This window comes from Onychostruthus taczanowskii, unplaced genomic scaffold (assembly GCF_017590055.1).
Source record: "Onychostruthus taczanowskii isolate IOZ18803 unplaced genomic scaffold, ASM1759005v1 scaffold33, whole genome shotgun sequence".
NCBI classification, from domain to species: Eukaryota; Metazoa; Chordata; class Aves; order Passeriformes; family Passeridae; genus Onychostruthus; species Onychostruthus taczanowskii.
This window is the reverse complement of record NW_024500683.1, coordinates 7,101,938-7,168,778: the sequence shown is the minus strand read 5'-3', so window position 1 is coordinate 7,168,778 and position 66,841 is coordinate 7,101,938. Positions and strand designations below refer to the sequence as shown.

Here is a 66,841-nt window from a genome sequence, read left to right as displayed (position 1 = left end):
GCGCGGGCCGCGGGGCCGGCGGTTGCAGCGCAGCGGTCGCGGGTGGGGCCCGGCCCGGCGAGCGGCAGCGCGGAGCCGCAGAGCCGTGTGCCGCGGGGCCGTGCGGGACGGGAACGTGAGTCAGCACCGCAGCCCCCGCCGTTGTTTTGGAGCAGGAAGCTCAGCCCTCTGCCGCTGACCTAGCGCGGCCCAAAGCAGCCGCAGCAGCTAAAATCGCCCGAGCTCGCCCGCGGCTGTTACGGGCCGGCCTCGGCTCGTCGGTGGCCGAGCGCCGCTAGGCTAGAGCTCGGGTCTCGGCTCTTGCTGGGGTTTCAGGCTCAGGCATGTCCTTGGGCTGCTACACTGCAGCTACGGCTGCTGGAGGAGTGTAGGTATTGGCGTGCTTTGTAGATAAAACCACGTTTTACATATTTGGAAAAATACAGTAGCGTGATTCGAGTCAGAGTCACTTATCACCTCTTGTGGTGTCACTGGTAATTGGGAGTGAATGATAGACACTTGTTGAATACAAATGGACTACAAAGCCAAACAAGGCGTAACATGGGAAATGCTGTATAAGTAAACAAAACTTTAAAAGTGACATTATATAGTATGATTTGTTTATATTTAGATAATGGAGTCTCATAACTCTGACAGCCTTCGCAAGAGTAAATCACCAGCTTCTGGAAGTGAAGATGAGATTGAGTTCATTGGAGTAAGTAGAGCTGGTACTGGAATACTATTTTCAGATTGTTGTAAAAAATACACTTTCAGTAGTCCAGTAAACAGGAGAGGGGTCTTAATTGACTCATGATGATTGTATTTCAATGTAAAGCATTACTCTTGAACACGAAGATAATTTTATTTGCGAATGTTTGTGGCAGAAAACAACTCGATCTCAAATGTTTATGTGAACTTTCTTGGAAGGATATAAGATGATGTCAGTTGGTCCTGTGGAGAAAATGCAGTCTAGAGTGTCCAAGCAGGTGAGGGGGTTATTACAGTCATCTGTGAGTTTTGTGAGAAGGGACTGTAGATAACTTTCCTGGTAATCGTATTGCATAGCATTTCACTTTATGATTAGTCCCTCTAAAGTTAATAGAATAAATCACTGCTCATTCTGCCAATCAATGTTGAAATCACTGTACTCAGTGTAGAAGAGGAAGGAAATAAAGGGTTAGAGGCCTTAAACAATCCTCTCAAATTGTGCGGCGCTCTTTACTGTACAAGAGGAAGGAAATAAAGGGTTAGAGGCCTTAAACAATCCTCTCAAATTTGAGGCGCTCTTTATTGTACCGCACCTAGTCTAATGCTGACATGCTTTGTGTGAATGTAACTTTAAGACACTTGTATCTGTTGGCTGTCCAAGAGAAGCAGAATGTTTTTCATGCTGCCTGTGTTCTGGTCTCAGTCTGTCATCAGTGAAGTGGTGCTGGATGGCAGGATTACATAGAATCATAGAATTGTTTAGGTTGGAAAAGACCATTAAGATCATTGAGTCCAGCCATTAACCCAGAACTAAACCATGTCCCTAGGAGCCACATCTACACATCTAAAGATGTTTCTTGAAGGAACAAATCATGTTACTAAGGTCAAGTGATTCAATGATGCCAATATTTTTAGTGGCTGGTTTTTTTTGTAGGTTTGTCTCATTTTTTAACAATATGCTGAATAATTACCAGATTCCCTACCCCCATTCAACATACAGCCAAAATTCAACATACAGACTTTTTCTGCAGTGGTATATTTAGGTGCTCTAGTATGGGGGATAGGTGGTTTTTTGCAAAAATTATTGGTTGGTTATCTCTGAGACATCTTAATATTTTGGTTGATTTGGGCAAAATTGATTGAGTTCAGAGTTCATTGTATACACACAAGTATCCATGTGCATCTGCAGAGCAGGACTTGGGGTTGTTGGTGGATGAGCTGGCAATGTGTGCTTGCAGCCCAGAAATTCCACTCTGTGTCCTGCACTGCATCAGATCTGGGGTCCTCAGCACAGGAAGGTCATGGACTTGTTGGAGTGAGCCCAGAGGAAGGATACCAGGATGATGGAGGGATGGAACATCTCTCCTGTGAGGAAGGACTAAGAGAATTGGGATTGTACAGTCTGGAAAAGAGAAGGCTTCAAGTTGACCTAATTGCAGCCTTCCAGCACCTGGAGGGAGTCCAGAAAAGATGGAAGGGGCTTTTAACTAGAGCATATAGTGAGAGGACAAGGAACTTCAGACTAAGAGTATGTTTAGATTGGATATTAGGAAGAAATTAATTTCTGTAAGGGTGGTGGGACCCTGGAACAGGTTGCCCAGGTAAGTTGTGGATGCCCCCCATTCCTGGGAGGGAGGGAGCTTTGAGCAGCCTGGTCTAGGGAAAGATGTCTCTGCCCATGACAGGGGGACTGGGACAAGAGGATTTTTCCAACCCAAACCATTCTATGAGTCTGTGATGGTGACTGAATAGACTTCATTTTCTTCAAGCTAGGCAGTGAACAAGGATAGCTTGTATAGTTTGCAAAGATTGAAGGGCTGCTGGAGCACCAAGAAGAGTAACTGAAAGAGAACTGAAACAAAGGAACTAAAATCAACACTTCTAGCTACCTTTGTCTTTGGCTTTGCCTGTGTAGGATAGTAGGGGTCCTTTGTGGTCTCAGTGACTATTGCTTCTGTATATAGGAAGATGACTGCTCAAATTTTTTGCAGGATTTATGTCCTGGAGTGAGTAGCTTACTATCGTAATTGATGAATATGAGAGGAAAGGTGTGCGACCCTGGCCATCACCTAATATCAACAATATGTCTTCAGATCTCATTTGCTTCTCTGAGTGAAGGTGACTTTGGGCTTTGCAAAAGGATTTCTAAACTGCTTGGCAAGCTTTAGATCTTCATTTCCGTATAATAATGTGTATGACTGGAAACTTACACTCTTCCTAAGTGTTAGGGATGTATGCCTCCTGATTATCTGCATGTCTTTAAGACCCAGTGCACAAGATGGTACTGTTTACATTTAATTAGAGAAGCTACTGGAGTATCTCAACCTCTGCTCATTTTGATAATAACAAGTAGCTGTAGGCCATGTGATCTGTGTTTTTCTTCCTTTTTCTCTTTTTTTTTCCCCTTCTTTCAGTCAGATGTGGCTTTGGTGTGGGTTTTTTGTTTCTATGATCAGTTTTTCTTTGTGGTTTTGGGGTGTTTATTTTCTACTTCATTCACTTGTTCTAGAGTGTTTGAACTCATGCAGCAGAAATATGCTTTTGCTCTATCAAATAAGGATTTTTTGTCAATCTGCTGCTGCCAAAGATTTTCAGCTTTTGTAGTCTGATTCACCCTCATTCAAGAAACTTAAAATTATTCTTCCATAATTTTCCACCTTTTAATTCTTCGTTAAAACATATTTTGTCCATTTAAAATCATTACATTTTAAGCTTTACATACCACCAGAGAAATATTATTTAATCTACAGTGCAAGCTGTTACTCCTATGTTCTTAACGTAGGATGGTCTTGCCCCCATTTTGCTTACTTGGGAAGGATAAGGCAAGAGTGAAGAAATAGACATTTTTAATGCCCTGTGAACAAATAATATAATTCAAGTTGCCACAGTTGGCACCGAAAGCATTGGACTTAGAGGAGAGTTAGTTAATATACCAAGTCAAGTAATGCACCAAACATGGTAGTTAGCAATTAAGGATTTTGCTTCCTTTACCTCTGTGGTGTTAAATATTAGATACTCAGAATGAAGGATTTGTCTCTCTGGCTTTTAGCTGCATCACAGCAGGAGCTGAATAAAATGGTAGTGGTGTTAGGAAGCAACTCTTATTTCTGCACCTATCCAAAGTCATCCAGGATCTTGAATTTCTGTATTTCCTAGGTTATAAAGTCAAAACTTACTAACTGCATGGTTGGTTCACCATGTTGGTCAGTTCTTAGCAGCCTTAAAAGTTGGAAGTCTGCTGGGACACAGATTTAGAGTACAAATAGCATAACTTGTCTTAATTTTTTAAAATTTACTTTAATATAAACTTGTGATAATAATTATTTTTGCATGTGTATACACAATTACTCTCACATAATTACTTGTCAAAGATAAGTTTGTGGTCACATGCATGAAAGCTAGATTCATGTTTTCTGTATGCTAGTTTGTGTACAATTGTGCAGAAGTTTAATTGTGCTGTTTAAGTAAACTGGGCATTTGGTCTGAATGCACATAAAGCTGAAACAACAAACAAAACACCTTGCATGGTGTGTCAGTGCACAAGGTGTGTGTTAGCTAGGCCAGATCACCCACAGATGGAGTGAAATGAGGAAGGGCATGAAAGAGAGATCACAGTTTAGGGCTTTCAGAAAAAAACTTTGGGATAAAAATGAGCTTCACAGAGCTCCTTGAGAAGTAACTCTCCTTGGAGATGAATGTGAGGCTTCATCTTTACCAGTCACCAGTTAAATGTGATTGTATTAACAGTTAAACTGGGTATTTTGCACAGTATAGTGAAATTACAGTTCTCTTGATCCTTCCTGGCAAAGGTGTGAATAACAGCAGAGATGCCACAGCTGCCTGGAGAACTAAAAACCTAAAAATTCTTCTACTCACAGAAGTAGCTGTGATTTTTGTTTGTTGCTCAGTGGCATGGCTATTGGTTTGTGAGAAGAATGACTTCTCAAGATTGTTTAGGGAAGTAATTTAGAAGTGGATCATGTTGGGGGATTTTTTTTGGTTGGGTGTTTGTTTTGGTGTTGGTCAGTCTTTTTTTGGGAGTTTTTGGGGGGGTTTGGTTTTTTGGGGGTTTTGTTGGTGTTGTTTTTTTTTTTCTTTAAATGTGAAGGATCTGCTGATAAGATGTGGAGAGTGAGCATCTCTTAGTGCTGGTACATACACTTTTATGACTTTCTGGGTGCCCAGTATGCCAGTATAGTCAGCTAGAGAGGCCCCAGCTTTCAGCTGTTTATGGAGAGCTTGTCCATATTGGTTTTTGTACATCACAGACTCTTTGTTGTCAAGATTTACTCCCCCACTCATCCAGTGGGGAGTTTACAACAGGTAGGATGAAGCTCTCCGATCCTCAGCTTCATAACTCTCCTATAGTGATGGAATTCTCTGGGTTGGCATCATCTTTGTATTACTATTTAGTTGAACCATCTGGAAAATAACGTAATTAAAACTCTCATAACTTTCAGTTTGGTGCTTGTCTTGTGTGGAGGTAAACAGTGCACAAAAATTGCATAGAAAATGGCACAGAATTTGGAAGGAAAAATAACATTTCATGTGTGCAGAAAACATTTAAACAAATGTAATATTACTTGTGTTAAATTTATTGTTTTGATCACTTGAACTTCTAGGCTTGAAAGCAAGTTATCTGCATTTCAGCTGTCAATTTTGTAAGTTTTCATTAGTTGTTGAACCCTGAGAGTAAGTAAACACAAATAAGAAAAATCTCTGCCCTTGAAGAAGCTGTTAGGATCAGAGCTGAACATTTCAAAACACAATATTGAGCAGTCAGTTACTAAAGGTTCAATTTCTTCAAAGCGTTGCAGAGCCTGTCAGTTTCTACAGAAGCAAATCTCCAGTGGATTTTTTTGAATATTTAGTTCAGAAAACCATGTTATCTTTATTTAATAATAGTTACTCTTTGTGGGTAATTGGAGGCTGGCAGCTAGATTCATAGAAATTTTTGTCATCTGTGCAAGATTGCATCCCTCTTCTCCCCAGTTAGACAGTGTGTGCCTGGCCAGCTGAACAGCTTTACTGCCTTGAAAGGTGGAAGAATGTAAGGAATGAGATGCATTAAGAGCAGCAGAGAGGATTCCATGCTGCTTTTCTCTCTCTGCTACTCATCATGAGGAAGTAGGTCATCCTAGCCTGCCCTACGTAGATGACTGTTGATATATTGAAGAAACTGCCAATATATGGCAGAGATAGTACATTTTATCTCTGTGAAAGACAATTTAATGCTTTTGTGTGAGTGTTTTTAACACCTTTTTTCCAGGAAGGACCTTTAAGGCCTGTCCTTGAATGCATTGATCTCGTCAGCAGTGAGGATGAAGAACCTAACAGCAGTTCTTATTTTCATGTGAGTATGTTGTAATGTGTTTTGGAGCATCTTGGTGTAATAAAATAATTAGTCTTCTGTATTTTTTCCCATCAGTTACTCTTCACAAAAGCCTTGTTAGATGTATTTTTAACAAATGCTAAATAACAAGTATTGAAATATTTTGATTTTTCTACTTGCTATTGAATGAGAAGCAAGAATACCAGTACTTCACTTTTTCCAGAGCCATTTTTTCCACCTTGAAATGACTTGGTACTTTTATTTGTCTTTTAGTCATCTAAAAAATGTTTGGAAATAAAATGTCACTTTACACGCAGCCTCGGAATTCGGGGTGTCCAGTTTCTGTCCTGAAAACATACCTGGTCTACTACAAGGCCTTTTCTTTCTAAAATAACTCTTTAGGAACAATGTATGGGTTGAACAGTCTGGGTTTAGCTCAGTCTAATCCTTCATAATCCATTCTAAGAATGTACAAGTCAGGCTCATCAGTGTGTCTGTCCCCCAAACTTATTTTGCCTGCTCTGCATGGCCTTTGAAAGGGACATTGATAGACTCTACTAGAGTTGGTTTTGGCAGCAGTGACTATCTTTTGACTTTTGTTTTCCTGTGTTGCAGCAGAGGATGTTGGTAATAAACCTGATTGTTAAGGAAAGGTGATCTACTGTTACATGCACAGGCTGTCATTACAGGGATCATTACTAGAGCTGTCTGTAAGAAGAGGAAACTACAGTATATGGCCTATCCTGTAGGCTAGAAATAGCTCACGATCTGCCTTTTTGAAGATAGTGGGCAGTGTTAGGGAAAGAACAATAGCAGTTTTCAGTTTTTTTAGATGGGCTGCATGTTTGCTTTGAAGCCAGGAGAGATTTTGTTTACTTAGAAGAACTTACTTTTTTAATTTGTTGGAGACTTGTAGGACATTCAGCACAATCATGCATGTTCCTCTACTGCATGATGAGGCTAGTGTTTATGTTGAATTGCCTTGATTATGTGTGTGGGGGGTGTTTTTGTTTGTTTTTAACAGAAACTACAGATGCTGGTAAAAAGGAAGAGAAAGCAACAAGGTAGCTGATGAAACTTAGGCTAAGAGTATCTTTACTGGATTATGTTGTGAGGGCATCACTTTTCACTGCATTAGTGTCTGTTACATAACAATCACCAAATAAGCGTTTAACCTCCCAATTGCAGAGAAATACTAAGCGTAAGGATCACATTGACTATCAGAAGGAACGAGTTGCATCAACCCTGGATCGTCTGGCACGCCATGTTGAAGTAGAGAAACAGCAAAAAGAAGAGAAAAACAAAGCCTTTAAGGTATTGGATGTATTTTATTTTGGAAGAATTGCATAATAAAGGCCTTGTAATCACAAGTATCTTTGTTTTCACTATTAAGTAAATAAAGAAATTGGTGAGGCATACCTGGAATTAGCAACTAGACTTACTGGGACATTCATGTGAAGCACTACATGGACTTTGTCTTTTCAGTGGCTTTTGACTGATCAATTTTCTAGTCTTATTGCAGTTCCTAAGGGGGGGAAAATTAAATTAAAGAAAACCACTGGCAAAAACTTCTTCTCTTGTTGGTAGATATAGCAGTGGAACCTTAGTATCAATTATTCTGATACTCTAATGTTTCAATTAATTGAAAAATAACAGTTATCACAAACCACCATGCAGCAAGCCTTGCTATTTATCTGCTTTTTTGGAGATTTTTGGGAAGCTGTTTGCTGCATTAAATCTGTATGAGGTAGTATTTCATAATGGGAAAAAAATTTCAATGTTTAAGGCATAATTTTAAAATTGAGTCCTGTTAGTTGCACTTTGCAGCCATTTGAAAAGAATGTATTTTGTTACGAACTGGGAGGTACAGTCAGTGGCTCAATGGTAGAACTGTTCTCAGTGGGAGCTGGACATCTTGAAGGAATGGAATTTCAAGAACTTGATGTAATTGAATAGGGAGGAATGTAAATCCAGAGTTGGGAAAATGTGCTGACTTCCCTAATTTTCTCAACACTGTTAATGGCTTTTAAAATCACATAATTCTACTATAGTTACAGCTTGTTGCAGTCTATGGTAAACTGGGCAACTGTAGTACAATGAGTAAAAGGCTAGATTAGATACAGTCCAAGGTAGCCTTGAAGTCTGGAGGCCTCCATCCCTCTTATGTCTCTGCCACTTTGATTTGGCAATCTGTTTGTGTCTCCACGTACAGTTCTTCAGCTGTAAATTGGAGTCAGAGGTAACTGTGTAGCTTTTAAAGCAGCTTGAGAATGAAGGCTAAAAGATCCTTTTGTTAAATACAAATATTTTCCTCCTGGTTGGCTCTTCACTCTTCATCACATAGTGCAAGCTGCAGAAGTAAATTTAGTCTTCAAAGTGAAAACATATTTTTCTTTTTTTTTTCTATTACATTTCATTTTTATTGTCTTAAGTAGAAGTCAGTCTAGTTGTAAGATTTTTTTTCCCCTCACTTAGGTTTTTGTGGGTGTGTATTTTAGGAACCCATATGTAGGTTATGAGAAACATATTAAATATTTTTTCTTTTTCTTCTGTTTTTTCAATTTGATCACAACATTGTTTGGTATGTTTTTTCCCATAGGAAAAAGTTGATTCCCAATATGCTCATGGGTTGCAAGAACTAGAATTTATTCGGGAACACAGTGATACGGAAGCTGCAAGGTTATGTGTAGACCAGTGGTTAAAAATGCCAGGTAAGAATAGAAAACTAAGTTTTCTATTGAGTGATGGGTTCTGAGTCCTGCATTACAGAGTAGAACATGTGAAAATTGTGTTGAGCTTGCAGTTGCCTTGTGCATAACCAAATTCTCCAATATTAATTATTCTAGAGTGTATAATTTGAAAGCTTCTGAACATTTATTTCTGTGAAAGCTATTTTTGTAATGCTTTGCTACTTAGACTTCGTGTGTTAAATTTTCTAAAAACCAGTAAGGCAATGTTATTTATTTTTTATGAGTCAAGTTGCCAGGAATAAAAAATATGCTGTTGAGCTGCTGTTTAGGAAGGTGTAAGTAAGTGTAACTTCACAATCTTTAATGAATTTAAAATGCTGCCTGGAGTACCTGGAGGAAGGATGTCAAACTGTTTGAAAAGTTGTACTACTGGGAATTGAAGAGACAGTGGAAGAGCAGACTTACTGTAGTAGGATTGAAGGACAGTGAGTGGATTGTTAGTTTGCTTTTAAGAATCACCACAGTTTGATTCTGGAATGTTTTAGGGCTTGTGTGTTATTTGTTTTCTTAAGCCTGTGTAATTCAGCTGCTGGTTAAGTACTTTGTTTTGGAACACAGGTCTGAAACCAGGCTCTGTTAATGGAGGAAGAAGGGATATTTTTAAGAGGACAGGTCAGACTCGAGTCAACAGCAGTCCCAAATGTTGTCCTGTGATGCATTGCAACAGACAGTTTGATAATGTACATCTTCTTCTAGGTCACCTTCAAAGGTAAGAGATACATTGCAAGAATTCAGTGCCAGGAATAATTATGAAAGAATGTGCTCTAACTTAGGACATCAGCATCAAGTCTGCTTTTAACTGCCTGTACTGACAAAGGTCCGTTTTGAGAGACAATTAATATGTTACAATTTATGTAGATGAACTTCATGAAGGTTTTTTTTTGATGGTTTGGTTTAGTTTTTTACTTGGTGTGTGTGGTGTGTTTTCTTCATTCAGAATTGATGTCTTCCTCTTGTTGAGCATTTTTTAATATCTGAGGTTTTTTGAGAAGTCAGATTTCTGTACTCCAGTTTGGTTGTATCTTCATCCAAACTTGAAATAAACCAAAAGGCTAACTTACACAAGTTGATGGTAAGATAAAAAGAAAAGTCCCTAATGCAGGGAAAGAGGAACAAAAGCTATAGTCTGTGTTCATAGCTGATATTGCTAGTCAGTGCTCAGTGTGTCATTGTTCAATTCCAGCAGATGCTGCCTGTTCACTACTGAGTGTGTCCATAGGCAGGATGGTGAGAAGTTGAGGAGAGTGTCATGGGTTAACTCCTACGGGCAGCTCAGCCCCACACAGCTGCTCACTCATTCACACTAGTGGGCTGTAGGGTAAAGGTGAGAAAACTCTGGGCTGAGGTAAAAACAGTTTAATAAGTAAAGCAAAAGCTGCGTGCACATGCAAAGCAAAATAAGGAATTGACAGAGCTCTATCACATGTGATAATTACTTAGTTGCAAAGACAAATGACTTCACTCTATCTCCCCTTCCTCCACCCAACTTTTGTTGCTGAGCATGATGTCTTATGCTGTGGGATGTCCATTTGGCCATTTGAGGTCAGCTGTCCCAGCTGTGTCTCCCAGCATCTTGCTGGTGGGACAGTCTGAAAAACAGATAAGACCTTGATACTCTGCAAGCGCTGCTCAGCAATAACTGAAACTTCTCTGTGCTATCAATACTGTTGTTCATAAATCCAAAACAACAACCATGCTAGCTGCTAAAAAAAATGAACTCCATCCCAACCAGCACTAGTAAAAATGAATAAATTATTAAATGTCTATGTAGGAAATTAGGGTTTTGTTAGTTCCCTTTAAAGCAGTATGATTTCTGTCCAGAGTGGCCATTTTAACACGTAAGTTGTAGGGAGAATCATCTCTGTAGAGGACACATTTCATGATAGGGGAAGTTAGGAATTTTTATAGTTTAGATTGGTTTTTGTCTGATAGCTTCAAAGGACAGAATTTTTCCTATTAAAAAAAGCTATTTGACTATTTAGAGGGGACTAGTTTGCTAATTATTTCTTCTTCTCCAGGTTTGATCATTCTCCTTGTGACCCAACAGTCACATTACATGGACCCCCACATAATGCTTTTGCCTGTGTGATATGCTGTGAAAGATTTTCAACCTCTCAGCAGTACAGTGACCATCTTTTATCTAAGGCAAGAGCATAAGGATAACTAACTCGCCTGACTGAATGTAGTAGAGGGCTTAAGACTTAAAATTATGCATTGGTTTTTGGTGGGGTTTTTGTTTTATTCTTTCTTTACCTCTCTTTCTCTCTTCTCTCTTTTACTCTTTAATATTGTTTTCTCTGATTCTGCTGTGTTTCAAACACCTGGTGTAGCCTGGCAGTATTCCCTTTAGATGTAACCATTAGGTTGTACTTTTTGATATGCTTTCTAGAGGACCATAGTTCTGTCTTGAACCTCTTGTCCACCTATTGGTGTTGTTGATAGATACTCCCTTTTTTTTGCATTTCCAAAACTATGAAAGGTAAAGGCAGGAAGTTAGGGATCAATAACTAGACAGCAAGGGAAGCAGCTGAAAGAAGATGGGGGTTTTATTTAAGCAGTCTGGTGTTGAATTGGATAGTGGATAGCATTTTCAAAATTGGGTGTTCTGATAACAAATATTCTTGCCAAGTCTCCAGGAGCTGCATTAAATTTGGGGAAGTGTTAGACTTTCTGAAAGTCAGATTAAATTTTGCTTGTAGTAATAACTTGACAATTAGTCATACCTGACAAGCTGAAAGACTGCATTGTAGTGTGTCCCTGCCCTTTTTCCATTGCTTCAAAGTTGTGTGCCTGTCATGTGTTCAGGGACATGAGCAGGAGTAGCAGCCAAGGTGGGGGAAAGACAGTGATTGTCTCTTGAAGACAGTGAGAAGATGGGATTACTTTGATATGTAAGGAATGGGGAGATAATCCTGATCAGAGCTCTAAGCATGTAAAGAAGATTCTTGGAGTGATGTAGAAAGAAGCAAGCAAAAAGACCAGAAGCAGAACTAAAGGATTTTTGCCCTGAAGGCAGAGCTCTGAAGTTGATGTAGAAGGCAAAGCAGGTGGAAGGAGTTCACTTCTACAGAAGACTCAGAGCTTTTGGGCTACTCTGAGGAGCAGCATTTTGGGGAGTTAGAGGTTAGCAAGATTAGAGGAGAACTGACATGAGGTAAGACAGCTGCTTTATTGACAGAGGGAGCTTTTTCTGAGTGCCTGGGTAAAGGGAATAGCGAAGAATTGCTGGAGCCCATAGTCCCTGGGAAGGTACTTGCTCCCAGTGGTGCAAGAAGGGGATGGAGTAATTGATGGTGTAGTAAGGGTGGATGAGTAGCTTGGTTTGACAGTGGTACTTTAGCCCCTTCCTTGTGTCTGGTGAGCTGAAATGCGGAGGGGTAGGCTGTAGGTAAATACAGATGTGGTAGCTGAAAACCTAAAAGTGAAAATATTACCACAGAAATGAGAGAGGAAAGGGAGGACATGAGAACTGGTTTCTTGACTTAATTTTTTTCCTAAATAGATAATTTTCTCTTCCAGCTAAATAAAAATGATGGGCATAAAAAAGGTATTCCTCCACAGCATATTCAGTGTTTTGCATGCCCAAAGTGCTTCCTCCTTTTCACCAAAAGAGATGAGTGTTGGCAGCATATGTCACAAGAGAAACACTTCGCCCAGGTTCCTGAACTGAGTGGTACGTTGCTACTAAGTGTACTGCTTTTAATTTTTTCTGATAATTCATCCTTGAGCTAGGGAGTAACTTATATTCTTCTGCTGAGTAAAAAAGCTTAAGGTTTTAAAGTTTGTTATTAATTAATTTTTATTTTTCTTTTAAGATCTTAAATGTGATGCTTTGAAATTCATATTTTTGTGTAGAAATTATTTCTCTATCACACTTGCTGTAATGAGATGCTGTTGAGTCTCTCATATAAGCTTCTCATCCTCCAGTGACTCCATGCAACTACTTTCCTGTATAACTTTACATTTAGCATGTTGATGGAGACTCAGAGCAAAACACATAAATTTCCTTTCAATTCCAGTCAGAGTGGCAGTTCATTTCCTTCCCCTTACTCTACTGCCTGTAGTGTGCTTGGAGGCTATTTTTCTTGTCAGTGTCCTTGGCATTCCTGATGGCAAAGACTTGTTAAAATGTCTTCTCCATATACTTGCAATTTTAGAGTGGTTAGCTGGAGCATTGCTGCTGGTCTGATGGCTTGCAAGGAATACGTGGCTGCTGAAGGCTGAAATCCTGGTTATGTTGTGAGCTGGCAACATCCTGAACCATGCTTAATAAAGTCCAGAGGAAAGATCTGTCTGATCATGGTGTTGCAAACAGGGTTAATGCCCAACATAGCTGTACTGATTTTATTTTTGACATAAGCAATAGGCGTTAAAGCATTTACTTCACTGTTAGCTGGACTGCTAAGTGGTCGTGTTTTAGATGTTGCAACTCTCTGGACAAGCCTACATGGCCAAAAGCATTAATTTAGTTATTTCTCGTGTTCGTAAATGTGTCTGACTTCTGCCATCCCCTAGAGTGGCTGCAGGAAATGTACAGAAAAGGCAGGCTTTGAAGGAATCCCCTGCAGGTCGAGTCAGTACTGCTGCCTTCTTGTAGTGAAGTGACAATCATCTGCATGGTTATACTTTCCCTTATGCCTTGTCACGCTAATGTACTTTTATTCTCAAATAGGTTATTAATTCTGAATGTGATGACTGCAGATGCTTTTAAATTCAGGTCATAGGTTTTAAAAAAGATTACTGGTGAGCTATTGCTTTGAAAAGATTAAAAGCACAAGTTAGTGTTTTCTTCTTTAGAGATGGAGAGTGCTTAACTCAGAACAAAAAATTGAGTGCTCCATTTTTTACTTTGTATTAGTTAGGCTTCACGATTAATAATTATCAGCATGGCCTGAGATCTGCCAGTGAAATTAGCTGAAAGGCATAACCTCAAATTACTGCCTGCTGATCATCACATCTTACTTAAACAGAAAAATCCAAGAAAATTTGCCCGCTGAGGTGCAGAACATGAACAATATATAACCCATAAACCATTTTCTACTATCTTTTCAGTAGAATTTTCTTACTCTGCTGGTACTAGGAGTCACCTGTGGATTATATACTCAGAACAACAGAAAGTCCTGCATGTAAAAATTAAAGAATTAACATTAAGGATGGGAAGGAAAGAAAGAGATGGTCAGGGTATCTGGGAACTTGTTAAATAAGGTGTGTGCCCTTCCAGAAAAAATACTGTATGGCTTAAAACAAAATTTTATGTAGTAAGAGTAGATAGCTGGTAATAGGTGGAGGAGAAGAAGGTAAGAACCTTCCTACGAGAGATAGTGACCTGGCATTGTAGAAGAAGGAAAAGGGAAGTAAAATCAGTCGCTGAGTACAAAAAAGCAAAATGCAAACAGATTCAGGTATAAGATAGTTACAGAAGTTAAAAAAATTCAGGATTTAGTTACAGCTTCCATTGCACAGTTACTGTAGCTCAGCTGCCATTTGTTAACTTGCATTCTGAACCCTGTGGCAGACAAGTAACAATGGTAATTATGTCATCAGAGAGCTGAAATTCTGTTGGAAAACTCTTAACGTGTGGTTGCACTTTCTACCTTTCTGTTTTACAGATGCAGCGAAGTCTGGCCATCCACTACCTTTTCCATCCTTTGCAAAGAATCTCTTGATATCTCTGTGCAAAGAGGTCTCCTTCCAAGTGAAGTGTATGTCCTGCTTTAAGATACTGCGCTCACATATGGAATTAACAGCTCATTTCAGGTTTGTGAAAGGCAGTTGTCTTTATAATGTGAACATCCATCGATCAATGACAGGTGTGCAGACATGCTTTTAGTGATACTAGTGGATTTCAGGGCAGCTAGGACCATCTGAATGTTGACTTCCTGAATAAACAATCAAAAGCCTGCCCATAACTTTACCCCGCACTGCAGAAAGATGATCAATGTCAGGATCCTTTTTGTATTTTCTTTACAGAGCAACAAAAGCTTTTTGCTATTCCACTATTTCTAAGTTGACAGCATTTGATTTTGAAAATGTGCAGTCAGAAACATAAGCATCAATCTACTTGCTAGCTTTGGAAATTAGCACCTAATTTTCTTCAAATTTCAGGGACTAAATATATGTTGCATGGTTTTGTTGGCAAGCTGGTAGGTGGGTTCAAGTACATAGTGCATGGAAAGAGTGTGCTTTAATGCTGTAGCTACTTGGTAGTATATCAAGTACATCTGAAAGTTTACAAATGTTTCAGGTGGTGATATAACCTCTCAATATTTTTTATCCATTCTAGAACACGTTGTTATAATTCTGGGCCCATGGCACTGTCAAAAAAAAGCATCTCCCAAGTTGCAGAGATATTTAAAATGAAAGGTTACTGTGAGAACTGTGATGAACTGTTTGCTGATAAGAATCAAATGACCCAACACAAACAAACCACTCAGCATAACATTAGAGTTTTTACTACACTGGAAGAGTCAATCTTGATGTTCTGCCATGTCAATGGAAAACATAAAAATCAGTCTCATTTGGCCTACATTGTGGAACGGTCAAGACCACTGCTTAAAAGACATTTGAGTCCAGATGAGTCCTCCAGTGAAATGGCGTCTAGCCCTTCAAAACGCAAGAGTAATTCAGAAGATAAAAGTGAAGATAAAGTTGCAAACCAAAGTCAAGGTAGTGCCTCCAAAGTAAAAGCCTGGTTTTGTGAATGCCTTCAAAAGTTTTCTACAGAAGAGTCAGTAGAAAAGCACATTTTATCAGCAAATAGGATCTGTCACAAGTGTGCTGTGTGTGGAAAGCTGGCTGAAAATTCCAGCATTATCCGCCTGCATATGAGTCGATTCCATGGAGGGGCACACTTGACTAATTTTCTTCTCTGGTGCAGAGCATGCTCTGTAGATCTTAGAGAAGAGGATATTATGAGACACGTAACTGAATTTCATGGTGGGCATAGTTACTACTATGAGCAAGAAGCTGTAGAAGATGAGCCTATGCCATCTGCGTCTGACGCAGCGAGCATTTCTGCAGGTGGAGATAAAGACTGCATTTCTGGCCCTGTGGAAGTGTCCCCTGAAGGTGGTCCTGTTGTGGGAAAATGGCAGTGCCGCATTTGTGAGGAGATGTTTGAATCTGAAGAGAGCGTTCAACAACATTGCATGTCCTTAGAAAGCCATGCATTTCACAGGTACTCATGTGGCATATGTAGAAATCATTTTCGGAAAGTAGGAACTCTACAGCGGCACTTCCAAGAGCATCATAATCAGGAGGTGCAGACTAAATACTTCTGTGGCCTTTGTGGTAATCTCTTCTTCAACACAGAGGAAGAATTTCTAATCCATTACAAGGCACTTCATAGCATGGACTATACCTTTGTGCCTGAGCAGATGGAACTGTCAATAAAAAAAGATGAGGACTTCCTCCCAGTCGAACAGGGAGACTGCTTAACCTGTGGCTGCCGGACAACTTACATCTCCAAAATAAACAGGAGGAATGATCATGAGAACTGTCAGAAGGCCATGCTGCGGAAGGGAAACTTATGGTTTCGATGCTGCTTGTGTTCTGCAACGGCACAGAATATTGCTGATATGAACAGCCATCTCAAGAGTCACAAGTCAGTAAAATCTAAGGGAGAGATGTATGTTGTTAGATGTGCTGCATGCAACAAAAACTTTGATGATCTTCAAAGCGCACATCAGCATTATCACATGAAACACTGCTTCTTGCAGAAACCTGATCTGTCAAGTCTTGCGTCAGAATCAGAAGACACAGTATTCAAGTTTTCAGCAAGTGGGGCTTGTGTGGTCAGAAAACCTCACAGGCAACGGTTTCAAGCATCTCCATCCAAAACTCAGGACAGACCACAGTTTTCTTCTCTGCAAAGCCCAAGAGAGGGAAAGAAAATAGAAACTGAGGACTTAGAACAGCCTGAAGAACTTAGTGAAAGTATGTAGAAAATTTCTTTCAGCATTAGAAAAGTATTGCTGTCCTTAACACACTCTGTTTCATTGTCAGTACATGTCACATACCATTTGGTTGCATCCAGTCTATAAATAAGCTCAGAATATAGTACCTGTTATTTCTCAAATACGGAATTCTCAGTAATTGGAGTTCCAAAACTCTTGACTCCAGAATTTATTGTTATATGCCATTTGTATGAAATCTTGGGGGGGGAAAGAAAAAAAAAAAAAAAAACAAAAACAAACAGGCAGATGTGAGAATTCTGAGACCGAAACATTTGATTTTCAAATTAGTTTGGAACATAATTTGGTGTTAAAAGGAAGAGAATGTCAAGAACACCACAGTTAGGGATCTAATGCCTAGAAGCATAAAAGTGATCGATCATATACATTGAAAAGAAACTTGCTTTTTTTATATATATAAATATTTATGAGTCTGTTAGTGCTTTCTGTGTGGGCAGTGCTGTTATACCATCATCTCAGCTTTCTTAGCTTGCCAAAAAGCTGAGAATTTATATTCCGGGTATGTATTGTTTTCTTGTGTTCAGAAATTGGAAGTGTTTCGTGATTACTAGGGGTGTCATAATCCTTTTGATTAGGAGGTTGATATTTATGTTAGAAGTACAGCAAAAAGTGCATATCTGAACATTTTATTGCTTTTATGCATGCAGGCAATTGAATGTCACAGAGACTTGCCATAGTCAGGGGTACCCAGCTGGATATTAAATGAGTTATTAAAATGTCTTGGTGCAGGATGACAGCTCTCTGTGCTTACCACAAAGCTATCCAGGTCTACACCATCATATAGCCAGATTCTACTCTTCTGTCTAATTTGTGCATTATTAAGTGCTAATTCGGTTGATCTATGCAGTCACCAAGTAACATCATGTTTTGTAGCTTTTCTTTTTGTGACTTTTCGCTTACATATGTGACTAGAAGAGTTCTCAAAAGCGAGTTGGTTGACCAGAAAGTCACATGAATTTTAAATGTGTCCTTTTTATCCTGTTGAAGATGGTGAGCTTCCTGATCTTGACTATCTGAGTACCATGACTCACATTGTGTTGGTGGATCTGGACAACTGGGGAAGCTTTTTCACACAGCTGCCAGCTAACCTGAACCAAGGGACATTTATCTGGGGTTTTCAAGGTAAAAAACGTTTGAAGTAAATTAAAATATAAGTCTACACATGTGCTTGAGCAGAGATTCCTTGAACCTGAGAGAATGAAGAGCAGGAGCAAGTAGGCAGTAGGCTTCTAAAGTTGCTTCTTGAACTTTTCAAACTCCATCTAAACCTCCACTGCTCCTACTAATCCTTGTAGAATACTTCCAGAATTAGAGAACTCTTTAGATGTCTTTCTGGCTTCCCTTATGAACTTACTTCAGATGTATCATATTTTCATAATTATCAAGGCACCCATAATTCTCAGAGATCGTATTAACTCCTAAGTCCTTCTCAAGGCTGGGATTTTTTTATTTTTGTTTGATTTTTTAGTTCCAAAAGGCATGATTTTGCACTCTTAGACTTCTGATTTTCTTCTGTCTCTGGCCTGTTCTGTAGAGAGTGGTCGTGGTCGTCCTGTACAACAATAGATGTATGTCCCATCTTACAGATAGCAGTGATTGATGGCTCACATTGTCCTGGGTTTCATAGAATGATAGAATGGTTTGGGTTGAAAGGGACCTTAAAGATCATACCATTTTGCAAAGTCTGCCAGTAGTGTCTCTTTAACTTCATGCTTTTGCTGATTTGACTGTTTTTGAACCAACTGCTTGTCCACCTCATGCTTTTTCTACAGGTTTTTTTCTCTATCTACCTTTACAATTATTTTGTCTGTGGTACATTGATTTCTTCAGTAAAATATAGATAAGGGATACTTTTAAAATGTTAATGGCCTGGAACACAGGCATCGTCTTACCAGATTTATAGGTCAGGTATGTTTTACACTTTGTAAACTCTGTTGCACTTCCTTGCTAAGTTTTTTTTCATTATCTCTTCCCATAAAAGATAATCAAGGCTGTTCTGAAAGCTGAGAGTAGTCATGCTGCTCAGGTTGTACAGAAAGGCCTGTTGATGCCTGGGTCACTTTTTTTTTCTCTTAGAAACAAATTTTCCAGTTAGCTGATGAAGGCAGAGCAAGTATAGCTGTTAATGTAGAGTGGTAGTGATTCAGTCATCTGCGCTCCTGAACCTGTAATCTGGTGCCTGCTTGTTAGGAGTTTTGTGCCCAGGGATGTTCCAAACACAGGTGCCTCATGGCACAGCACAGCCCATATCAGCACCACTCAATTCCTTACTTCCTAATGGGTTTGCTACATGGAGGCTGCCTCATGGGAATGGCCCCTGAGGCACCTGAACTAAAAAAATATGCTAAAGAGTTACTTGTGAATAAAATCGACCAAATTCATGTTAAAGAAAAATTTACCAGTTTTAGTGTCAACTATATTGGATTTTGAGCCTGGGAACACTAAGGCTCTCAGGCACATTTGGATCTGTTGTTGTTGATACCCTCTCATAATAATGATTTGTACAGTTACGTGAGGCATGCTACTCTTGTTTGTTTAACCTGTGAAAATATAGCAACACTTTTTCCTGCATTTCCCAAAAAACATTTCTGAATTTTAAATTACAATTTTTATACTATATATCTGCATTATTTCTATTATTCCTGTTTCTAGTATAGCCTTAGCTTTGCTTTGAGTTCCTCCATTGTATTGTCTGGACTCTGTATTGTTTCTGTCTTCAGATATTCAGTTGTCTTTAATCCATTTTCAGATATTCAGTTGTCTTTAATCCATTTGGGCTAACAAACGACATAAATACAGGTCTGTCATTGTTTTCAGCTGCCCTGGTCAAATGCTTATGTTGTACATTTATCAGCCAAAAACAGGGCTGGTGATTACAAGTCTTTCCGAAATAGCAGTGGCTGAGGGCAGACAAGAACAACTTACAAATAGCATTTTTTTCTTACGAACAGGTTCCGCTAAATCATTTCTGTGTAGACTCTTAATAAATCTTAGCAATCATTTTTGATATCATCTTCTTGCAATTAGGCTGAAAAGGCAGGGGGGAAACAGGAGCAATCTGCTGAGGAATGCTTTGCTTTGTCAGACTGTGAGTGGACACGTTGATGTAAAGCATCCTCTGCAGCCTGGTTACTTGAACATCGATTTCCCATGTGCTCATGTGAAGTGCCATCAATGACTGCTTTCATTTTCCATTCAAAATCCTTTCTTACATCCAGCCACTCTATCATCTAGCAGATAAAGTAACATTTTGTTGTTGTCTGCAACTCCATGTTGCAGACCCATTATTTGTTAGTCATTGGGATGTTAAAAAATTCTTACTCACTCTGGTCAAATTGTCCTTCCATTTTCTTGCCTTTTTATGGTGCCATATGTATTTTTATGGGCTAAGCTTCTCTGGTTTTTCCAGTCTGGTACTGGTTTTGTCTGTACTCAGCTTGTCTTTATTATCCACCTATTTTCTTAGCCTGTTAACTACAGTTTTATATTTACTGTTGCCTTCTTGTGTTCTTAGTTCATAGAGGTGTTTCTACCCAAACCTGTGGTTTGTTTGTTTTTCATGTTTGGTTTTATTATTATTAATATTATTCCCCTTCACTGTATAGGAGGATACAGCAACTGGAAGCCTCCAGTGCATTGCAAAATTTACAATTATCTTAAGAGGATTGGATGTTTCTTCCTTCATCCCCGTTGCAGTACCAGAAGAGAGGCAGCAGACTTTGCTCTCTGTGTTCATGTAAGTTAGGGCACGCTTGCTTCATTGTGTCCTGTACCCAGAGAAGGGTGGCAGATGATATCTGCTATTGATGTTAAGTACTAATTGCAGATGACGTTTTTAGATTCTTTCCATGACACTTCTGCATCCCCTATAAAGAATGAGAAACCTGGATTGAGTGGAGTCAGGTGGTTGAGAAATGACTTAAAAATTAGCCCGAATAGGACAACAGGCTGTTGTGGAGGGGAAGGGAGCTGGTTAGGGAATGAAGAGTCAAAAACCTGCACTTCTTACAGTTTCTCTTTGAGAGTGATATGTAACTCCTTTGTCTCTCTTTAAGTAGCCCAAATCTCGAGCCATCTTTACGATGGAGTTGAATGGGTGCTGCTTTCACAGACCCTGTTGAGCTGACAAAGAGCAGTGCATTTATTCAGTAAGCTTTGGGCTTTGGCAGGGTTGAGGATGTGCAGGTGAGGGATGGGAATCTGGGATGCCACAGGGCCTTGTGTTCCTAATGTAGTATCATAGATTTTAAGGTTGGAAAAGACCTTCTACATCATTAAATCCAGCCATCAACCCAGCAACCACTGTCATTAAGCCATGTCCTTAATTGCCACATCCACATGATTTTTGAACACTTACAGGGATGGTGACTCCACTGCTTCTCTGGGCAGCCTGTTCCAATGCTTGGCAACCTTTTCAGTGAAAATCTAAACCTCCCCTGGTGCAGATTGAGGCCATATAGTGCTTCATCAGTTAAATAAATTACTACCTGTCTAACTGTATAAGCACATTTTTGCAACAGTGGTTTTATGTTTCATCATGCTTTTTGTTACTTTTAAAATGCTCTGAAGAGATGACTTGTTTTATGTAGAGACAGTTCTAAAATGCTACTTTTTAGGATTTGTTCCATATTCCATCTGTACTGTTCTGGTATCCATCACAAGTGTCTATTGTGCATAGAGAAGAAATGAGCATCAAACTTGTGTAACAGTGCCTTTCACAGTGGGGTGATGTGGCTTGGATCATAAAGGCAGGAATAAATTGCTGTAGAAAACTTTCCAATGAAGAACTGTCTTGCACAAAGCTAGCCAAATGCCATGAGATAAAAACATCATCTCTGTTCAACACTTATTTGTTTTGTGTAGGCTGGTCGTCTGGATGAGCACCTGCCCAAGCAAATTCCTTTCACTGTTCTTTCTGGAGACAAAAGCTTCCTGGAACTGGAAAACCAGTTTAAAATGACCCAGCGGTCAGCTCGCATCCTGAATCCTCATCACATTGAAGGAGACATGATGTGTGCCTTGCTAAACAGCATTGCAGATACCACAAAAGGTAGAAAGTAAACATTAAACACAATTTTTCCAGTAAACTGATAGTTCTTTCCAATAAAAAATGGAACACTTCCACTGGTTACATAAACTGTTGCTTGGTGCTTCTTGTAGTGGTACTTCAATGAATAATAGATTAGAAAATCATTATGCTTGGGCATGTTTTGAAAACAGACTTAATTAAGCATTTTTATTCAGTGTAAAAAACTGTCATACCTGTATTCTTTATTATAGCAGGAGACAAAGCTGATGTTTGAGTTGGAAAACTCCTTTCTAGTTCAAAAAAAGCTGTTTAAAGCACTCTTGTGTGCATAGTTAGTTATCAATTTGTTCTCACATCTGTTTGGCTTGATTTATTGTGTGTCTGAAACAAATGTGACCCTGCTAAAGCATCATTATTTCTCAAAATACTTCTGTCTGTTTTAACTTGGACCTCGTAGCTGCTTCCTGTCACTTGATAAGTGTCTTCACTGGCACAACTCGCACACCCATTTGGAGAAAAAAAACTCAGTGGAAGTTTTTGAGTTCTCTAAAGTGCCAGATTCTAATGGCATGCTAAAATGATTACATTGGTTTTATATAGGATAATCGAAGAGGATTGAGCCAGCTCATTTTCATGCAAAGGGTACCAGAGCTGAGATGAGTTTTAATATTTATCAGCATTTCAAAGTATTTTGCTGTTTTCCTGAAAGACTTGACATTTTTCTGTAGACATTTTTGCTTTTTCTGGCTTCTTATTGTGATTTTGGAGAGTTGTAAATTTATGGAATTTTAGAGAAAGTGGTTTCTGAATTAGCCCTAAGCAGTTTTATGAAAATTTATACTGCTAGTCTTGATACAGGTTTATGAGAGCTATAACATGGTACTGCTGTTCCACAAAGAAGATTGGAGTGCTATCTCTGAATGATTAATTGGCATTGACTGATAAAAGGAAAAAAAAAATAGGATAATTAAACAGCTTTCTGGAAAAAAACAATGTGGTGAACTGGAATTGATTTAAATACTTTTGATACAGAAAAGGTGCTTACAGAGTTTTCTGGCCACCCCAGGCATTAGAAGTTTCTTAATGTAACACTTCTTTCTGTGTCCTTTACTGCATTAATATTTACTATTATGGCAATTGGCCCTACCTGGAGGCTGCAAACCTTAACTTGCTGCCTGGATGCTCATTGTGTGTTCCACTTGAGTTGCACAAGTGGTCATTATTAAAAAAAAATCCTTGAACAGGAAATTGATGAAATGACATGTGATACCTTTGGCTGTTAGCATTCCTTAACAAACTTGTAAGGGACAGAATTATCCCTTTTTGTAGTCAGTCTCAGCAAGGGTGGACCCAAACAGCAAAAGCTGCCTTTGTCTCTGTTGTGTATTAAAACAGAATATTAGAGGATTCACTGTTCATAGTAGGTCTGCATTTGCTGCATTGTGGGATGATATTGTTACCAAGAGTTTATAAAGTTTTTCTTTAAAAAGATAAAGCCACCAAATAGTACACACATGTGTGGCTCAGCAGCATCAGCCATCATTTGCAAGTCTTAATGTGGCAAAACCGGTATTGGAGGGTTGAGATGGAAAGTCGTGCAGTGTATCATAGGCTGGTATAACTTGTTGACCTGTTACAGAAAAGCAGCTGAGTAAAAGGAAATGCAAACAAGAATTGCTTGCTTTGTGACTTTCTTAAGCCTATGGCTGTTATTCTGGAGAGAGAAGTAGGTGAGTAACAGGACAGAGGATCATGTTGAAAAATATCAGACTGTTGTTGGTATTGGGTGAGCTGCAAAATGAAAAAGTTCTTTCCCTAAATCACCTTGACAGAGCTATCATTAGCTTCTGAGCACCTGGATAGTGTTTGGATATGGCAATCTGACAGGTGCATCTTGTGAACTGTTTTACTGGCACAACTGCTGTGGGAACTATAGTACTGCATTTATTTTAAAATAAGTAATAAAATAATATTTTCTGCATATGTTGCAATGCGATGCCAACTGTATGTTACTATAGGAAAACCTTGGCTGGAGGAGATGCTTGAACTTCCTTTGAGGTATGAAAAGAGTAGGCATTCTTACTTGTTCTCTGCTGCTGCTAAGCCTGAGTTCATACATAAAGAAGGGTTGTGCTTTTATGCTGAAGCCACAACACATGACAAGAGCTTCATGCATATTAACTGAGTGGTTTGGGAAGGGCAGAAGAGAAGAGTTTTCGATGTCTTACTTTATAACCAAAAAAACCAGTAGTGTGCAGAAAAATATGATCATTCCATTGTCTATGTCTTGGTAATATCATATCCTTTGTGTTGAAAGTACACTTATTATGAGTGCTGGACAATGTTGAGGGCAAAGGTGATAGTAGGTTGGGGTCATCATATCCATCCATTGCACTGACAGGAATGCCACAACTTTTTGGTTGACAAGTTATTTTTGTGTAAGTCTTTAGCTTAACTGTAATTTCTCCCAGTTATGTTCAAATGAGATCCTTCAGTGACTGAGCTCTTATGTAAAAGAGACTCTTTTAAATAATAAGAACAAATTTTTGAAAGTATTTCTTGTCCTTTCTTTGGAAGAGCCAGTCTGTCTCATGAGCCTCTCAGGGTCAGTGGTGTACTGAATGTAGTGTTGTCTGCCAGATAGCCACCATACCTCTTTCACTGACCCATAAAGTACTTTTCACTGTGCTCAAATGGAGCTGCCAGCCTACGTTTTCAATCTGCTACTCTTGCCTGAAGTGTTTAAATACTATCAAATGCAGTTTCCATGAGAGTTTTTGTTTCTAAGAGTAGGATTTCAGTCCATTTAATGAATGCTCCCAAGCTTCCTAGCTCCCACTATGTCCGAAATCTTTTGTTTTACCTACATCCAACAAAATAATTTAAGAGGACACAAGAACAAGTTTATGGAAGACATGGAGAACAGTTGCTTTTCTTCTCCACAGTGAAAATTTTCATGGGTGCATGTCTGTGTGTGGTCCAGTTTGAGGTCCAGTATGAATGCTACATCTGTCCCATCTCTGCTTTTTTCAAAGCAGTTAACACAGATTGCAAATCACAGCCTCCAACCCCCACTTTCCTGAATGTGAAACTGAATGTAAAGGGCATGAGCATCTGCAGAGTGATGCAGCATTAATGAATTATAGTTTCTCTAGTATATATTCCTTTATTATAGCAGCCACAACTTATTGCAGTAGAGAGTGATAAGGAAGTGACCCTGCAGTTGTAACCTGGTGTTAGCTACAGCAGGAAGTTACTGCTGGGTTTGGTATGTCAGTGGCATCTCTTGTATGTGTATGCCCTAGGGAGAAAGTGATGTACTGAGACCTGAGATAATGAGTCTGAGCAGTTGTAGACCAGTGGATGAACTGGGAAAACCTCACCACTCAGATCATACACAAAAAATTATTGAGGTTTAGCTTAAATCTGGCTTTGAATTTTAGTGAGTCTAAGATAAAGGGTAGATGAAAATCTGAGTGACTGTAATAATATTGGCCACAGTTTCCAAGAAATGCAACTGGAGGAGAGTGGCAGCTTGAAAGCTTTATTTTTATTTGTCCTACACTTGAATGAGCAGCTGTAGGCAGAGATACATAGAGTGAAGCTTGCTTTGCATGGAGGAAAAGAGGTCTTGTATGGTCGTAACCCTCAGCAGGGAGTAGCTGTACTTGCATTTACAGATGATGTTACCTTAATATGAAGAGAAATTAGAGTAGTAAGTATTGGGGAAGAGTATGTGGGAAGGATCGTCCAGGGACACGTGAAAAAAGGAATAAAAGACAAGATTCTAGAAGCCAAGGAAAGTATTTTAAAGGCAGCATAGCCACACATACCAAGTGTGATTGCTAACAAAGGTAAGGGTGGGGTACTGATCTAAAGATTTTGGTTAAATAATTCCTGGGATCCTGACTGAGTTAACAAATTGTACCTATAAGGTAGCACTAAAACTCCAGACAGCAGCTGTAAAAGGAGAAGGGTCCGTGGTTGGAGAGATAGTGTGATGTGAATGCCACTGTACATTGGAATGGAAAAGGGGCAGGTGAGATTGGGAGTTACTGAAAAGACTAAGAGAAGGAGTATTTTAGGAGGGAAGTGGAGGTGGGGTGTGAGACTGTACAGTGGACAAGGGGTGTGTTGTGTGGTAAGGGAGCAGGAGGAAGGCTGGAGAAGGGAATTTGAGTCTCTGGTGGTAAACCTGATGGAAATTATGAAAGTGTTGGTGGTAACTGGGGTGGTTGCAAAAGAAGATTAGTGGGGAGATATAGAAGAAGATATAGTGGGGGGATGTTACCCTGTGTGGGCAGCTAATCCAAATTCAAGCTGTGGTGCTTTGATGGCAGGACAGTGGGTGGCGCTTACATTCTGTGAAAGTTACCGGTCTCTCCCCAGAACAGGTTTCTGAGAGACATGAAATGTCAAAAAAAATCACTCTGAGCTCTATATTCATCCGGAGTTTGCTTTCCTGTTTTCTCGTTCTTCCAGCAGGAATATGTCAGTATGTGAGGTCAATAGTGAGCAGTAGGATTTCTTTTGAAAGATCAGGTACAGTCAGAGGTTCTTACCTGATGTGTATTTGACAAAATGTACTAGAGAATAGTACAAGAGATCTTAAGATCTCTTGCCTCTGAAACTGGGCAGCTGCTTTTCCTCTGACACCAAAGGACTTGGGAGCTATAGCATGTGCCGACAATTTTAACAAGAGGGACAGGACATGCCTGGTTTCTCAAAATTAAACATTCTTCATTAGAAGATGCCAGCACTATTAGCAGTATATGCTGGTGAAATGTGGGCTGGATGAAAAACTGAGGTGCATTGAAAACTGGCTGAACAGCCAGACCTGGAACATGGTGATCAGTGGCATGGGGGTCAGGAACCAGCTGTGTCTCAGTACAGGGGCTGATCCTTTCTAATGTCTGTTAATGACCTAGATGATGGGGCAGAGTATACCTACAGCAAGTGTGTTGATCACACAGAACTGGGAATGGCAGTTAATGTACCTCAGGAGCTGTGCTGCCATCCAGAGGAACCTTGACAGGGGAGAAGTGCACTCACAGTGATCTCATGAAGTTCAGCAAAGGGAAGTGCAGAGTTCTGCATCTGGGGAGAAACAGCCCCAAGCATCAATATATGCTGACCAGGAGTCAACCAGCTGGGAAATGGCTTTGTAGGGAAGAACCTGGTGGTCTTGGTGGACACCAAGTTGACTGTGAGCTGTTGTGTGCTCTGGTGGATGAGAGGTCCCATAGTACCCTGGGCTGCATTAGGAAGATTGTTGCCAGTAGGTTGAGGAAGGTGATCCTTTCACTTCATTCCGTAAGGTCATATCTAACAAGTTTGGAGCTCCCCACTACATTGTCTTTTCAGTAGTACTCAAAAGCTATCTGGACAGAGTCCTGGGCAGTAGATGATTCTGACTGAGCTGGGAGGCTGGACAGTATGACTTCCAGAGGTCCCTTCCACTATCCACCATTCTATGACATTGCCTGATCAGTCTGGTGGCCTGTTATGATGGAGCAACTGCAGTGCTTGACAAGGGAAGACTGTGATATCATCTGCCTGGACTTGTTGGTGGATAAGGAATTGGCTGGATGGACATAGCCAGCGGGCTGTGGTCAGTGACTCCATGTCAAAATGAAGGCCAGTGACAGATTGTGACCCCCAGGACTCTGTCTTGGGACCGGTGCTCTTCTGTCTCTTTACTAGTGACACAGAAAGTGGAATCAAGGGCACCCTCAGCAGGTTTGCAGATGACATGAAGCTGAATGGTGCAATTGACACAGCTGAAGGATGGGATGTCATCCAGGAAGACCTGGACAAACTTGAGAAGTGGGCCCATGAGAACCTCACAAAGTTCAACAAGGCCAAGTGCAAGGTGCTGCACCTGGGTGGGGATAATTCCAGACATGAGCCTGGGAGAAGAGCTGCATGTGAACAGACCAATGGAGAAGGACTTGAGGGTTCTTGTGGATGAAAAGCTGGACATGAGCCAGCAGGTCAAGGGAGGGAATTCTGCCCCTCTGCTCTGGCTTCATGAGACCCCACGAGGAGTGCTGTGTGCAGTTCTGGGGTCCTCAGCACAAGAAAGTCATGGATCTGTTTGAGTGGGTCCAGAGGAGGCCACAAAGATGATCAGAGAGCTGGAAAGAAAGGCTGAGATTGTTGTGGTTGTTGGGCTGAGAGCAAGAAGGCTCTGAGGAGACAACATTGTGGCCTTCCAGTATTTAAAGGGGCCTTATTAAAAAGGATTTTGTATGTGGGCAGGTAGTAACAAGACAAGGAGGAATGATTTCTTACTAAAAGAAGGAAGATATGGATTAGATGATAGGAAGAAATTATTTACTCGGAGGACAGTGAGGCACTTGACCAGTTGCCCAGAAAAGCTGTGGATGCCCCATCCCTGGAAGTGTTTTCATGTCTTGTGTACTAAGCCAAGAATTAAATTAGGGAGTGATTGCTTCAACTGTTCCACCTCTAACAGGCATAAAAAAAATTTTTAGACCATCTGACATGTCTTCCAGGCTGGAAGATTAAAAGGATAGTTAATAAGGGAGAAGCCACTTGCAAAAAGCCTTTCCTTTATACTTTTTCCTCCCTTTCATTAGTAATTGTAGTGACTGCTTTGGGGAATGAGGGGGTGTAGATTTTTCTTTGCTTTGCTTTGGAAAATGATGTAAAAATTAGTATCTCTTCTGCTCAGAAATAGTAGGCAGCTCCAAAAAGAGTTCACAGTCAGTCTGCCAAGTAAGTGGAGAAATACCATTTTAACTATCTATTTCTGGTATATTTTTGGGCTGCTGATCACTGTTGGACACCAGCTGTTGGAATTTTTTTTCCTGGAATTGGGAAAGTCAGCAAGGTTGTGCTCAAACAGGTTATGTGTCAGAGGTTTGAAAACAAATTTTGGACAATTTGAATAGCTAAGTTGGGTAATTCAAAATGCCAGAAGTCACACAGTCAGTAAATTAGATGGCCATATCAGAAAGTTCTTTGTTGGTTAATGTAATCAAAAGTATATAAATGTATTAATAAATGTGATGACTTTAAGGGGAGTGCTTCTGTTGGTATGACTGCAGGAGACCTTGTTGATTGCTAATACTGTAAGACCTCATTACAGAGACCATCTCCCAAAATAGCAATAGCCTGTAGCAGGAGCATGAATGCATAACGTGACTCATTGGCTTGGCTTTTAACCTGTACTTTACTGCGCCTCTGTTGAATGGGGAAAAAGCCAACCAACAAAAAACTAAACCAACCAACCAACCAAACCCCACACCACTGGAGGTGCACTAGACACTTCAAAATAAAGCCATTCTTCTGGAGCTGGAAACCAGCCTTGTGAAGAGTGTTATTAAGAAAGGGAAAGGTTGTGGAGTTTTGGGTGGGCTGGGTTGTGACGAATTAACAGATTAAACTAAGTCTATCAACCTTCTGCTCATATGAGACTTGAACAGCAACATCTGCTGAATTGCACTGCTTGGTTGAGTTTTAGAACTCCATTGTTCAAATGCAGAATTTGTGCAATAAAACACAGCTGCAGTCATGTGTAGGCAGACACGCACTAAGGCACTTCTCCCCATAATTAAATCCGTGATACATTTTATAGAAAGTAAGTAATTTATAGAAAGTGAGTCATTTTTAATAACTGAATATTACCAAAAAACCCACAAATGCAGTAGACGCAGTAGCTTCTGCACCTATTATTTATTGTTACTGCTTTAACATAATGAAAAATTGAAGCAGTCTGCCTCTAGATTGTGGGGAGAAGGAGAAGGAGGTAGCTGAAAAATGACTGTTTCTTGAGTTGCTGTCTTAAACTACCACTGGAATGTATTTTTATCTTGATTTTTTTTAGATCATAGCAAGTGTTCTCTTCAAATCAGTTGATGTTACAGTAAGAGAAATGTTAATAACTTTATTAGAAGCAATGTGTAATTTATTTCATTTGTGCATTTAAGGTTCAGATAGTGAAGAGGATGAAGATATGAAAGAAACACTGAAGCAGAGCTTAGAAGAAACAAACAAGCAAGAAGGTCTGTCAATTTTTACTGTTCTGTGTTAAAAAGCACTATTAATTATGGAAGACAGAAAAACTGAACTTAAAATCAGTTTTACAGCCAGTGACTGTTAGGAATACTCTAAACTATGCTGGGCAGTCTTGAGTAGTGAAGAATGCTGTGATGAGTTATAAATAAAAAAAAATTCTAATCTGAAAAGTATGCCATCAAACTAAAACTCTCTTTCATTGGACACCACAGGGTACTGATCAGTTAAAGACTGGACTGAGTTCACTTTGCACCAGTTTAATATGACTGTTGTCTCAGAGCAGAACTATTGACTAAATACCTGAACTTCTGAATAAATAATTCAAGATTAGCTATCATTTCACAGTAAAGCACTCTGGTCTCCTGAAAGAGCTGTAGAGTTATGCACAAGGTTGAATCAGCATCACATGTGTCTGTTCACATCCTATCTTAAATTATTTGAAATTGTTTTCATTCTTTTGCTTTTGAGCTTACTGGTGGTGTTCAGTGTAGTCATGCATTTTTGGTGACAGACCAGTGTACTTTGAAAGACTTTATTCTGCTCCTCTGCCTGATGGAAATAAACTAAAAAAAAAAAACCACAAAAAAGTTGTACAAGCTCAGTGATAAAACTGATTACTGAATCTTATGTTCCCAGAATTTATTCAGTTGTAAGTTTACCAGCTGTTACTACACACTGTTGTTGAATGTCCAGCATTCATCTCCAGCACTGAAAGTTTGGTGCATTCAGGCCCCCCTAGTACTGGGAGAGCAGTGACATTTCGTGCATGCAGGAGGTCCCACTTCTGATGCTGCAGTGCAGAGGCATCTGACCTTATGAAGCAGCCTGGCTTCAGATGAGTCACAGATTGGGCCTTACTCTGTATTTTTGCACAGGCTTAGTGGCTAAATAACATATTTTAATGCATGCAGTTATCTGCAAATGGTTCTATATCTTTGTTTGGTTTTGTTTGTTTCTGTGAGCATGTAATGTTTTTCTTTAAGCATCTCTCTTTTATCAGTAGTTCTGGATGTTACAGGAAAGTCCAGAAAGATGAGAAAGCAATCAGTGATATATCTCTGTTCCAAGTCTCAGCCTTGCACAAAACAGCCCAACAATTATTAAAGTTTTAAAATTCTAATTCTTTTTTCATGAGAATAGACAGGTCTTTCTTTTTAATAGGATGTGCTTGTGTCCTCCTAAAGCAGAAGATGAATAATTCATGAATGACAGTGTGTCTGAAAGCTGCTTTAATTTTTCCAGCTACATTATTGATATTAATATTTGCTGTGTGTACAAACCTTGTCAAATTTATGGGATTTGATCACTAATGCCAAGCAATTAGTGCCCAAAACAACCTAAATGTAATGCAAAAACAGTTTCTTTTTTGAGTATTATGAAAGTTGTTGGAGATTAAGTCAGATGAGTGCAATGCAATTTTCCTCCCCCCGTCAAAACTGTTACAGCCCCAATCTAGACTATTCTTACTGCTGAGAATGACTTTCTATCTGCTTATCTGGCCTACCTAGTAGGAGTGACAACACTGCTGCCAAGTCAGAATGTAGGTATGGGCATATCTCTGGATAAGGAACTGGAATGAAAATACTGAAACCTCTCTGCTTGTTATGTGTATGTAGTTTTTTGTTTTAATACTTTGTATATTTTTCTTGGTGCATACATATGGGTTCTAATCTTGCTGTTACTTGGACCAGTAAATACAGAGTTGCAATTATGGTCTTAAATTAATCATTGGGCTGCTCCTGGTTAAGACAGTGACAAGCTGTAGAGGTGTTTTCCACATTTTGTAGTGTTGAAAAGATAGTATAAAACAAGGAGAGGAAATATTTTCATCTGTTTCTTAGTGTTTTTTTGCAGTCTGCTGACATTACCCACAGAAATAAGTTCATGCTTTATGTAGTAATATTAAGGTAGTTGTGTTTATGGATAGTTATCAATTGCAGTTTGACATCACAGTCTTTTTTTATTTATACAGAACTGCTAGATGCAGAACTACAAGATGCAGAACTGCAAGAAGCTATCAAAAGGAGCCTTGAGGAAATGTAAATGAAGATACTTCAGTACACTAACGCCATGCCATGAACTGCTCACAAAAAAGGAAGCTTGTTCCATCTATTTACAAGGGTTCAGAAATGCCACTTTCGAAATGTCTTTAATTGTTAGATTAATAATCTGATGTCCTCTGTCATATTGATGAACAGCTGGAGTTTATTCATATTCACAGCAATGTGTTATGTTTGATAAAAAGAAATTTTTAAGCCTTTTCATATTTGTTTCTAAGGGGTGATGACTAAGTCTCTACAATTTAGCAGTTTGAAATTGTTGCCTAATTAGTAGGCTGGTCTTACTAGGTATTTTGGGGTTCCTGGTTGTTCAGGTTTCTTTTCTTAAATTGGTTCTTGTATTTAATTTTTTTGTCACAAAATGTCATTGTCTTTATTTACTTTTTCATGTAGTCTTTGCACCAGATAAAAATAGTAAACTCCAGTTATCTCAGATTTGCCTGGCTAATCTTGTTATAAAGAGAAGCTTAGATCCCAGGGTTGTTGAACATGTGGCCTAACTCCTGCCTGTGGCTGGTTTTACTTCACAGGCCATAATTTTGTCTCTGTCCTGTTTGTTATAAATGTCTAAATCAGGACCACAGGCTTTACAGTTAGTTTACCAGCTTTTTTTGTAAATGTGTTTGCTTTTAGAAGTGGTAGAGTATTTGGGTTTGATGGCTTAAAGTTTGATGACTTCATTGCCTCTCCCTTACCTGAGGCAGGAACAACGTTTTAAGGGAACAGAATCTAAATAAACTTTCTAGTTTCTGTTTGGACTACATGTGAAAAGATTTAAACTGTAATATTTCTGTATACTATGCTCTTTGCTCTCTTCTGTTCATGAAGAGGTGGCATTGGATAAATGGATGTAAATGTGCTAATTATTTTTGTACTGTCCTTATTTTAAGTGAAATTATTTGTGTTTAAAATTATCTGTCATCTTTCTCAGTTGTGTTTAAAAATACCTATGCAAACTGTCCAGCTTTACCAGCCTGTTATCCTTCAGTTAATGATTGCTGTCAATCAGTAAGAAATCTCAGTGTAATAAAATGCCAGCTCAATTCTTTTTATGATTCACTCACCTTGCGAGTTTGCTTCTACCTGCTGTATCCTTAAATACTCATTATGCAAGTAGATACTTTTTGTGCAGAATATGATGTGGGGAAGACTGGATTTTTCTCACTCTTCCAAAGAGTCAGCATAACTACAGCTATTTGTCATCATGGTTAGAAAAGCTGGAAGACTGACACTGGTTTATTTCTAATCATCACTCTGATATAATTGCTATCTCTGAAGCAAGTAGAATGAAGGAAGAATCTAGTAAGGTATCTAGGACTCATTAGCAATCATACACCTTGAAGAAACTGTTCAAATGCCAGAAAATATTTTGAAAACTTACAGTGCATTTGAGTGTGACTCCCAAGTGTTACAGGGTGAACAGGACCTCTTAGTGGTTTTCCCTTGTGTCTGTTGCTTGTTTTTCTACTGCCAGTCTTGGGTTCATTGCACTCCTGGTAAAATTCAGGTGTGTAGTTCACACTGCTGCTGAGAGAGCCCTATTATGGGAGATTTTGAGTTGTCTTTAGCTATGTAATTTACTACTGTCTTTAGCTTAAATCAGTTCCAGAATTTTTCCCACCCTTTTTCCCAGTGCTTCTGTTAAAGGGTGGAATGAAAAAGAAAACAATTTTCATCCTCAAAAGCATCTCCTAAGTTGCAGAAGCTTTTGGGCAGGTTTTTTTCCATATAGATCCTGAAGTTTCAATTTCCTTTCACATGAAAAGATGTTTCAGTCTGAGAAATTTCTTTGGCTCAATGGTGTTTAAAACCTGGACAGATGGTCTTCTCCAAAGTCTGCTATGTTATGATTATGTACTTTATTTTTCATAACATTTTATTCTGTCATAAATTTAAAGTTTGCTTGTACCTGATGGGCCATGACTTAATTGTTTGCATTAAAAAAAAAGTCCTGTGTGCACACATATTCTGTATACTTGAAGCTCCACTTATTAAACACATCGTATTGGCCTTGTCATCTACTTACCAAAACAAGAGGCAAATCCCAACTGTTGCTGCTTTGGTTTTTATAAAAAACCAAATAGAGTTCTAGTTCCTCTATAATTTTTATAACAGTAGTCTTCAGAATCTGCAATGTCTTGAAATTTGGCCTCATTTTGAAGAAAATTTTGGTCTCTTTGAGGTTCTTTTAACTCAGATTTTTCTTTGTGAAATTTTCTGCCATCACAGGCTTGTGATACTTCTGTTTCCAGAAGAACAGAGAAAATGGGATTCTTAAAACACTGCATGTACAGACATGTGACTTGTTACTCAACAGCATCTTGTGGTTGAACACCTTCAACTAGAAAAGTTGTCTTGTAAATGTGTTCCAGAATTCAATGGTTTTGTCTGGTGAGTCTTGTTTAACTGGCTGAAATTTTTGAGGTTTGTCCTTCATATGCTGAGAAATCTGCCTGAGTTTACAAGCACAACCTGTCTGCTAAAAGGGGCTTGCCCAGTACATTTGTAGTAGGAGTGATTTGTCATGCTCTTTTCAAGAGCATTTACTTCTGTGGTGATGTTTGAGTTCAACCTTCATTAGCCTAAAGTAATTCAGTAGTGCTTCTTTGTATTTATCTTTAATGAGCAAAAAGTCTAATCTCTACCTGACTACAACCAGGCATTCATTTCAGTGCTCTTAATTTCTGTATGGTAAATGTGTTAAGTTTTACAAAACTGAAACCGTGACAATTTGAGATCGGTATAAGGCTTTTAATTCATTGGTTCTTTGTGTGCCACATTCTTATGAAACAAAATCCCTTTCTGATCATATTCAGAGACGAGGTGAGATGCCAAATAAGCCAGTGCAACTGTTACTGAAGTCACCAGACCATTGAAGTGTTATATCTGCCTGGTTGCTTCTGTTACTTAATAATATTAAAAAGAGAGGGAGAGATTAGCTGACTCTAAGATACTTGCCTTGTATGTATGTTTTGGGTGGTGCGTTAATTTTCGTAGCTCTTCAAGGAATACAGAAATGACCACCACTGCTCCTGTAGTGGTCATGGAATGCAAACCTTTATGAAATCTTTACCAAATATAGTGAAGTTTATAGAGGTATGAAGTTACGCCATCATCTTTCTTAAAAGGAAAGTGTTCTATCATCTGCTTGCAGTGTCCTGGCTGTGTTTACAGAGACTGCTGTAAATTGGAAGGAGGTGAGGAGGATGAATGATGAATTGTTTCAAAATTAATTCAGAAAAACTGGCTTACATTAGCACAAATATACTTTCTGGCAGTTCTTTCCAGCTAAGCAATTTTATGAAAGTCTGCATCTGCATTTTTCTTTGGTACTTCTAAACCCGTTCAAGTTTCCTGTAGAAATTCTTAGTTCAAGTGGTTTGGTCCTTAGTAGTAACAATCTGGGTCAAATAATATGGCTTGAGAAAATTCTAAAAGTGTACATAAACAAGTTAGAAAATTTATGGCAAATGGCAAGAACATGCCAAGTGTGTACTTGAATGGCAAAGCTCTGTGTGCATGGAAATTTAATGTAAAATTCCCTTTGTAAATCTGTGCAAATTGGCTTTCACTGACTGCAATATCCTAATTTCTGGTAGTCCTTCCCTTTGATTTTTTGCTCAGAGCTCCACTGTCAATCGACTGAGCATCTGCAGCTGTACAGAATGCACTGGCTCATTTAATCATCTACTTTGCTCCAGTGAGAATGAACTGCTGCGTGCCCCAAAATGGTCATAGCAGCTTTCAGATTGCTCCTGAGACAGAGGGCTTCATTCACACTTCTAACAGGCCTGGGACCTCGGGGCTTGCCCACACAGTAAAACAACTGCAGCGTGTAAAGGCAAACCCACAGCTAGTTTTAATTAGCATTGGTAAGAACAGCAGTAAAGGCACAGCAGCGCAGGTTCAGCAGGTGTGAAGTGAGGGGGCAGCCTACTGTGATAGCAGACATGTATTTTCATTGAAAACATACCCTGAAAAGTCAGGTTGGCCCATCGTTGTTGTTGCGGTGCTGGGGAGACTGCAGGCTGGTTTTTGTTGGCTGGCCTGAGCCATGGATGCATCCTTCAGCCATGTCTGGGAACTGTTGTGTTTCCAGAAGACCTGCACACAAGGAAGGTTCTTAACCACCGAATGGTTTGGGTTGGAAGAAGCCTTAAAATCATCTAGTTCCAGCCTGCTGTGGAGAGGAACACCTCCCACTAGACCAGGTTGGTCAGAGTCCCATCCAAGCTGGCCTTGAACACTTTCAGGGATGAAGCATCCACAGCTTCTCTGGACAACCTGTTCCAGTGCCTCACCACCCTCACAGAAAATAATTTCTTCCTAGTATCTAACCTAAATTTCCCATCTTTCAGCTTGAAAATACTAAATTCCTGCAGGTGAAGGCAGGAAAATAATCCTGCATGGCATTTCTTGGGTGTGGACTTTCTCTTTGATCCTGTTCCATGACAGCTCATGTGTAAGTGCTAGGATGTGACAAGGTATATATCAGGATTTGAAATAAGGCAAAGCTGGAACTAAGGTACTATTTAGTAGTGTTACAATTTGCGGTGCTTTTGGTGTAGGTCATCTCCCTGGCTCTGGGGCTTCTACGGATGCATCAGATGTCTGAGACCTGGGAAAGTTGCTCTTTCTGCTGTCTCAAGGGACTTTGTGCATGTGAATGAGACTACTGTTCATTGCTCTGTTTTGCAATCAGCACCCGTTTTTTACAATGTTGTAGTTTAAACAAGAGACAGCCATTGTTTTCACTGCTGTGATGGGAATGCAGGAACAACGGGACACACACCCTCTCCTCATGTTTTTGCTGGTGCCCATAGCCAGAGCAGGGCTGTGCAGTCCTTCACATGAGCACAGATGTGGGGACATGGGAGAAGACAGGGGTGTTAGCATGGTCTCACCAACAGTCCCGATCATGCTCCACCACTGATGGCAAGGAGAATGAAATATGCTCTTTGTTTCATGTGTGGGGGCCTTTCCTCCTTCTTACCTCCCTGAAGGATGCAATTCCTGCCTTTTGTGTCCTCAGAATTCCCCCAAATGAGCTGTGAATCACTTTCCTTCCCACAAGAATGGACCCCAATCTTTCTAGACCAACCAGTTATTATTTTAGAAAAGGGATGCCAATTGTCCTTTTACATACCTCAGCAAAAATAAAGGAGGTGGGGGCAATTACTCTAGAGAACGGGAAAAGCAGTTTTCAAGGTCCTTCGAAGTCTCTGGAAGGGAAAATATCCCAGTTTTTACAGGCAATAATTTCAAGACTTGTCCTGGAAGACCATTTTTGCTTTTAAACTTGCATTTTGTTTCCTCAGTTTTGCTATTCCCTCCCACGTAAACTCTCCTTTTGCTGTTAAAGAGGTTAAGTCAGCTGTGATACATTTGGACACTTAGGGCTGTTCTGCATCTCTGATTCAGCTGTTTTTACCTGTGGAGAGCTGTTCATGCTCATGTTTTACATGTTCAGAGCTGTTCAGCTACTTTGATTTCTACTTTTTAAACCCAATCTAATTGATGCTTAATAAATTGGCACAGGAAGAATAGAAGGATCCCAGGAAATAAATGGTAGCAAAGTATGTGTCATGGCTACAAATGGGTTCTGGTTGGGGGGGGGAATGGTTTTTAATTATCTTCTATAGAGCCTGTAGAGAGATGGATGGAACATTTGTTCAAATGAAGCTATTTCCATGAGCTCACAGGCAATAAGCCTTGCTTATCCAACCACATGGAACAAAGAAAACTCAGGCAATTAATTTAACGAGAGTACTCGGGACATGATATCATTCTGAATGGACGAGCCTGAGAAAACAGCTATTTTGAATCGCAGCAGGATAAGCACACAAAACAGTATCCCTGTGCAACAAAATCCCTCTTAGCTGGGTGCCAAAAATTGGTCTGTTAGAGCCATGGGGTATTTGCCCAAACCTCTTTTGGGATAAGCAAATTCCTTTTTAAATACTCACAGTAGTGGCAAGTAAAACTTATGTGTGACTTGAATTGCTGGTGCTTGTGAGAGAGAAGATGCCATTTCATACAGGCAAATTAAATATGTTCTTGGGACAAGTCATTACTAGATGTAGATCCATTACCTTGGCTACCATTAAATAGATTTATCTTTTCTCTCTAGCATAAAAAGAGAACATAAACCACTTTTCTTTCCAGTAAGCTTTTTTGTAGAATTGTACAATAACAGCTGATGAAACAGCTGCTTTTCTGCAAGTAGTAGGGGGCTCTTGCAGTTGGCAGGAGAAAGATGCACTCTGTAAGTAGTAGTACAGTAGTAGTTTTTTTGGTTTTTTTTTTTTTTGTTTTTTTTGTTTTTTTTGTTTTTTTTGTTTTTTTTGTTTTTTTTGTTTTTTTTGTTTTTTTTTTAGGAATTCTGTTCTGGTTCTGCTTGCAGTAAGGGTGTCTCTGATTTAACTTTTCTCTCCTTTCAAGCTTCTGGATTTTAAAAGCTCTTTATTTTTTTCTCTTCTTGTTTCTTGCACTTTCCACTGTTTTCAGTTTTGTAGTTTACTTTTTAATTAGCCTTAAATAAAAATAACATTTGGGTAGTTGTGGATTTCTTATTTTCTTTAATGAAAGGGCAAACCAATGAACCAGCCATACAGACCAGTTCTGGAACTCAAATCCTCAACCAGTAGCTCCCATCTCACACAAAGTTAATACAGATATTGAAAATATTATTCCTCTCGTAGCTTCTGGCTGAACTACAGCCAGAGTTCATGCTGCTTTTGGCTGGTGCAGGTTTTGTTGCTTTTGTCACAACGGGGAGTGCAGACAGGAGCGGGACAGCCCGGGGTCTCTCTGTGCTCCACATGGTGACAGGAGGAGCAGAGGCACCACACGGCTGCCGTGTCGGGGTGTGCGGGGGCAGGTGCAGGCGACACTGCGGTGTCGGTGACAGCAGGGGACACTGGGCTGCTGCGGCCTCCAGGGGTGTCTGCGGAGAGGGCAGAGACCAGAGGGACAGGGAGCTCTGGGGCAGGTACCTCAGCCAAGGCTCTGGAGAATTCTCTCACCAGGAATGCCTGAGGGAGCCGGGTCTGTTCAGCCTCGGGAAGGGGTGACTGAGAGGGGACCTCATCAATGTGATCACGTACCTAAAGGATGGGTGTCAAGAAGATGGAGCAGCCTCTTCTCCCCGGTGACAAGTAATAGGACAAGAGACAATGCACAGGAAGGGAAGTTTCACCCGAATACGAACGACTTCTTTACTGTCGAGGTGATCGAGCACTAGAACACATTGTCCAGAGAGGTTGTGGAGTCTCCCTCACTCGATTGGGGCAGGGAGGTTGGACCAGCTGACCCAGTGTGGTCCCTCCCAGCCTGGCCCGTCCGGTGATTCTGTTGCCCCCCGGCCGAGGCGAGGCGGCCCCGCCGCGCTGCGTGAGGCGGCGCCCGCGGGCCCGGCGCGGGGGCGGGGTGGCCGCGGGGGCCGGCGGCGGGGCGGCTCCTTCTTTGGCCATGAGCGAGGTGCCGGCATTCGGCCGCCGCCGCCGCCTGCGGGACGCGGGGAGGGAGCGGCCGCAGCGAGGTTCCGCCGGCGGCAGCGGCGGGTGGGATGGCCCAGGCCAGGATCAGCGCCAAGGCCAGCGAGGGGGCGCAGCAGCAGCCGCAGCCGCAGCAGCAGCAGTCGGGAGGGCAGCTCCGGGGCCGCTTCTACCGCTCCACCTCCATGGCCGACCGCTCCAGCCGCCTGCTCGAGAACCTGGACCAGCTGGAGCTCAGGTGGGGCCGGGGCCGGGCGCTGGGAGGGGGCCGGGGAGCCGGCTGGCCCCGAGCCGGTGGCTTCGCACCGCGGGCCGGCGGCGGGCGCGGAGCCTTGCCCCGGCCGGGCTGCGGGGGGGGCGGTGTGAGGCTTCTGGAGGGGACCGGGGGAAAAGGGCTCTCCTCCAAGTTTAAAAATGGGAGCTGCTGCTCTAAGATGAGTTAGCGTGGCCTGGAAATATACGAAAATAGGATTATGTATAGGAATGTATGAAGGTAGACGTTTTTCAGAGAAAGCGCGAAGAGATGTGTTGCCCCTCAGGGTGCGGGGAGCCTTTCGCAGACGGGATGGGCTCTGCGAGCTGTGGCACGGCGGGTGCGAGCATCGTGCCTGTCGTCCCACCCTGTCGCCCCTGTCCCGCACCTGCGGACAGGTGTTTTATAAGAAGATGCGGGAAATCCGAGGATAAAACGTGGTGTCATTCAGGCTCTCGGAGACTTTGGCTAGCCTTTAAGCTGCAGTGCTGTATGCTGGCGTGTGAGGCTTCTCGTCTGCCAAGCCTCCCTGTGCACTTACTGGTTCAGCTGTGGATGTTCTTGTTGTGTTTGTGTCCACCTCCTCTCTGAGGTGTATTAAAACGTGTCACTATAAAATGTGAACAGCATTGCATTCTGCAGCTGAGGTGTGTTTTTCCAAAGTTATTGTACATGCTGTGTGAATTTCATTATTGTGCCAAGACATGTCCTGACTTTTTCTGCTACTTGACGTTCCCTACCTATATGCCATTTGACTTTTTCCCCCAGTTTGGCCTCATGAGAGATGATACCTTGCCTTTAATCATCTTCCCTGTCCTCTCAGCTCTGCTAAATTACATAGTGTCCTTTCTGAGGTGGATGGATGTGCAGGATGCCACTGATTCACCTCCTCTGGTACTGTTTCAACACACCCTTTCCTTCATTACAGCTGCATATTGATCAGCAGCTTTCACAGAACCACCCAGAACGTTTCTAGGACTTTCCTGTAATTAAAAGAGCTCTGTGGGATGCAGGAGTTTTATTTCCCCTTTCTGCCTGCATTACTTTGCATTATTCAGGAGTGGACTCGATGTGCTGTTATATTAGCCTTTCACTTAGCTTGATTAAATCTCCTTGAAGTCCTTTGCAGACTTCTCTGAATTTGACTAAACAAAATCACTGTCTGCAAACAAGTCTCACTGCTTACATCCAGGTCTAGGCGTATGATGAATATATAATCCAAAAATTAGCATGAGAATATGCAAAAATGTGTTTTAGATTTGCTGAGTGACTCTGAAACAAAGCAGACAGTTTGGTTAGCCAGCAATTAAACCCTCAATTAAACTTCCTAGTTTGCTGTGGTTCTTTCAGACAGCCATAATTCCAAATGTGGAATAGTAATGAGTGAAAAAAAAGTCTAATTTGATAAAAGCCACTCAAGTCTTATGCTTTTGTTTTTGTTTTTTTTTTTCTATTCACAACTAATCAGCATGCTTCATTTCAAATTTATTTTGACAGGAGGAGAAACTTCCAATCTTTCTCCTTGTCCAGCTTGTTTGGTTTTGCTATAGACCCTCAAGATGTTGCTTGTAGATACAATAAGTGAAAAGTTGTCAAACTGAACTACGGCCTTTAATTAAAACCCTCAACAATCCTCAGTTCTCAAGTTGCTTAAAGTCAGCTGAGCTCTTAAGCAAGCTTCATCCCTCTGGAAACCACAGGATCAAAGAATGTTTTGGGATAGGAGGGACCTTAAAGGTCACCTAGTTCCAGCCCCCTGACGTGGGCAGGGGCACCTTTCAGTAGACCAGGTGGCTCAAAGTCCCATCCAACCTGGCCTTTTACACCTCCAAGGATGGAGAGTCCACAACCTCTGGGCAACCTGTTCCAGTGTCTCACCATCCTCATAGTGAAGAATTTCTTCCTGATACCTAATCTAAGTCTACCCTCTTTCAGTTTAAAGCCATTGTAAAATGCTCCAGTTTGAACAGCCTTCCTTTTCCTCCCTTTCTTTCCACTGGGAGAGCTTTTTTCCCAACAGTAATGGGGTATTTTTGTACCTCCCCTGATAGGTGTTTGCAGAGGGGATTTCTGCTGTATGTAAAGTGAGCAGGGAAGGGGAATCAGTTTGGGAGGGAGTGCTGGGGAGCGAGTGCCCGAGGCAGGGGTGGCCAGGGGGCAGGTGGCACGTTTGCCCCTTGTAAAGGCTCGGACCTTCGTGAGTGCCAAGACATCTCGGGAGCAGCTGGAAGGCAGAGCAGAGGCTGTTTGTGAGTCACTGCGTTCTGTTGGTTGTGTTAAGTGAAAACACACTTTTAGGTGTGATGATACATGAGGTAAGTCAGATTCTTGCTGGGTATTTTTTATCTTCATATTTGGTGCTTTTTATCTTGTTTGGATCAATCATGTTCCACCAGCATTCATTTCAGTGTTCACAGGACTGCTTACCTGGGAGAGGACACTCAGCTGGAAGAGCTGAGGATGCCAGGGTGAAACCCCCCGTTTTGTCTCCCTCCAGTGTGCCTGATTAGCTCCATTTCAGGAAAAAAAAAGCTGTTCCATCCTCAGATGTTTCTCATTTCCTTTGAAAACTTATCTGAACCTCCAGCCCGTGGGCTTTAATAGTGGGCTGTTTAAGTCAGTCAGTAGTTTAAAGGACAGGGTTATTGCAGCTGTCCTAAGAAAGCGGGTGTCAAGTTTCTCATCTGGAAACAAAAGCACAGCCTGGTCCACCTGTTTCTCAGGGGAATGCTCTGCTCATGTAAATGGTATGTAGCAAAAAAAGGCATTGCTCACCTAATTGCTCACAAACAGGGAAAATCAGAAGTAAGGAACGTCTTTTTCAGTGTTAGGTAATAGATGGAATATATAGTTGAGATTCAAAGCAACAAATTTACTTGGATTGTTCAAAGTAAAAATATGATTGGAGGTTTTCATCTCTAAGGAAAAAAGACTGTACTTCTGCATCAAAATAATTGATAACTGGGCATAAATATGACTATTTTGTGTTCTATTTTCTTTGCCTTTTATGCTTTGGTTGGTTGTTTTGTTTTTTTGAGACTTGGATTGTGTTCCCACCCCTTCCTACATCAGGCACCTCTGTTAGAGGTTTAAATCTTCCAACTGTTTTTTTTTTTTTAGTCCCCCACACAAGGAAAGGAAAGATTTACAGAAACCTGTGAAGTTAAGAAGCCATGCGTTTTAGGAAAGAAGTTATGAGAACTGACTGCATGGTGTGATCCTGACACATTATTTTTCTGAAGTTGGTGTGACTGGTTTCCATTTTTTTTGTTGGGTTTCCCCCCACCCCCACTAGAGCACTGTTCTGAAATGACCCCGTCCCACTGTTGTGTGGTACTCTATATTGTGGTTTGGGAAATGGTAAAAATAATTCTGAAGTGGCAATTATTGCAAATAAAATAGTTCTTCCGATTTGGTTACATTACCTTTAGTAAATTAATGTCAATCAAAGCTCTAGTTGCTGAACTGTATTTTTCTTTTTTTTTGCAGTATGCAACATTAATTCTGACAGTTTGGCTTTTAGGTCCTGCCTTACATACCAAGCTGGCCTTTGGAAGCAGTGATATTTTAGGCATCTCTTTAGAACTGTACCAATTCAGGATGTATCTCTGCAATGCAGCTTTTCCACATTCTTCTTAGGACCCAGCAAAGCCTGTGGAAATCATGGGCTGATCCATCTACTGAAGGCAGAACTTCAGTTTTTACATCAGTACAATGATATCCAGAATCTGATTTTAAAACACTATCAAAACTGACAATCTGCACGTCAGATTTTTAATTTACAACTTTCCAGTGACTAGTTTTTTTAAAAAGGCATGGCAAGGCATTTTGAAAATATTACTAGACTTCCTAAATTATAAAGTGAAGACATCTGAAGTATGAAATGACTCCACCTGCCTCATTGCTCTTACTAACCAGTCCAAAATAATAATTAAAAGTATTTGCTCTTGGCATGAATTTGCATTGCATTAACTTTTCCCACTCCTCCTCAGAAAAAAACATTAAAGGCAAGGCCTAAAGCCTGTGCTTTCACTGACTAAATTAGGTTAAATATTTTGTAAAACAGAATCATTTCGTGAGCAGGCTGCTTGTGAAGAGTGACTATATCCTCAAATGCTCCCTTTTTTCTGCTTTCACCCTCTTTTCTCTTGCTGCTGTTTTTCTGAAGTTACCTGCCTTGAGCCAGACTGTGAGGAAGGAGCAGCAGCTCCGTTCCTGTCCCAGGAGACGCGCCCTCATCTGCAGAGACAGCAACAAGCCACTGCTGTCTCAGGGCAGCGCCCAGAAATGTTGAAGGGTGTAGAGCACCTAAGAGACTTAACAATGTTCTGGTTTGTTTCCCCTTTTCTGGCCAGGTTTCATAAACATTTCAGGATAGATGGAGATTCTTGTGATGCAGCCAGACCTCCCGAGCTGTGCATTGCAAGCATATCAAACCATCAGCCGGGTTCATATTATACTGTTGCTTTTCTGTGCGGCCTGTGAATGCAGAGCTGATGGTTTTGGTGCAACTCTTGTAACCAGTTCCAGGTTGGAAAATCCTCTGGAAGCCCCTACCCTCAAGTCTCGGAGAAAAGCCAAGGGAGTGGGACATTTCCCTTTTTGTATCAGGTCAAGTAAAGTGTTGCTTTAGAGTTCTCCAGTGTTCTTTTCCATTATTCAGCTGAATGCAAAAGCCCCCTCTTTAAAATTGTGGTGGGGAATAAGACATGAAGTAAGAAACTGGACTCAGATTTCTTATGGGGCATTTTCACATTGCCCATGGTGAGCTGAGTCTGCACTTTATACCACAAGGAGAGCAGGCTGTGGGCACAGAACCACACCTTACCAAAACCCAGTAGTTACAGTTTCTGATGGACTTTCCCCTTGTCCTCACTGTGAGGCTCACATGTCAGCTTCAGCACAGTAATGGGACTGGAGTAGGGGTCTGGCTTCAGGAGGGACTGAGTTTCCTGCTTCCTTGCAAGCCCAGAAACAGGAGCTGCTCCCACAGAAGCTTCCTCCCTGTGTGAATCACAGTGAGCATCGTTCCGTGGAAAGTACCAGTGAGAGTGGGAGCAAGCAGTCCAGCATCTTCTCCCAGTGACCAAGGCACACCATTTGTGTCGGGGAAAGCCCTGTCATGTTAATAAAAGTTAATAGAAGTGTGTGACCTGTGTCCCGCTCACAGGGCTTTCTCCTTTGTGAAAGGGCTTGTTTGGCGCGTTGCAGTTTTTCTGCAGTGTTTGTTGCTTTGCAGGTGGATTCTGTGGGTTCTGCTGGCCTGGCGGTGGCACAGGGAGCCAGGGCCCCTGGCTGCCTCCATCTCTGCAGCTGCCACCCTCACTGCCAAGTTCCCTGGTGGGGACTTGGTCCCTTTCTCTCCTAGTTAGGCAGATGATAATAATTGCCAGTTGGCTACAGGACTTCTGCTATGGGGCTGTAGTACCATCAGGCTCTGCATATCCAGATTATCTACAGAGTAAGATAGAACAGCACTGTCAGTAAAATAAAAGATGAATTGCTGTTGTTTCCATTTGCCCCTCCATCTGTTTGGTTTTTTTATTTATACTGAGTCTTGAAAAGATAGAGAATATCATGAAGTCAGAGAATCTGTCTCATGGATAAGCAAGAACTGACTGCACTTACTCTAAGCCGAAGTTTAAAACAAGAGTTCTTTGCAGCTATATAAGTGAACGGCTATTTTTTTATTTAAACATTTTGTTTGGTTCAACCACATACAGGGTAGAGGCTTTCCGTGATGCAGCATCTGCCATGGAGCAAGAGAAAGAAATTCTGCTTGAAATGATCCACAATATACAGAACAGCCAGGATATGAGGCACATCAGTGAAGGTGAGAAGCTGCTTTCCTGTACCCTCCAACTGAGCCAAAGTCTAATCAGCCCATTTTTAAGGGAGCAGCTCTTTGTGAGCAGCATTCTGCTGCTGGTAAGGGTGCAGCATTGGAGCCAGCTGAGGTTGTTGAAGTGTTACTCATTATCCTGAGATCTCCTCTTCTTGACTAAATTCATGCTGTTCAGGTGGATGGAGTACCATGAACGTCACTGCTGTGTATGTGAAAGCCTATACTCAGTTCACTGATACATTTTCAAAATCAAGATTAACATTGCTTTGCTGGGAGAGAGTCATTGATGATGATGATGATAGTATAGCTGAAAATGATTTTGACTACTGGACAGGCATGAGTGCTACAAAGCATACAGCCTGCAAGAAGCTGATGATTAAGGTCATTGTCGTAGTTGTGTGATTCATGGCTTCAAATATATTCCCTAAACCTGATGATTAGGTGCTTTAAATTGCTGGTTTATTGGCTCTTCAAGAGCCTACATTTCATATTTTTGAAAAGCAGCTATACTTTCAGAAAACAGAAAACCAGTTTTTTCATGGCCTCTTATTATATCTAGTTTTGTCTTTATGACCTTCTGGGGTATTCTAAATCCCTCCCTCAGAAAGGCACAGAAGTCCTTAATGAGCTAGTTCTGTTCCTGAGTGTTTCCTCATAATATTGTACGTTTTGCTTTAAAGTGACACAGCAGTGGAAAAACATTGCTTACAATTTTAGTAGCATTTAATGCCTCATTTCAAATCAGATACTGGCTTCTATGAAATGAGTATAACTTGGGCAAATGTAAAAAGCTCATTTCTGCCTTCTGGAAATCTTGTTGATTGTCACTTACTTAAAAAAGAATGTTTACTGCCAAGTTATAGCAGTTTGAATGTCCTGATGAGCTATTTGGACTGGAAAGTATTTGCCTGTAACCAAGAATATTTTCTTGCTTTGAATTGAGGTGAGAGAGAAGAACTGAATTTGACTGCTAATCGCCTGATGGGCCGAACCCTGACCGTGGAGGTTTCCGTAGAAACCATCCGCAACGCGCAGCAGCAGGAATCCCTGCTGCACGCCACCAAGATGATCGATGAGATCGTCAATAAACTCCTCGATGATTTGGAAGACGCCAAAATGCGCTTGATGTCGCTTTACGGCGCGTGCACGTCCGACGTGCCAGCGGGACCCATCGATCAGAAATTTCAGTCTGTGGTCATCGGATGTGCCATTGAGGATCAGAAGAAAATCAAAAGGCGCCTAGAGACTCTGCTCAGAAACTTGGAAAATTCTGAAAAGTCCATCACGTTGTTGGAGCATCAGAAATCATCTGTTCGGCAGTCTTGCAACAGCAAACAGGATTAACGTATCCTCCTGGCTACTTCTGGCAAACCACAGGATGAGCAAGTGCCCGAAAAAAGCACCCAGAAGCCAAGAAAAGAATTCTCTGTATGAGCACACAAGCATATACGCATCCACGCGCACCAAAGTATCTTTGATTGCGAGGTGCAAGCATTTAATGGGTTTTGGTAGCATTGGCAGTTTCTTTTGGCAATAAGGAATGCTCTCAGTTCTTCTGTAGAGTCGGTAACTGCTCTATTGCAAATTGTAATTGTGCTTCTGCTGAACTGACAGAAACTGAAAATCTAGCCTTTCTCCATTCTCCTGGGTTTTTTAAACTAAAGTTGTTTTGTCCTGTCATGAGATTTCAGCTTTTCTCTGCTGCATATGTAGTGTGTGAACCAGACTTTTGGGGACAAAAGAAAAATCATGGCAATAAATCAAAAGAATTAATAAACCATTTATGGTATTTTCATAAACAACACAGTGTCCTACTCATTACCATTTATAATTGTGCACTTTTTGAATATTTTGAATAAACCGATCACAGTACTAGAGACAGACAGCTACTGCCCAGTTTGTGACTGAGGAAGTGAAAAGCAGCACATGTATCCCAGGGATTACCAGCCAGGCTACAAATGACCTGACTCTCAAAATCCGCCCTCCATGCCTGGTGAACCATTCTGGTCCCACAAGCTCATTGTAGCTTTGAGATTGCTGTGTATGTATTTTTAAAAGATAATAGGAAGGGGAATTGTATATCAGCTACTGCTCCACTTTTGCATCATCTATGAAGCCACAGAGCAAAACATTTTGACTTCTCACCTGGCAAACACCGCGCTTGTGTCTTGTGTAGGATGGTACTTTGTACATCCAGCATTACTCACCTCTTTGTGTGAGTGGCTTTTGGTTTGTTTTTTATCTTCCACCCTCTCACTCACAGTAACAGCTGTGCATCATCACTGAGCTCTGTGGCTGTGGGTCAAAAGTTGCAGATTTTAGGGTGTGCCTGGAATTTTGTCACCCCCTGCAGCCTGGCCAGTCTTGCAGTACTTCACCCAAGGCTGGCGGTGCCCGGAGGGGAGCAGGGTGCTCTCTGGCTCAGCCACCAGCACTTAAAGCTCAGCTGAAGGGAGCCCCAAGGGTCTGAGTGATGCCACCCACCACAGCTGCCTCGGTGGCAGTGCCTAGGGTGTTACAAATGCAGTGTCACACCTGGATGCTCTGAGACCAGCCCACAGTGAGACCCTGCACATCAGGCTCCTGCACAGCCAACAGTCAGGAGCCCTGTGGTTTTAAATGCCTTGAGTGGCCTCAGGGGCTCTGCAAGAAAACTCAAGAGCTGTGCTTCTTGGAAACCAGCTGCTATGAGGTCACTGTCACTGCCTTTACTTTGCAGAAATGGCACTTCAGGTGGGTGCTTCGAATGCAGTCCCAGTTTCAGCTCTGAGATTGTGAGAAGTTTCTAAGAGTTGGTGGCATTAATTCTGTAATTCCACTTTAAAAAAATCTTCCAGCTGTTCAACAGTATTAAAACCCTTCACAGTAATACACGACCTGCATTGTTTTCAAAACTTGTGCTGTGCAATACTTAAGTTGAAGATAGCCTCTTGTTTCTTAGAATATTCATTCAATATTTGGGTTTTTAAGGCCACTATAAGGTTATTCAGGCAAAAAGCCTTTTTGTTTTCTCTCTTAGATCCTCTTTTTTTTGCACTGATACCTAAAAGCATTTTTATTTTTTATAGCATTTGTGCTATCACAGAATTGCAGAAGAGGTGGGTTAGAAGGGACTGGTGAAGGTCATCTAGTCCAATGCCTCTGTAATGAGCCTAAACCACTGCTTAACACCCTGATAAGGAATAATTGGCAAACACACTGATTTTCTGTATTCAAAACTGCATGCAAGAGGAAGCAGGACTATGTTACTTCTGATATTCTTCAGATACCTGGGTAAAGAGGCAGACACAAATGCTGATTTGTGCTTTACTAAAAAAAGAAAAAATACCAAAACAATGCAAACCCCCCAAACAACAATCACTAGTGACTATTTACCTGTTTATTTTCAGAAAAGGGACCAGGCATCTTGGATATATTAATAATACTTTAATGCCACTTCCAGTGTCTACAATCTTAAACCTTGTCACTGTCTTGGCCAGACCAATCATAAAAAGCAAAATGACCAGAAAGAGCAGAAAATCCCTATTTTGTATTTCAACCATGAGGTAAAGAAATCAGAGGCAAGAGCTGAGAAACACCATTTCTATTTGTCTGGGGCATCCACACTTGTTCCTTCCAGTGCTCTCATGTGCTGCCTTTGATCCCAGCTGTTGGCAACACACACCCATGAATCAAGCACATGTTTCTCAATCAGATTGAGGTTGCACAGCTTGTAGTTGCAGCAATTTTTGAAATTTAATATACTGACAATTTAATATAACCACAAAAATAGTGACTTATATCAGACCAAACAATAAGCAAACAAACATTTTACGTTGCATGATGCAACTAGTGTCACTTACAAGAGAACAGCAGAATTAATTTGTAGGGATTTTACAGAACAGCGTACACAAGATACTCAGTTTTAAACACTGATTCTTCTGATTGAGGATTTGGTATGTTTGATGATATGTTGACTTTTTTTTCTACAAATCTCTTACCTTTACTTGAGATCATGATGGTGATAAAACCAGTTACGTACATTTCCTCTTTTAGTAAGTTACATTTAAGCCATTAGTAACAATGCATCTTAATCCTCCAAATGAGAGTGGTGTTTCTCCTGGTCCACAGTAATTTTTAATTTTTCTCATCAACTTTAGTGATTTATCATTATTACCCTTCTACTAGAAACCTGAGAATGAGCCCAGTTCAGTACTAGGACTTACCTGGCTTTGAGATGACTCCTATAGAACACTTCAACATGGAACACTAGCAGGTTTCTCTTATTCCATTATAGCACCTTTCATCTTAAATCTAAGCATTGCTGTGTTTTCATTCTATAATTTTGACTATCTGCTTGTATGCCATATTTAACAGAGAATTATTTTCTTCTCTCAATACTATTTGTGCATTAGAAAGAAGATGTGCACAACTTTTGCTTCCTACAAAAAGATGGCAAGGGCATTTTGATGAATTCGAGCTTGCTGGACCATCCTTGCACTCTCATTTTGGTACAATTAGTGTTCAGGTACTGCAACTTCTACCAGAGGTCTATGACTACACTTAGAAAAGCAGCAGGGGCTCAGATAGTGTCACTGGAATGGAGCAGCATGTGTGTTGGCTCGCTGCACGATGAACTCCCACAGAGAAGGGCACATCATTCACCTGTTAACACCTGGAGCTCTCAGCCTGAAGGGTGCATGAACAGCTGCAAGGGCAGCCTTGCTGAGTCTTGTGCATGGAACCCACACAACCCACCAGACTGCTGCGAAGGAAAACTTCAAGTCAGATGTGCTGCAGCTCAATAATGAAGAAAATAAAAAGTTATATTTTACTGAAGCATAAAAACTAAACAGGAAATCAAACTGACAGTGTGGTAATTCAGGAATTTTGACTACAAAAGTGTTGCCTTAAGAAACACTGAAAGTAAGAAAGCTTCAAAACTGCCCTAATTGGAATATTTGAAGTCTTTTTTAAATTAACCACACACAGACAAGCACAGAAATTATTGTGATCAGTCATACAACTTTGAGATTTGCTATTTCCAGCTGGAAATACATCCCTAGCATTACTGCTTTGCATCTAACGATGCCCCACGTACTGGGAGAACACCCATTCACTGAATGGATACAACACAGAAGTGACAAGGCTGTAGTGTCATACTCTTTAGTGAATCCCTATTTCACTAAGGCATTAACAATCACTGAAGTTTCCTGCTAGTGGTAGCTTTATCAGCCAAGGGCGAAGAATTGTAGCAAGATCCAGATAATACAGCCAACGAGCTATTCAAGAGATATAAAAGGAATATACAGGAGTGCAATGAAATTTGTGTCGTGTGGCATGAGAATCTCTTGCTCTTAATCCTGGGCACCATGGACATAACAGAGCCACATCCTTACCCACCATACAGTCCCAGGGATGCAAAGAGTAGGTTTTGCTAACTAAAACATGATATTTTAATGAGTACACTTTGAGTGGAGAATGAAGTAATGTTTGTAATAAAAATTATTCATGAGGGACACCATTTAGACATGTCTCTTCTTCCAAAAGGCACAAGTTAGTGCCACTGAAGAGTCACTGAAGAGTGATGTGAATACTTAAGGGTTCCTGCAATATGCAAGTCATCTGGTTTACACCAACACACCAAGCCCAGTAAAATAAAGAATCAAAATTTTCAAGTAGCATACATGCAGGGCACTTCCCAGAAAGATGTTAATTTGAGCAGTTTCCATCTCAGTCATATTAGAGAACAAGCACTGCAAGGTCTCAACAAAGAAAGATCCACTTTAGATTTAGGGTGGGAGTAAAATGAAAACTCACTGTTACCCAATGCTTCAAGTAACTATTCCTACATTAAAGTATATGTACTACATTTCAATATATCTTAAATCTATCAAGTCTGTCAAGTCTCCACCTATGAAAAGACTGCAGAGTTGTTAAAAGCAGTAGTTTATAGTGACATACTGTAAATACAAACAACCTGTACTAATTGTACAGTGTGCTACGGTATAACATAAAATCTTGCAAATTGTCATTATACATAATAAAGACTTTTCAATACGCTGTACAAGTCAAACAAGGCAAAAAAAGATACTTCAAACACTTTGTGGCTTTGTTTTTCTTGAAAAATGAATAAAACCCCATGAAACTTGTAGACAGACAGTGAAATGTAAAAGTTTCCATATTAAAAACAGTTGTCAAAATTCTTCATGCGTACACTCTCCCCTAAGTTGTGAGGTGGCCCCATGATGTTCAATTATCTTATCCCAAGTACCTTACTTCTTACTTCTTAAACTGCTGAGAAAGATAGGACTTGACTCCATTTATACACACAGTGATTAAATGCACTCGTTAAAAAATAGAGGCCTTTATCCAATAGAAAACACAGGAAACATTACGGTGAAGAACACACAGTTTTGTTGCAACAGAAAAAGGGATGGAGTGCCCTCCTTCTTGCCAGCAACAGATCTCTAACAGCTTGTCAAAGAAACTGCAATACTCTGCAGAAAGCCTAATACAGTAAACATAAAATACAGAGTTCAGAGATCTTTAGTGTTTGTGCATAACTTGCCACTCACTTCTCCCCTGCAGACAGTGGGAATAAGAATACATTTCAGTTTTCATACTCATTGACTCAGAAACAAAGTCAGTCAAGCTTCCTACATGAATTCACATAGTGAAAAGTCCTTCCTTCAAAAATATACAGGATCACTCAACCAATTTTCATTCTCATACACCATTTATAAAACTATTAAAACTCTGATTTTTTTAAGCAGCAGATTTTGCATTTGTCACTGGCAGACTTGTAGAAATCTTAGAAAGTTAAAATTATATCATACCATACAAAATCATGTAAACAAAATGGATAGTTTTTAAAAGGCATACATGCTCTTGAAGAGGATTATAAAGTGTTCATTTTTGCGAAATAAAAGGTATCTTGCTTAGCATTTTTAAAAGCACCTTAGTGATTTAGGAGCCTTAGCCCAAATAACCTTGAAGCTAAATTTGGGCTCCTAAACGTCTAAATCAGTTCTGTAAAATTACTGAAGCACTCTGAAATTTTTTTGCCATGTCTCTCATCTTGCAGAATTAGATTTCCTTAACTTTAAATCTGAGACAACATTTGATAATGCCTCCCTAATATAATCAGCTGCAGTTTTTTGGATCCCTGTAACTTAGTTGACGGTATCTATGAAAAATTTCAAATAAGATAAATACTTTTGAAAAAGGAATTTTCAAAGTGGTGTTACAAAGATGACACAGGATACAACAATCAAATTTGAACAAGAATATGATTATATGTTCCTTCTGAATAGCTATTAGTGTTATTTGTTCAACCTGCTAAGACTGAGAAAAACAAACTTACAAAACATCTGTAGCATAGCATTAGGTAAAAAGGAGCATTTTTGGCACCACACATTTTTAAATCTAAGCTTTTAGGCCCAAAGTACAGCAAGTTAAACATACACAGTGGCAGCTTGGAAAGCCTCTTTTGAAATGCAACATTTTTAAAGGACAATTAGAAGATGCTATTTGATGATCATTAGCTGATCTCCAAGTAACGTACACATTGGAACCAAGCCTAGATATTCATCCCAAATGTTGACATATATTCCTTAGCACACACAGATATATAATACAGGACTGAGAGAATCCTGGCAGAATACTAATATGGTCAGGCATAAAACGAAGTAGTGTTTTTTTGCTCTTCATTTATCTTGTTAGTGTCCTGACTAACCAATTCTAGTATTTTCTTTGAAATTTAGTTGCAAGGTTGCTACATTACCTTGGGCCATAGAGTTACAGTCCGTACCTATACGTGTAAGTATTATCCTTATATTGAACGTACTTTGCAATTCAGCAATACCTAGTTCATAGCTCTGTAAGTAATTCCTTGAGAAAGGAAAAGCTCACCTACTCTGTACAAAGTGCAGGAGGCAGCCACGGTTCTGTGTGTCGCCACCAGGTGTCTCACGCCACACAACAAACCCACGGCATCAGCAAGTTCATCAAAATCCACCCTCTGTCTAGGAGGCACAAGATTTTTAAGCACCGGTAAAAATACCTCTACAGCTGGCTTTATTCTGTGTTCAATTGCACAACTTCATCCAATTCTCTGAGTTGCTTAATTTCCTCCAAAAATGGTCTAAGGTATACTGCAGTTGCTAAAAGGACTTCTGTTTTTCTTGGTCCTCTGTTTGTTGGGTTTAAGGTTGATGACATCTCCACCATTAAGAGTGCTAGAATTCTGGTTGGAGTGACTTCCACCAGTTGTATTAAAAACACCTACAGAATTCAGACAAGAGAAGTATTTGTATTTGTTTACTGCTTGCAGCATAATACATGAACACTTTAGATGCAACACCTGCTAAGTCATAGCAGAGCACCTCAAATGTATACACCAGTTTTTAAATCTATTTTGAGTCAATTGTGCAGCTAAATTGGAAGTAGAGGCAGTTGCAATTACTAGCCAGGCAGTATCTAAAGCTAGCATGCATCTGTGTAATTGAAGGGCAGCATATGCACTCATCTGTATATGAATGTTACTAACTGCACAAAGTTGTGGTTAGTTGAGTAACATAATAGAAGAAAAATATGGTGATTTAAAATTCAGAAACTTTGTTGATATAAAGGTAAGTAAAAGGCCAGAATAAAAAGGGAGCACTGTATGGAAAAAATTTACCTGACTCAGAAATGCTTTAAAGAAGAACTACAGAAGTTCAGTGTTTCCTTACAAAAGGCAGCTTACAAACACCTTGTGATTACATGCCAGATTCTTTCCCCATGAGTCTTATAAGTCCACACAGAGATGAGCAACACTATGTCATGCTAATTAGATTAAAAAGACCCAACAAGCATCCTTCTCAAATCCTTGCACAATCTTGTTTAAACGAATTTAGTAAAAGGGCACTTGCTAAGCATTAGCTAGAAACTTTTGTGTATCAGTTTGAACATCTTATAATTTCAAAGAGTCACAAAGTTATTTTACAGAAAGAGATGACATCCTAAGATAGGCAGGTAATAATTAGACTCTGATTCACCTTGTATTAATTCCATAAGGAAACAGATGAGACCACAAGCTTTGATGGCACAAAATACTGTTTCTAGGGGTTTTTTTATTATAGTATACATACCAATCTTGTTACTGGTTGTATGTACTACTTCTGAATCCTCTGCTGTTTGTTGCTTGAGCTTTTGAAGATATTTATCAGCCAAATACTTAAAAACTGGAAAGTTAAAAAAGAAAAAAGGTATATCACAGAATGCTTAATAAAAATCATCATCATCATAATGCCATTATATCAAAATTCTGCATGGTGACAAAAGTGCATTTCACACCCCAGGTTTAGCACAACCTGGTGAGTGATTCTGGGCAAGCCTGTGTGCCTGGGCAGAATCCAGGTCACTCCAATGTCTGCCCAGCTCTTACAGTTCGCAGTACTGAAGACCTGCACAGAAATATCTCAATGCTCTTATAAAAAAAAAATGGCACACACATATTGCCAAATGTTTCAATTAATGCAAGTTGGAACTTGTTACAGTTATGTAGGAATTTAATATATATATATACATATGCAAGAAGCCTTAAAAAAACAGTAGTCACGTAAAATAAGTCGATTAATAGAAGCTGGCAACAAGGTTTTTCTAATTAACTAATGCTACCCTCATTTCTGTTGGTGTATATAAAGTTGACCTAGGGAATCTGAAAAAATATACAACTAAAGCAGAATTTTCAGAACATAGATGTGTTATGATTATTTACATTTGTAATTAAACTCATTTAAAAATGATACAAAAGAGTTTTACATTTTCTCTTCCAAATTTTTCCCATGGTGAATGATGTTAATAGAGAAGAAACAGGGAGTTTACTATTAATCTTGGCTAATTAAACAAGAATATATCATTAGGACTAATTAAACAAGAATATATGATTATTCAAACCCAGCCCACAAAAGACAGAGACTCAAAATTTTAACATTACTCTTATGAAATTAAGTACATTAAAAGTGGTACTTAGGAACTAATCAAATATCACCAGTAGACAAAACACTGCAGGAGATGCAATCTTTTAATGTACTTTATTTAAATATGACTAAAATATAAAATAATCGATTCTATCAATTACTTATTAGCTATTAACAATCACAAAAGAATCTGTTCAACAATTTTTACATTGCAATAATTGAGCTTCTCCTATGTGTATTTGTTTTAAAAGCTCATGCTTACTGACAGTCATCAGGACCAAGGAGCCTTAACACAGTGGCACTTGTGAACCTCGCAGCTGTGTGTGCTTGTGGAAGAGAAAGACGTGCACAAAGCGATGGGCCTAACCCACTGCCAGCAGGCAATTTCAGCTGTGTTTAAGGCGTGCTGCTATGGAATACAAAGAGGGTTGCCAGCAGCACGCGAGGACGTGTCGGTACCAGCGGGCTCCCGCCCGGGGGATGGCACCGAGCGGCGGCAGGGCCGGACCCGCCTCCCGCGGCACCGCCTACCTTCGCTCACGTTCAGATCTTCCTTCACCGACGCTCGGTAGAACCTCACCTTCAGCTTCTTGGCCAGCGCTTCTGCCTCCTCACTGCACAACACAAGGTGGCTTTGTAAGTCCTTATTTGGTTCATTTGTCGGCATTTATTCTTATAAACAAAATGCTTCCTTTTATGTTAAACATGGCAAAGTGAGTTGAGAAATTCAAGACAGTAAAAAAATACCTAATCCTTAATTTCTTTACAGTATCTCCACTACAAAAAGAAGGTATTTTACATGCAGTTTCTTTATGACTCAAAGGAGTTCTTTCCAGTGTTTGTTGACTTCATTAAATAAAACTTCCCAAGGGTTCAAAGAAGTGTGTTGGTGAAACCAAAAGGAAGGAGGCTGTAATTAACAGCACCATCAGTGCAAACTCTAAACAACAACAAAAATTAATCCCTAAGCATATCTTAATGAAGCAGTATGCTATGCAACCAGATGAGTGCACAGATGAAATCAAGAATTACTTTTTTCTGTGAAGCGAAAAAGAACTTATGTTAAACTTTAAGAAACTTATGAATACTTCCCTAAGGAGAATCAAATCATCAGAAAAATTATATTACTGAGGCAGAGTATTCTGAGAACCAAACCTAAGTGACATACCATGAATAAAGGAGGAGTTCAAATGCAATTTTGCTTTTCCTTTGAAAAATCCTCAGAATTCTTTGCAGAAGAAGTAGAAGCTGATTTATGCCATCAATGATAGCAAACAGACAACAAAGAAAGCCAGTGCAGGAAACAACAAAAAAAAAGAAGAAATAATTTAAATATCTTAGGAAGATGACAGAAATTGAAGAAGTGGAGAATGATCAACTTGATCATGCACTATTTTCTACATGAAATGCAGTGGTAAATAAACACATTTGTTAAGCTGATTTTATGACAAGAAGGAAATTGGTCACATACAACAGGACAGAATGAATTGACAATAAAATCTGTAAAGAAAAATACAGCAAGGAAGATTCAGAACCATGCAGTTTGAGAATATTACCACATACGTACTTCTATAGAGTCACAATGTTTTGATAAAAATGAATAATAAAAAACAAATTAAAGAAAGCAAAGAATATTAGCAAGCATTCACTAGGCAAACAGACAATGTGCCTTCAGTGGCGCACAGCACAGTTTAAAAGTAACTGAAATTTAACAGGAGAGAAAATCTATAGTTTTAGATTTTTAGGGGAAAAAAAAAAGGGTGCAAATCATATTATGCTACAACCAATCTTTTCATGTCTTTCTTCTCTTACTTTTGGCTTCAGGATGCAGCATGAAATAAGCAGAAAGCTCCTAGCCTTGCAGCACATCTGCCCAAGTGTCTACACTCATGCAGCAACACCCACACCGTGTGCTTCTAGGGCACGTCTAGATGCAGGACACAGGTGGGGCAACCCAGACACTCTAAGTCTTCACCAGAAACTCCCACAGACTTCTTTTTTTAAAACTTGTGTATACAGGAGGCACCTACTGATCTTTAAAAGTAGTACAATAGAACTCCTACTTCTTTATGCAAGAGTCATCAAGAAGATCAATCTTATTCTGCACAAGAACTGTAGGAATGTCTCCAACTTCAGCCACAACTTTTTGCTTCCAGGTAGGGATTGCTTGGAAGGACTCTCTGTCAGTTGTAGAAAACACAAGAACACAAGCCTGGGCTCCTAGAAATATACAAATAAATTACAAATACATATACACACAAATTAGCCAATAAACAATAGGAAAAAACTGTAATGTATTTAAAATATGAGGGATTTTAAAAGTTTTTCCCACAAACATGCACTTTTACTACCAGCTTGTGTCAAACCACTGGTCACAGATTCCCAAAAAAATTAATTGCCATATTATTTTGATCATTACAGCCATCTTTATGACGACTATAGGTCTGTTACCTTTAAAGCTAATTCCAGAATATTGAATATATGCAGGGGGAAGGAACAGGAGGAGGTCTGGAAAGGCTGGAAAAAGGGAAGGGGAGGTTCATTTATTGCTGTTTTACAGACACATTTGCAGAGGCCAGAAGGCAGATTTTTTCCTGTGTGCAGCATCTGTAGAGCACATTTCACATTATTCTTGTGGTACAATAATCTGGATTCTGAAAAGCAGAAAACTTTAAAAAGTTTTCAGATGAAGTTGTAATTATTTCAAGTAAATTGTTAGTAGCTTTTTGGGGAAAATAAGTGTGTTTCTAATTAATACTGTCAGATAGTCTAATAATTCTATCAGAGCACTATGATAAAGTATATAAAACCTTTTGTTACAGTTTTGTAAATAAACAATAGTTAAACTCCATGGATACTGAGAAGGTACCTCCACAGCTGAAATAGTGGTGTGTGGTCTTTTGACTGTCCAGTAGCCCTGTTTTTCTTCAGAAACTGCTTTTCTTTGCACACTTCATTATTTATATGCCTTCAATGTACTAGTTGTTTAGTAACAGAGTATGAAAGGAATAGATAGCAAGAGTTTTTGAGACTTTAGCATAATCCTGTGGTGAACATCTCCCATTGATACCATATAGCATGAAAAATTTTTCATCAGTATGAATTTTACCCCTGAGTTTCACAAAGTATCCCTGATTCCTGTACTCTGTTTATCTTTCTATTTCTCTGGCACAAAGCACACAAGTTTGCTTTTATTTAACTTTTTAAAAGCCAAGTTCAGAGTCTATTTTCAGAAGGATTTGCTATGCTCTTTAACATTCTTCCATATGCACATTAAGACCCTTCTGGTATGGTTTTACACAAAACAATAAGAACTGCCCTATGAACTTCAACTGAATCTCTACCAGTAAAAAGCAGCAATGTAGCCTTCCATAATTTCCCCTATTATTTGTGCTGTAAAACTCTGGTTTTTTCCCTACTGTCCACACTGTACTCTGAAGTATGCAATTATTCTGATGCAATTCCTGTGACAGAGGTGTAAAATTCATTATTGTTTCCAAAGCAGGTTAGTTTGCATTTGCCTATTATCTCACAAAGTAGCTTAATGGAGATGAGAGCATTTATTAAAATACTCCCACGATCTGTAAACATCACTTTGTTTAGTTTCAAGACCAAGAAATCCTTTGTGAAGTTGCCAGACTAGAACACCTAGACTTCATATTTCTCCTTCCACCCATTCCTTCTGAATGTTACCACAAGTAACAGTAAATTTAGAGGGAAAAGCCCTGGCATGTTGTAGGTAAAGAGAAGCTAGCATACTACATCAGACTTTATTCAATTTACATATAGTACAGGTAGAATGCAGTGGCCAAGGACAGTAAAAATACCTCAGCTTGCCCATATTAGTTTCAAAAGGGAATTATATTACAAGCTTTAATAAAGAATCAAACTGAAATATTTTTGAGGACCTTCAAGATTTTTACCACAAATAACAGTAAAACAAAGTGTCACCAACAAAGATTATTACAAGCTTTAATAAAGAATCAAACTGAAGTATTTTTGAGGACCTTCAAGATTTTTACCACAAATAACAAAGTGTCACCAACAAAGACAAATTCTATACACTCATGTTATCGTGTATTTCCAAACATCTGCCAAAGTTTTCAATCACTGGATTGTGTCAGACTTAACTAACCCAATAACTCTGTAATATGCTTATTTAAGAAGTGAAGACAAAAGTAGTTTTCCTTTCAGGTTCAATGCAAAACAGTATCAAGTTTGATCTTTCTGAAGTATGCTTCAGTAGGGTGCAGAAGTTAGTATAGCAACAGAGGTCAACAGAAGGTACTGCAGGGCAGAGATTTTAATATGCAAATTCTTTTCACTTCAAGAAATCTGCTAAACACTCAGTATTTTTATTGAAAACATAAACAATTTAAGAAATTATAATATCCATCTAAGAGTTCTAAGGAGGAAAAAAGAAGACAAACCCTAGAATTTAGCCACACAAACACCTTTTTTATGCAGGCACTGACAGTATTCAAGAATCAGTAACATTACTATCTCAGTCATCCACGGCTAATGGAGTCCTACACCACCTCTGTCGTACAACAGATTGTGTACAACAACAGGCACCAGCAGCAAAGGCCCAGGAGAGTTCAAACAGGAGCATAACAGCTCAGGATGTTATGAATATTTTAAATTCAAGTTCCTTTGTAAGAAGCTGTTCCAAAAAGCTACTTTAAAGTACTGAAGAAAATGACATTGTGTGCAATTACTGCATTGATTTTTCCTCTATATTTTAAAATGATTCAAACGCCTGCAGAATCACTGACATAATATTTATACCTAGAGCAATTCAGAAAAAAATGTAGAGACTAGTGCTACTTAATTCAAGTAAAGCATGAGCTTGTCAGCTGAACTGGTCTCAGCAGACTATCCTATCCCCACAGACTACATAACCATTATCTTTTTTCCTTTCATAATGGAACAAAGCCTTTGTAATAGAAAGTGTAAGGAAATTCCTTGCCATGAGAGGACTCTCACAGGGCTTTATATCTGACCCTACTCATTTCACTCTACTTTGCCTCAGCTTTTCCAGACTACGACAGAAAGCACATATTCCCTATAAAACTGATGGTGATTTGTTCAATCTCACACTGAGATCAAAATCCAGTATCATCATCTAGAAATTCTTACTTACTGCTGATGTTTTAACTTCTGTGGATCCTGGCTGTCTTTAACAGGCTCACAGGATTTAATGTCTCCTTAACAGTATCTAACATAACTGTACTAGGGCCTTCCATTATCATATTTGCTACAGACAAAAATTACAAATGCAAACGAAAGCAATCCTATGAAGGCTTGATTATGAAGAATGAACTATTTTGCAACAAAATGAGGATCCTGACAATTTGACTAATCAGCAACTGAGTAACACACTAATGAGCAAGATGTCTGTTTTCCATCAAAAACCTAGCAAGGATCTTCAAGCTACACCAGTGGTAGCAGAAGGAAGAAGATACATGCACAAAGAAATGATCAAATACTGCTTTGAGAAACATTTGACTTCAATCACATAGAAACTGCTGAGAAGATGCATGGGACAATACAAAAAATAAATGATTAAATATATACAGTGCTTCCTTCAGCTCTGAATTTAGGCTGCTGTACTCCTTGCACTGTGTGATTGTGGGCATGCAACTACACTGGCTGCACACACTTGCCTGCATATAGGAAAGCACACAACAAATCCACTGTCATCTCCAATTCTCTTTCTCTGCAAGAGAATGAATTTGATCCCTGGACGAGAAACACTCATAGCCAGGCTCTGAAGCATTCATGTGTGAGCACTGAAGAACTGACAATACACAATGTCCCAGGGGAATGCATAAACCCTAGTGCAATGGTAGTGGGACAGTGACCTGTGGGAGAAGCAACATTAAATTAACAGCCAGTGTTGAGAGCTTTGTAACAAGCTGGCTCCTCGATAAGGGCCACAGCCAGATTAATCTGCCTGAGATACAAACAGGGGAAATGTAGAGGATTTTGTAGTTAGTTAGCTAGCTAACAAGGATCATGCTGGAAGCAAGAAGGAGACGAGGATAAAAGCGGCAAGGTCACTGTGCCCTTGCCGAAACTTGAGGTTGTGGGAGAGGCTCGTTAGCTAGCAAGAATGAAGGAACGATAGAAGAAACCTTAAAAAGGTGAACAGAAGAATGTAAACTCTAGATGTAGTTGACTGATAAATGACTAACCAATGATGAGCTCAATTTTTGCAATATGCATTAGCCTTATTAACACTGCTATAAATGTGTGTGCCTATCCAATAAACTTTTGAGACTTGTTGTTCATCATCTGGTGTGCAAGTCTTCCTTCTCCATCAAGCCAGCATCTATCTGACCTATCTTAGAGGTGTCCTCCCCTGATTAACAATAAAAGCCTGGCATTTCCAAAGTAAGCTTGACTTTTTGCTTCTATAATAGTGTGATTGCTGAAGCTAGGCCAAAATTGCACTCCAGGCTCTTCCGATTTCCTTGTCCTTCATGAGTCAAAGTCTAGTGTAGAGCAGCCTCTGTATCTGACACCTTGAACTATTTATTGTACACCCATCATGCTGCTACAATGTGTACAGGCTGACTGTGCTGGAAGAACTTCTGTACAAAGAACTCCAAGGAAGAGATCTAACAGCACTGCACTGGGCTTGAGTCATAACCAAGATTTCAAGATCTTCATGCAAATTTTTAATTTTGTTTTTAAATCAGCAGGTTACTTGTGGTAAGTGAGGCCAGTAGGTGCAGTCCTGAGTTCTTCTCAAGGCTCCATGTTCTAACCTATCAGTCCCAGTAATTAGAAGAAAAAGTCTTCGGCTTGAAACAGCTAGGGAGAGCAAAGCACACAAGAGGACCAAAGGCCAGGACAGTGAAAAGGGAGCTCCAAGAGAATCAACTATGACCATCCAAAATTCGTTTGCTCAACTTGTCAGCTGTAAATTATTTATTTCCACATGACAAGATCTTTTTCTGAGGAAATAGTAATCATCAATCACAGGCAACAACAAGAAGTATCACCAAAAAACCCACCTATTAGCAAACTGACTATGAAACATAAAACGATCATAAGACTGTAACACCCTGAAACAGCTTGGCATCATCATTATTTTATCTCCACATGAGGTAATTTTATACCATAGCAGTATATTTTCTCCCCATCTCAGATAATTAGTTTGCAAGAACTAAACAGTGGAATCTTTGCCAATTCATTTGTATCTCTCCCATTAAACAAAACCAGAGAAATATTTACAGAACCATTGTTAAATTATAAGTAAGAAAGCTTAAGTATGCAATTTGTAACTGGTTAAATGGATAACATGCCTACAAATAATACAGTTTATTTTATGAAGTAAATACACTTTTGTTACTGCTCTTGTTTCAATGTATTCGAGGCAGACTGTACTAGCAAAAGAACTCTTGTGCCCTGTGAACTGTCCTTCTAGGATGACTGGTGGAGTTTCCCCACTTGGATTAATTACTGTGAGCCTCATCTAGAGTTTTTGGAATATTTACAAATATGTGTCTCACAGAAGTAATGAAACACTTTTAGAGGGAAAATATACACTTGCATCTGATTGTTTGAATGTCTACATTGTCCACCTTCTGTGCAGACATTTGTCTCATTTCATTCAATGTTTTCCAAAGGGCACTACTGCATAAAGTGGACATAATTAAGACAAGGAACTTGCACAAAGAGAAAAAATACTTAAGAATTGAAAAAGCTGAACTAAACATGCTTTGCACACACATGAAATAACTACAATTCTTAATACAAAGATATGAAAATATTTTAGAGATGTGCAGACCAAGAAAACCCCAACTACCAAACAACAAACATGGTATTTTCACCTCTATAGTAGGCCTTAGTTATTGCATCAAATTCCTCTTGACCTGCAGTGTCCCATAACATTAGCCTGACATCTTCACCGTTAACTCTGAAATAAACAAGACAGTTTTGTGGTCAGTACAGTAACAGGAACAAATCAAAGCAAATGCCATGGAAATACTTCTGTTTCTACACTGTAAGAGTCATCCAAATCAAAATTAACATGATTTAATCATAATGTAACTTATTATTAATATTCATTTACCTTCACAGCATACTATGGCAATAATCCCTCAACTACATTATATGTTCTTTATAGACAATCTGTATTACATTTTCCTCTTCCTTTCCTCTTCTTCCTCTACATTTCTCTCTAAAATGAAAAATATGACAGGCATCAAAATAAAACTTAGGTGCCTGAAGAATGATGCTTTTGCCTTTTTCATCAGCTTGCAGAATTTACAGAATTTTCTTACTTCTCATTATCATAAGATTTTCCACTTTACCAAACATAATAGGGTATTACCTGTTTATACTGCATAAAGACACTAACTAATTTTTTCATAGTAATTTTTTTCTATATTGGCTAATAAAATTGTGTAATTCTTTTATCATAAGCAGTTTCACTTCTTCACAAGAAATCACAAAAAAAAAAAAATCAACTGGTGGTAGAATACAAAGCAAACTTGTCAAAGAGCCTGGTATGGCAGATATTCCAGATTTTATTCATAATTTTAAATTCTGGATGAAGAATAAAGGATATAACTTTAACCCACAGTGCAAGAGAGAAAACAACTCCTTTTAGTGTGCTTCAAAAACAGCAGGCCTTGTTTTCCAAGCCTTCATAGATTTCAGGATTACAACAGAAAAAAGAAATAGAGAGAGAGGTAAAAATCAATAGTATGTCATCTGTTTAATACATACTGGATCTGTCTTTCCAGGAAATCTACACCAATAGTTTTCTTGTAGTCTTTTGTAAAAATCCCTTTGCAATATCGCTGAATCATACTGGACTTTCCAACAGCTCCATTTCCTACTACTACCACCTTGATGGCCACCTCCATATCTTCTTCCAACATCCTTGCGTCTCAGGTGACTCTCTGGTTTATTCAGGAAACTACTGATTCTGTCAACAAAGTAAATAGCTATTATGTTCATAAAAATGCTGTGAATAGAAAGCAAGAGGCAAGATGATCACACAGATTAGCGTGCATATAGATAGTACAATTTATTTCTGTCTTTGTCACAGATTGCTCAGGCAGCTATTAACAGTGACCTCAGGCAAGTTATTTAACTAGTTTTGGTTTGACACTAACTGAAAATTTATAAAAACTGGAAGTAGAGAATAATTTATTTGGCTTAATGCAAAGATATTTCACTGATGTTTTGGTGGTTTTTTTTCCTTAATGAGGAAGAAATGGAGGCACTGAATTACAAAACCACAGAATCATTAATGTTGGAAAAGACCTCAAAGATCAGCACGTCCATTCATTAACCCAACACTGCCAAGTGCTAAACCACGTCCCTAAGTGCCACCTGCACACATCTTTTAAGTACCTCCAGGGATGGTGATGCTGCCCCACTGCCCCCGGCAGCCTGTCCCAACGTTTGATAACCCTTTCAGTGAAGAAATTTTTCTAATATCCAACCTAAAACTCCTCTGGCACAACTTGAGGCCATTTCCTCTTGTCTATCGCTTGTTACTTGCAGATGAGATCAACCCCCACCTTGCTACAACCTCCTTTCAAGGCAACTGTAGAAAGCAATAATGTTTCCCCTCAGCCTCCTTTTCTCTAGGCTAAATCACCCCAGCTCCCTCAGCCATTTCTCATGGGACTTGTGTTCTAGACCCTCCACTGCCCTTGTCTGGACACCCTCCAGCCTCTCAATTTCTTTCTTGCAGTGAGGGGCCCAGAGCTGCACACAGGATTTTGAAGTGTGGCTTCACCAGTGCTGAGTACAGGGGGACAATCCCTGCCCTGCTCCTGCTGGCCACTCTATTGCTGACACAGGCCAGGATGCCCCTGGCCTTCCTGCCCACCTGGGCTCACAGTGGCTCATGCTCAGCTGCTGCTGCCCAGCACCCCCCGTCCTTTCCCACTGGGTCCCATTGCAGCCACTCTGCCCCAGCCTGTAGCTCTGCATGGGGTTGTTGTCACCCAAGTGTAGGAGCTGGCCCTTGGCCATCCAACCTGTCCAAATCGCTCTGCAGAGCCTTCCTGCCCTTCAGCAGACCAACACTCCCACCCAACTTGGTGTCACCTACAAACTGAGGGTGAACACGATCCCTTCATCAAGATCATTGGTAAAGTTATGAAACAGGACTGGCACAAACACTAAGCCCTGAGGAACACCACTAGCAACCAGCTGCCAGATGGATTTAAATCTACTCACCACCACTCTCTGGACCTCCGTCCCTCAAATTCATGCCTCCCCCAAACTTTTCTCTAGGCAGCCTGGTTTTATCTCTTTTCCCCTTCACATCTGGTCTAGAACTACTCCAGTGAGTCCTACTAACTCTTGTAAAAGTAGTTTCCTCCTTCAAAACAGATGTATCCCGTCTATTGCCAGCAAGCATGGTTGTTGTGTAGATTGACCCACCACCAAATAACCAAAATTCTGCCTGTAACACCAATTTCTTCCTATTTCATTCCCTGTGATTGGAAGGCCAGAATAGAACACTGCTTGTGTTCCTGCTCCCTTAACCAATCGTTCCAAGGCTCTGAAGTCTCTCTTGACCGCCCTCAGACTTGCTACAACTTTACCACTGCCCACCTGATAAAAGCTAAGTTTCCCCCACGCCTTGCCGCGTCGGGATATCATCACGGTAACATTTCGCAGCGGCAAACTCCCTCCCAAGAATAAGATCCCGCTCCTTTCGAAGGAGAGGACCCGTTTTCAAGGCTCTGCCCATCGCCACACTCACACCCGCGCTGGCAGAGCGCGGCTCCCCGATCCCTTCGCTCGGCTTGCTCAGACAGATGATGTTTCCTGCCTGCATTAGCCTACACCCGGCTACCCGGAGCTCCGCAAGCCCCGCTCGCTCCGGGAAGCCGGATGGCCATTTTGGGCGAGAACAGAGGCAGCCACCCACGGGTCTCCGCGCAGGGATCCATCCCACCGGCAGCTCCCGGCCCTGCCCGAGGGGCCACGCCGAGGGTGGAGGCTCGGCCGCCCCGGCCCCTGCCGCGGCCCCGGCCCCGCTCCCGCCAGCCCGCGGCACCCCGGCTCCGATCCCCGCCCGCCCGCGGCCCGTCTCACCAACCCCTTACGGAGCGAGCGGGCGGCGCTCCCTTCGAGGGCACGGCGGTGCAGGGGGCAGGGAACAGGAGACGGAGGGAAGGCCAGAGGAAACCGCTCGCTGGGGCCGACCCAACCCGGACGCACATCCCGGCTCCCCCGCCCGGAAGCGCCGTCAGGACCGGGGGCGCCGCTCGGGGAGGCGCCTGCCCGCTGCCCCCGCCCCGCGGCGGACCCCGCCGTGAGGGCTGCCCGGGAGCCGCTCCCGGCGTCTGGGCTGCCGGCGTTGTGCGCCCGCGTCGGGCTTGAGGCGAGGGAGAAGTTGCTTTTAGGGGTTTTCGTCTGGGTTCCTGAGGAAAGATCCGGACAAG

At 40.4% G+C, this 66,841-nt stretch overlaps 3 protein-coding genes across 6 annotated transcripts; 2 read left to right on the top strand and 1 right to left on the bottom strand.

Moving 5' to 3' along the window:
- Window positions 1–563: 563 nt before the first annotated feature.
- On the top strand, window positions 564–33,814 carry LOC121339128 (E3 SUMO-protein ligase ZNF451-like). The gene is made up of 14 exons (XM_041410691.1): window positions 564–694; window positions 5,957–6,040; window positions 7,208–7,333; window positions 8,619–8,730; window positions 9,328–9,478; window positions 10,788–10,914; window positions 12,289–12,442; window positions 14,379–14,526; window positions 15,053–16,704; window positions 17,730–17,864; window positions 20,348–20,478; window positions 21,606–21,792; window positions 29,727–29,801; window positions 31,787–33,814. Exons 1-14 carry the CDS (start codon window positions 614–616, stop codon window positions 31,855–31,857), a joined length of 3,234 nt encoding a protein of 1,077 aa, XP_041266625.1. The 5' UTR covers window positions 564–613; the 3' UTR covers window positions 31,858–33,814.
- Window positions 33,815–39,273: 5,459 nt separating this feature from the next.
- Window positions 39,274–47,245, top strand: BAG2 (BAG cochaperone 2). The gene is made up of 3 exons (XM_041410728.1): window positions 39,274–39,608; window positions 45,347–45,456; window positions 46,412–47,245. Exons 1-3 carry the CDS (start codon window positions 39,442–39,444, stop codon window positions 46,810–46,812), a joined length of 678 nt encoding a protein of 225 aa, XP_041266662.1. The 5' UTR covers window positions 39,274–39,441; the 3' UTR covers window positions 46,813–47,245.
- A 1,942-nt stretch (window positions 47,246–49,187) lies between these two features.
- Window positions 49,188–66,624, bottom strand: RAB23 (RAB23, member RAS oncogene family). Of its 4 annotated transcripts, none has more exons than XM_041410687.1 (7): window positions 66,496–66,624; window positions 64,155–64,356; window positions 63,254–63,339; window positions 57,476–57,632; window positions 55,944–56,026; window positions 54,582–54,674; window positions 49,188–53,733 (listed from the first exon to the last, which is right to left on the bottom strand). In XM_041410687.1, the coding sequence occupies exons 2-7, from the start codon at window positions 64,307–64,309 to the stop codon at window positions 53,594–53,596; spliced, it is 714 nt and encodes a 237-aa protein (XP_041266621.1). In that variant the 5' UTR covers window positions 64,310–64,356; window positions 66,496–66,624; the 3' UTR covers window positions 49,188–53,593. The 4 variants fall into 4 exon arrangements, with proteins under 4 accessions (XP_041266621.1, XP_041266622.1, XP_041266623.1 ...); XM_041410688.1 differs by having other exon boundaries at window positions 66,503–66,624; XM_041410689.1 differs by having other exon boundaries at window positions 64,155–64,350; window positions 66,496–66,567.
- Window positions 66,625–66,841: the final 217 nt, after the last annotated feature.

Excerpts from the sequence above, each read along its gene's own strand:
- LOC121339128 (XM_041410691.1), top strand. The coding sequence starts at position 614 with ATGGAGTCTCATAACTCTGACAGCCTTCGCAAGAGTAAATCACCAGCT. Across the intron at positions 6,041-7,207 it reads ACAGCAGTTCTTATTTTCAT|AGAAATACTAAGCGTAAGGA; the intron begins GTGAGTATGTTG and ends TCCCAATTGCAG. Across the intron at positions 20,479-21,605 it reads ACTTTGCTCTCTGTGTTCAT|GCTGGTCGTCTGGATGAGCA; the intron begins GTAAGTTAGGGC and ends TGTTTTGTGTAG.
- BAG2 (XM_041410728.1), top strand. The coding sequence starts at position 39,442 with ATGGCCCAGGCCAGGATCAGCGCCAAGGCCAGCGAGGGGGCGCAGCAG. Across the intron at positions 39,609-45,346 it reads CTGGACCAGCTGGAGCTCAG|GGTAGAGGCTTTCCGTGATG; the intron begins GTGGGGCCGGGG and ends AACCACATACAG. Across the intron at positions 45,457-46,411 it reads TATGAGGCACATCAGTGAAG|GTGAGAGAGAAGAACTGAAT; the intron begins GTGAGAAGCTGC and ends CTTTGAATTGAG.
- RAB23 (XM_041410687.1), bottom strand. The coding sequence starts at position 64,309 with ATGTTGGAAGAAGATATGGAGGTGGCCATCAAGGTGGTAGTAGTAGGA. Across the intron at positions 63,340-64,154 it reads TTCCTGGAAAGACAGATCCA|AGTTAACGGTGAAGATGTCA; the intron begins GTATGTATTAAA and ends TGTTTATTTCAG. Across the intron at positions 56,027-57,475 it reads GATGACTCTTGCATAAAGAA|TGAGGAGGCAGAAGCGCTGG; the intron begins GTAGGAGTTCTA and ends TGTGTTGTGCAG.